The sequence below is a fragment of the Lampetra fluviatilis genome, chromosome 27 (assembly GCF_964198595.1).
Source record: "Lampetra fluviatilis chromosome 27, kcLamFluv1.1, whole genome shotgun sequence".
NCBI classification, from domain to species: Eukaryota; Metazoa; Chordata; class Hyperoartia; order Petromyzontiformes; family Petromyzontidae; genus Lampetra; species Lampetra fluviatilis.
The window spans coordinates 9,912,667-9,983,966 of record NC_136301.1 but is presented as its reverse complement, the minus strand read 5'-3'; the positions used below and the strand labels follow the sequence as shown (position 1 = coordinate 9,983,966).

The 71,300-nt window shown below is 52.5% G+C and overlaps 3 protein-coding genes and 1 non-coding gene across 7 annotated transcripts; 1 reads left to right on the top strand and 3 right to left on the bottom strand.

Annotated features, from left to right (window-relative positions):
- Positions 1-17,566: 17,566 nt before the first annotated feature.
- On the top strand, positions 17,567-34,449 carry LOC144942385 (NXPE family member 3-like). 4 transcript variants are annotated; one of them, XM_078869222.1, is made up of 9 exons: positions 17,567-17,630; positions 22,770-22,831; positions 24,868-24,956; positions 25,128-25,631; positions 28,250-28,500; positions 28,878-28,948; positions 29,436-29,651; positions 30,397-30,567; positions 32,741-34,449. In XM_078869222.1, the coding sequence occupies exons 3-9, from the start codon at positions 24,876-24,878 to the stop codon at positions 33,130-33,132; spliced, it is 1,686 nt and encodes a 561-aa protein (XP_078725348.1). In that variant the 5' UTR covers positions 17,567-17,630; positions 22,770-22,831; positions 24,868-24,875; the 3' UTR covers positions 33,133-34,449. The 4 variants fall into 4 exon arrangements, with proteins under 4 accessions (XP_078725348.1, XP_078725349.1, XP_078725347.1 ...); XM_078869223.1 differs by lacking the exon at positions 17,567-17,630 and adding an exon at positions 19,840-19,905; XM_078869221.1 differs by lacking the exons at positions 17,567-17,630; positions 22,770-22,831 and adding exons at positions 23,101-23,142; positions 24,065-24,194.
- Positions 34,450-34,502: 53 nt separating this feature from the next.
- LOC144942560 (beta-1,3-glucan-binding protein-like) lies at positions 34,503-47,438 on the bottom strand. The gene is made up of 10 exons (XM_078869422.1): positions 47,312-47,438; positions 45,549-45,694; positions 43,887-44,022; positions 42,443-42,628; positions 41,728-41,805; positions 41,205-41,322; positions 40,095-40,166; positions 38,519-38,651; positions 37,507-37,634; positions 34,503-35,884 (listed from the first exon to the last, which is right to left on the bottom strand). The coding sequence occupies exons 1-10, from the start codon at positions 47,436-47,438 to the stop codon at positions 35,791-35,793; spliced, it is 1,218 nt and encodes a 405-aa protein (XP_078725548.1). The 3' UTR covers positions 34,503-35,790.
- A 5,871-nt stretch (positions 47,439-53,309) lies between these two features.
- Positions 53,310-53,391, bottom strand: TRNAS-GCU (transfer RNA serine (anticodon GCU)). The gene has a single exon. It is a non-coding gene; the product is annotated as a tRNA-Ser (tRNA).
- A 5,539-nt stretch (positions 53,392-58,930) lies between these two features.
- On the bottom strand, positions 58,931-70,580 carry LOC144942473 (beta-1,3-glucan-binding protein-like). The gene is made up of 12 exons (XM_078869340.1): positions 70,367-70,580; positions 69,648-69,764; positions 69,130-69,267; positions 67,271-67,416; positions 66,116-66,251; positions 65,279-65,464; positions 64,323-64,400; positions 63,833-63,950; positions 63,267-63,338; positions 62,890-63,022; positions 60,825-60,952; positions 58,931-59,024 (listed from the first exon to the last, which is right to left on the bottom strand). The coding sequence occupies exons 1-12, from the start codon at positions 70,578-70,580 to the stop codon at positions 58,931-58,933; spliced, it is 1,560 nt and encodes a 519-aa protein (XP_078725466.1).
- Between the last annotated feature and the right edge of the window lie 720 nt (positions 70,581-71,300).

The window sequence follows — 71,300 nt, the reverse complement described above, 5'->3', positions numbered from 1 at the left end:
CCCATTGGCTGTAAACCAGGACCGGCAGAGTCAATCACCATGACAAGTTGTGATACGTCAGTGAGCCGGATATATTCTCATATTACATCACCCCCCCCCGGCGTAAAAAGTCAGCCGTCTTGGCTGGGAAAAGGGTGACAAGCCGAATCCAATTTAGATAATTATTAGGGCGTCTGAGACGTATTAACAAGGTAAGGGGGGGAGTAGGCGTCTACGCGCCGAGGAATTCAACCATTAGCAACAGACATACATTAGGGCGCCCCTGTAGCGCAGTAACAACAGGGTAACATACCGCAAGGCAATCATTACTAACGAAACGGAAGATATTTCGACCGCATACGCGACACAGGACCCTCTTCGTTTTTCGCGCATGGTCGCCTCGCCGCCCGATCTGCAGGAGGTGTTTGCCGTGGAGAAGAAGAAGAATGTTCGGTTTCGGTTGTATCTGGGATAGGTCCCGTTGGAGGAGGGACGTCCGGGGTCTCGTTGTCCCTCAAAACCTGTTCATCTGCGGGGGGTACAACACAGCCCCGCTGGGGATCAATGGGCGAGGCAAGTGGCACAATCGGCACGCCAGACCCCAGCAGGTCAACAAGTGGAGATGAGGGGCCAGCACGCGGGTCAACGTAGGGTTTAAGTCGTGACGAATGAACATACCAACGACGTTTGCCGTACTGGACGCGAACACTCTGGGGATTCCGAATGTCCACCAGCCTCACAGGCCCCCGCCAAGGCCTGTGCAGTTTAGGGGACGTGCCTACTGGCACCTGAGGGCAATGGAGCCATGCCAGATCGCCCACCGACCAGGGCATGTCAGTTCGCGATCGACGCGCATACCTCTCGTTCCTTGCCTGCGTACAGGCCGTTGCACATCTGGTGGCCTCTCGCGCCTCTGGAACCCGTTTAAGCGAGTCCCGTACGTGATCAGGCAAGGAAGGGGACGGTTGTTTACCCACCGTACCCATTTGCACATCATTCTCACGGCCATACATCAGGAAAAATGGCGAATATCCTGTGGACGCGTGCGGAACCATGTGGTATGCCGCCAGGACGCCCAGTATGTGCAAGTCCCAATCGGTTTGTTTTTCACTTACCGTGTGACAAAGCATGGCCGAAAGGGTGCGGTTAAACCGTTCCACCATGCCATCCATTTGTGGATGGTAAGGGGAAGTGCGGCATTTCTTTGTGCCCAGCGCAGTGCAAACATCTTTGAGCAATTTGGAGGAGAAGTTACGTCCTTGATCTGTGAGCAGCCTTTCGGGTGCTCCTTTATCCATGACATAACCATTCAAGAAAGCCTCGGTGATGGACGCGGCCGTTTGGTCAGGCAGAGGCCAGGCCATAGGCCATCGAGAAAAATATTCGACCCCGACCAAAAGGTATTTGTTACCCCTAGCTGATGGAGGGAACAGGCCCATGATGTCCAGAGCAACTAGTTCATTGATACGGGATACTTCAATCGAACGTAGTGGCGGAACATAATGTTGCCGAGGCGGTTTCCTCTTCGCACAATCATGGCATGACCGGACAAAGTCAGTGACATCTGCCGTCATGCCGGGCCAAAAGAAATCCTGCTGCATCGCGGCCAACGTTTTCTGCACGCCGAGGTGCATCAATTTGTCAGCGTGCAGAGCGCAGAGCAGGTCGTGGCGAAGGGATGTCGGCACGACCAGGCGTGAACGGTCAGACAATCCATCAGTACACATCAATAGTCCCGCCTGGCCCCGGAACATCTGCCTTTTCCATTCCACCAAATGAGATCTCGGTTTCCTGATCAGTTTCTGCAGCGGAGCCAGAGAGGCATCGGCCTCCTGCTCGCGTAGCCACACCGAGTGCGGCAAATGCAGCGTATTGTCGGCGCCAACGGGTACATCCTGGCCTTCATCTTTCGACATCGCCACCATAACCGGACAGGGCGAGGTAGGCAGCGCTGCACAGCGGTGCGTACCCGTCAGACAGGCGCAGAGAGGAGTCGGGGGCAACCTGGAGAGAGCGTCTGCATTGCCATGGCGAGTAACCTTCCCGTACGTGATATCGAAGGAAAATTCCTGTAATGATTCCAACCACCGAGCCAATTGACCCAATGGTTGTTCTAATTTCAACGAAAATTGCAAGGCCGCGTGGTCAGTGCGCACGAGGAATTTCCTTCCATACAGGTACGGCCAGTACTGGCGAACAAAATGTACTATTGCTAACAGTTCCCGTCGCGTCACGCAATATCGCGTTTCGGCAGGGGACAGAACCCTGCTGCCATATGCCACCACTCGCTCGACCCCATCTTTCTATTGCGACAAAACGGCTCCTATGCCGATATCGCTAGCATCCGTGTCAAGGATGAATGGCTGAGAAAAGTCTGGGTAGTCGAGCGTCGGCGCGGTAGCGAGGTGATCCCGAAGAGATTGAAAAGAGCGCTCCTCTTCCGGGCCCCATTTAAATCTCTGATTTTTCCCCGTCAGAACATGCAGTGGCTTAGCCAGTGTCACGAAGTTCTTAACAAAACCGCGATAGTAGGATGCGAACCCAATAAACCGCCGTACATTGCCCACCGAAGTGGGCATGGGCCACTCTCGGACACACGCCATTTTCTGAGGGTCCGTGGACACACCGTCCGAGCTGACAATGTGACACAAGTATCGGACGGACCGTTGCAAAAGGTGGCACTTTTTCGGTTTAAATTTTAGGTCAGCCGAGCGCATCCTCTGAAAGACAGTCTCCAGGCGTTGGAGGTGTTCCTCGAACGTGCGGCTGAATACGATGATATCGTCCAAATATATGAGGCATGTTTCCCACTGCAGCCCCGCTAGCACCAGTTCCATCAAACGTTGGAACGTCGCCGGTGCCGCATTCAAGCCCATAAGTAAACGGTTAAACTCAAAGAGGCCTTGTGGCGTGCGGAACGCCGTTTTAGGTTTGGACTTCGTCATCGAGGGGAAGCTGCCAAATCCCTGACGACAGGTCGAGGGCGGAGAAAAATTTTGCCCCTGACAAAGCGTCCAACGAGTCATCCATCCGTGGCAAGGGGTATGCGTCTGCCATGGATATCTTATTCAATCTGCGGAAATCTACACAAAACCTCGTTCCACCATCCTTTTTCTTAACCAGCACCACCGGCGTGCCCCAAGGACTGTTGGACGGCGAAATTATATCGGCCGCCAACATGTCGTCCACCGCGCCGCGCACTTGTTCCTTTCAGCAGGGCTCATGCGATGCGGGTGCATACAAATCGGTCCCGCCGCACCAGTGTCAATATGGTGCGACAAGAGCGAGGTATGGCCGAGATCCAAATCGTTTTTACTGAAAACGTCAGTGTACTGTAACAACAATGAATGCAAAGCGTTCCTTTGCGTGGTCGACAAAGATGTATTTTCCCCGCACAAATCCGCGATCCATCGATCCTGTGAACGACCGTAATGAGGTTCATCAGTGGCTATTTTAGTGGGTGGTTTACCCTCAAAGCTGGTGAAATCGGTAGTGGCGTGAGCCAATACCAATCCAGCCGGAACGACGACCCGGTTCGGGCCCCCATTCAACACTTGTATGAACGGGGCCTGACCCGGCCAAACGATAGTTTGAGCCGCTAGCAGGGAAAAGATTTAGCCACCGAATTCGACGGGGATAACAGCACACCCGTCGCACCATCTGCAGCATCCAAAGGTTTCCAGTAACGCAGCGGAATAAGCATCTGCGAGACCGACGGCACCTCTACCGTGGCAGCAACAATGGCGTTAACTGCGTTACCCGTGGGCGAACGGCCCAGCAGGGAAGGCAGGAACGACATCCTACGGCCCCCTGGCATTTCTAAGCAACCTTGGTCGACAAGTATCTTAATAAGGCATGCGGCACAAGAAATTGGTGCCTAATAGGCATGGGACGGCCAGCGAGCGAGAAATCAACACTGGTCCCTCCGCGGTAATATTACCGATAGCAAATGCGCACATCAACTTGCCCGAAAATACCCATGCTACCCCCATTAGCAGCAACACACGCGTCATTAACCGGTCGGATCCGTGACGTGGGAATAGACAGGAGATGAAAAATGACATCGGAAATTATGGTGGCAGATGCGCCTGTGTCCACCAAAATACGGACATCGATCTCATCGATGGTACCTCGATGGTACCTCGTACCGTCGATGAGCCCAACGCGGCAGCTTCCACCCTACGGGCCAATTTTTTCCATTTTGTCGTAAAGTGTGGCATAGACACAGGTGTACAACAATTTCCGTTCGGAGCGCAAATATGCGTGCGAGTGGATGGGTGATGTGACAAGACCTGCCGGGTGTCCGATTTGTGCCAACTCGCCCTAGGGTGTCGTGGATCCGCGCCCGGTGGAGGAGATGGAAGTCCACTCGATGGAAGCAGAGAAGGCAGAGGTCGGCAGCGGCAATCCCGGGCGAAATGGCCCCGTCGTCCACACTTGAAGCATGTGGCCGTCGTCGCCCGGCGGTCGCTCGTCCCGGGCCCTGCACGTGGTTGACCCATATCATCACGCTGGTCACGCAGCCGGCGTCTTGGGACCCAGCGCGGAACAGCAGCCATCACCTCGTTGTTGCCGGAGTCATCAGAGCAGTGGACGACCCGCCGTGGAGACCACCCCAACGGTGGACCGTCTATTTGGGGGTTCCCCGTCCATGCTGCCATCTGATCCCAGCGCTTCAGATTGAACTTAGCGTCCAAGCAGCGCGCCATCCATCGTTACGTGAGCGGTTCGTGGCCGCATACCGGCAGCGAGATGTTCAGTTCCTGGGATAGCTCAAGCATTCGGGAAAGGATGAGAGGATCCAGGTGATCAGCCGTCGAGTCGGGGTAGGCGGCCATGGCCAACGCTAACAGTGCCCTCCGGTAGGCCAAGGGCGATTCCTCTGATCCTCGACGACGTGACATACATTTTCTGGTAGCCGCCATCGGCGGGTCGTAAAACTCCGCCATCTCTGTGAAAGCATAACGAAGCGTCTTCTTCTTGGTCGCCGAGATGGATCGGAAGACCGCCAGGGAGACATCATCCAGCAGCGTGGGCAGCGCCTCCAGTGCCTCCACCTCCGTCCATCGAACGGATCTAAAGGCCGAATCGAAGCGCCACGTGAAGGCACTCCAATCGCCCCCGGTGATAAATTCCTTAATTTGAGGAAGACGATGTCTGCGGTGAATGGCCGACGCCTCGAGCGTCTCTATTCCCGCTTCCCGCATTCTTCGCGTCTCCGTCAAAATGGCGTCCGGCGGCTGCGTGGCGACAGCCCCGCCCAAGATGGCGTCCGGCGGCTCCATCACAGCCGCCCCGTCCAAGATGGAGGCCTCTCCCCGCGCGGCAGGAGCAATGGCGGACGTCGACACCCGTTGCAAATCTTGGTCCTCGGCAGTCGGCCGAAACCCCGGAGGATGCGACCGCCGTCACCAGACTCAGCAAAATCGCGCGGAGCGACTCGATCTGCTCCGCCATTAGCCGCCATCCTTCGTCCGCATTTGAGGCCGTCGCTTCTGCAGCCTGTCGGCGATAAACGGCGCCGAGGAGAGCAGCAGCCGGAGGCAGAGGAGCCGTAGCTCCCAGCAGTTCGTCCTCGTCCGTCTCAACTTCTTCCTCCGACGGAGGGTCCGGTGGGTTCTTCTTTCTGAGGTGCTTGGACATCTTGAAGATCGTCCAAACGGTCCCAGAAGATACTTCAGACACCAATGTAATGAAGCTCTTTGAGACGACTTCTGGAATCCATCTTTTATTCACTTTAGGTTACAGCTACTTCACACTGCTGATAGGCAACGTGAAGGGACAGATAGACCGAGAGAGACGCACTGCCACGTGGCAACTCGGAGCACCGCTCCCGCGTGGCCCCTTCCTCCGCTCGTTCCCGTTCTGACCATGTGTTGTTCCTCTCTACCCCTATTTAATACCCGGGTCACGTGGTACGCTTCAGCCAATCCTCGTTAGCCTGCATCGAATCTTCCAGGCTCCCTCGTCAGCTCCCAGGACCACGACCCTGACTCATCTCCCCATTGGCTGAGGCCAAAGCCAGCAAAACCAATCTCCATAACTGTCACCCTTCCATCACGTAAGGGCCACGCCCCCAGGCTTCCCCCCATTGGCTGTAAACCAGGACCGGCAGAGCCAATCACCATGACAAGTTGTGATATGTCAGTGAGCGGATATATTCTCATATTACACATACAATTGGGATAGCTCCACTTGAAGCACGGCCACGTGCTTCAAGTGTGGCCGACGCGGCCATTTCGCCCGGGATTGCCACTGCCGACCCCTGCCTTCTCAGCTCCCATCGGGTCGGCTTCCATCTCCTCCACCGGACGCGGAGCCACGACACCCTCGGGCGAGTCGGCAAAAATCGGACACCCGGCAGGTCTTGTCACATCACCCATCCACTCGCACACATGTTTGCGCTTCGGACGGAAATTTTTCTACACCTGTGTCGATGCCACACTCTCCGATACAATGGAAAAAAATGGCCCGTAGGGTGGTAGCTGCCGCATCGGGCTCATCGACGGTACGGGGTACCATCGATGGGATCGATGTCCGTATTTTGGTGGACACAGGCGCGTCTGCCACCATCATTTTTGATGTCATTTTTCATCTTCTGTCTATTCCCACGTCACGGATCCGACCGGTTAATGATGCGTGTGTTGCTGCTAATGGGGGTAGCATGGGTATTTTCGGACAAGTTGATGTGCGCATTGCTATCGGGAATGTTACCGCGGAGGGACCAGTGTTGATTTCTCGCTCACTGGCCGTTCCATGCCTATTAGGCACCGATTTCTTGCGCCGCATGCCTGTTAAGATACTTGTCGATCAAGGTTGCTTATAAATACCAGGGGGCCGTATGATGTCGTTCCTGCCTTCCCTGCTGGGCCGTCCGCCCACGGGTAATGCAGTTAACGCGATTGTTGCTGCCACGGTAGAGGTGCCGTCGGGCTCGCAAATGCCTTTTCCGCTGCGTTACCGAAAGCCTTTGGATGCTGCGGACGGTGCGACGGGTGTGCTGTTATCCCCGTCGAATTTGGTGGCTAAATCTTTTTCCCTAGTAGCGGCTCAAACTATCGTTCGGCCGGGTCAGGCCCCGTTCATACAAGTGTTGAACGGGGGCCCGGACCGGGTCGTCGTTCCGGCTGGATCGGTATTGGCTCACGCCACTATCGATTTCGCCAGCTTTGAGGGTAAACCACCCACTAAAATAACCACTGAGGGACCTCGATGCGATCGTTCACAGGATCGATGGATCGCGGATTTGTGCGGGGAGAATACGTCTTTGTCGACCATGCAAAGGAGCGCTTTGCATTCATTACTGTTAGAGTACGCTGACATTTTCAGTAAAAACGATTTGGATCTTGGCCATACCTCGCTCTTGTCGCACCATATTGATACCGGTGCGGAGGGACCGATTTGTATGCACCCGCATCGCATGAGCCCTGCTGAAAGGGAATTGTGCACTGCGCGGTGGACGATATGTTGGCGGCTGATATTATTTCGCCGTCCAACAGTCCTTGGGGCGCACCAGTGGTGCTGGTTAAGAAATAAGATGGTGGGACGAGGTTTTGTTTGGATTTTCGCCGATTGAATAAGATATCCGTGGCAGACGCATACCCCTTGCCACGGATGGACGACTCATTGGATGCTTTGTCAGGGGCAAATTTTTTCTCCAACCTCGACCTGTCGTCTGGGTTTTGGCAGCTTCCCCTCGATGACGCGTCAAAACCAAAAACGGCGTTCCGCATGCCACAAGGTCTCTTTGAGTTTAACCATTTACCTATGGGCTTGAATGCGGCACCGGCGACGTTCCAACGCCCGATGGAACTGGTGCTAGCTGGGTTGCAGTGGGAAACATGCCTCATATATTTGGACGATATCATCGTATTCAGCTGCACGTTCGAGGAACACCTCCAACGCCTAGAGACTGTCTTTCAGAGGATGCGCTCGGCTGACCTCAAATTTAAACCAAAGAAATGCCACCTTTTGCAACGGTCCTTCCGATACTTGGGTCACATCGTCAGTTCGGATGGCGTGTCCACGGAGCCTCAGAAAACGGAGTGTGTCCGAGATTGGCCCACGCCCACTTCGGTTTGCGACGTACGGCGATTTATTGGGTTCGAATCCTACTATCGCCATTTTGTTAAGAACTTCGTGACACTGGCTAAGCCACTGCATGTTCTGACGGGGAAAAATCAGAGATTTAAATGGGGCCCGGAAGAGGAACGCTCTTTTCAATCTCTTCGGGATCACCTCGCCACGGCGCCTACGCTCGACTACTCAGACTTTGCCCAGCCGTTCATCCTTGACATGGATGCTAGTGATATCGGCATAGGAGCCGTTTTGTCGCAACGGAAAGACGGAGTCGAGCGAGTGGTGGCATACGGTAGCAGAGTTCTGTCCCCTGCCAAAACGCGATATTGCGTGACGCGACGGGAACAATTAGCGATCGTACATTTTGTTCGCCAGTACCGGCCGTACCTGTATGGAAGGAAATTCCTCGTGCGCATTGACCACGCGGCCTTGCAATATTCCTTGAAATTGGACCAACCGTCAGGCCAATTAGCTCGGTAGTTGGAATCGTTACAGGAATTTTTTTTCGATATCACGTACCGCAAGGGTACTCGCCATGCCAACGCGGACGCTCTCTCCAGGTTGCCCCCGACTCCTCCCTGCGCCTGTCTGACAGGTACGCACCGCTGTGCAGCGCTGCCTACCTCGCCCTGTCCGGTTATGGGGGCAATGTCGAACGATGAAGGCCAGGATGTACCCGTTGGCGCTGACAATACGCTGCATTTGCCGCACTCGGTGTGGCTACGCAAGCAGGAGGCCGATGCCTCTCTGGCTCCTCTGCGAAAACTGATCGGGAAACCGAGAGCTCATTTGGCGGGATGGAAATTGCAGATGTTCCGGGGCCAGGCGGGACTATTGATGTGTACGGATGGATTGTCTGACCGTTCACGCCTAGTCGTGCCGACATCCCTTCGCCACGACCTGCTCCGCGCTCTGCACGCTGACAAATTGATGCACCTCGGCGTGCAGAAAACGGAATGCGAGCCCAACAATCTCTGGCGAAGTGGCCTTTACGGCCGCAGCGGAAACACGCCAAGTCGGTTCGCCGTGTAGCACCCCCTCTGTCTTGGCGCTCCCGCGCCGGCGGCCCGGAGCGCAACCCCGCTACCCCTCGAGCAGGCCACTGGGTGGATGCCGCCATCAACTCCTCAGGACCCCTGTCGTCCCGAACGTAGACAGCCTTCTTCGGGTCCCATCCTGTCGCACCGCCTTCGACCGAGGGGCCCCCCGTCCAAGCTGATACCTGTTTCCACCGTCGACGGTTAAATTGGGCATCCAGGCACTTAGCCGCCGCACGGGACGTTAACTTATCGTGCCCACACACTGGCATGGGGATGCCCAAGTCCCTGGATAACTCCAACATCTTCCCCAATATCAAGGGTTCCAACAAATTGGGCTCCGTCTCCGGATACGCGGCCATAGCCAGCTCCATCACGGCACCCCGGAATGCCACCGGCGATTCTTCAGGTGCCCGTTGTCGCTGCACGAACCTACGATGAGCATCGTCCGGGAGTACATACACCTCCGCCATTTCTTCAAACACCCCCTGTAGCGTCCTCTTCTTTTCGGCCTTGATGGAGCGGAAGAACCTGACGGACTCGTCGTCAAGAAGTGTTGGCAGAACCTCCAATGCTTCCGCGTCCGTCCATTTCACGGATCGTACAGACGCTTGAAAACGGCAGGCGAATGCGCTCCAATCTCCGCCGATGGAGAACTCTTTCACAGTTGTTAGACGATGGCTGCGGGTCCCTGCTCCACCGTCTTCCGTCGATGATGATTCGAGCGGCAGCGACAAGATGGCGTCACTCCGCAACGTGTTCAAATTGGCGGCTCCCCGCGGTGGAGGGCGCAAGATGGCGTCTTCCCACCGTTCCTCCCCAGCCACGCCCAAGATGGCGGTTTCGCGCCGCGTGTCGGAGAGGGCCGACTGCGTCGGCAAGGCCCCAGTCGGATGGTCCCCGCTTGGCCTCCCCGAACTCGTCGTGGGCGTCACAAGGGTGCATAACTGCGTTAAAACAGCCTTCAGCGACTCAAGTTGGGCTGCCACGTGTCGCCATCCTCCGTCGGCGTCCACCAACGCCGACGGACCTGCTGAGCTGGCAACGTCCTGCACCCCCGGCGCATCGCTCGTCCCTGCATCGCCTCCTCCCTCCATCGTCGGTAGCGACACCACCGGAGGAAGATCGTCGTCAGAAGATGGTGCAGAAGACGGTGCAGGGACGTTCTTTCTTCTGAGCTGTTTTGACATGCCGTTTCACTTCCGACACCAATGTAATAAAGGACTCTTGAACAGTGTAGATTTCCGTTGTCCTTTATTCGGGTTCTTGTCTCTCTCTCGCCCCTACGGCGTCCTCGCTGAGACCCGCACCTCCGCCACCGTACACCCTGCAGCCACACTGCTGCTCCGCTCCGCAGCTACACCGCTGCTCCGTCTGCAGCCACACCGCTGCTCCGCTCTGCAGCCACACTGCTGCTCTGTGTGCCCCGCACACTCTGCCAGCTCTTCACGCCCGGCTGGCTTCCCACACTCCACTAGCTCTGCTGTGCCCCACGTACACCGCTGGCCGACGGTGCCGTGGCCTTCCACCACGTGGCAATCGCGCCAACCTCTCGCCGTTGCCCAGTGTGGCCTCCTCCTGTTTCCACTCCTTCTCAACTCCCAGATCCCTTCTGGTTCTCCCCTTAAATCCTCTCCCTCACGTGACCCTGACTCCTCCTTCTCCTCACGTGACCCAGACTCCACCCCCTCATTCCTTGCTCGCATTACACATGGATAAATGAGCACCCGAAGGGCTGCTCACGGATCAGGGACATAACTTCTCCTCCAAATTGCTCAAGGATGTATGCACTGCCCTGGGCACAAAGAAAATCCGCACTTCCCCTTACCATCCGCAAAGGGTGGCATGATGGAACGGTTTAACTGCACTCTTTCGGCCATGCTTTGTCACACAGTAAGTGAAAAACAGACCGATTGGGACTTGCACATACCGGGCGTCCTGGCGGCATACCGCATGGTTCCGCACGCGTCCACAGGATATTCACCATTTTTCCTGATGTATGGCTGACTCAAACCCTACGTTGGACCGCGTGCTGGGCCCTCATCTCCACTTGTTGACCTGCCGGGGTCTGGCGTGCCGAATATGCCACTTGCCTCGCCCGTTGATCCCCAGCGGGGCTGTGTTGTACCCCCCGCAGATGAACAGGTTTTGAGGGATAGCGAGACCCCGGACGTCCCTCCTCCAACGGGACCTATCCCGGATACAACCTAAACCGAACATTCTTCTTCTTCTCCACGGCAACCACCTCCTGCAGATCGGGCGGCGAGGCGACCATGCACGAAAAACGGAGAGGGTCCTGCGTCGCGTACACGGTCGAAATCTCTTCCGTTTTGTTAATTATGATTGCCTTGCGGTCTGTTACCCTGTTGTTACTGCGCTACAGGGGCGCCCTAATGTACGTCTGTTGTTGATGTTTTGAATAACCTGTTGTTACTGCGCTACAGAGGCGCCCTAATGTATGTCCGTTGTTAAAGTTTTAATTTCTCGGCGCGTAGACGCCTGCTTCCCCCCTTACCTTGTTAATGCGTCTTAGATGCCCTAATATTCTCTAAATTGGATTCGGCTTGTCACCCTTTTCCCAGCCGAGACGGCTGACTTTTTACACCGGGGGGGGGGGGGGGTGATGTAATATGAGGATATATCCGGCTCACTGACGTATCACAACTCGTCATGGGGATTGGCTCTGCCGGTCCTGGTTTACAGCCAATAGGGGGAAGCCTAGGGGCGTGGCCCTGACGTGATGGAAAGATGACAGCTATGAGGATTGGTTCTGCTGGCCTTGGCCACAGCCAATGGGGAGATGAGTCAGGGGCGTGGTCCCGGGAGATGACGAGGGAGCCTGGAACAATCCATGCAGGCTAACGAGGATTGGCGGAAACGTACCACGTGACCCAGGTATTAAATAGGGGTGGAGACGAACGACAAGTGGTCAGAACGGGAACGAACAGAGGGGGTAGGCCACGCGGGAGCGGGGCTCCGAGTTGCCACGTGGCAGTGCGTCTCTCTCTCTATATCTGTCCCTTCACGCTGCCTAGCAGTAGCGTGGAGCAACTGCAAGATAAGTTGAATAAAAGACGAATTCCAGAAGTCGCCTCAACGAGCTTTAATACACAATGAAACAAGAAAAGGTAAAAAAAAGCACAGAGCAATGTAATACAATACACTCTTTGACATTATTGTAAAAAATAAAAAAAAGTCCATTCCATGTGTTAGTGAATTTTTTAAATATTTTAGGCAGGTAATTCGTTTTCAAATTTAGATGTTTTTCTGGGGAGGGGGGACCCCAGACCCCCTGGAAGATTTGGTCCCTACCAATGTTGACTCCATGGCTACGGCCTTGGGCTGGACCACGATGCTTTCCCTCAGAATTCCGGTCTGCCTCGACGTGTCTAAAAATCCTGCATCGACTGTCGATTCATTTGCAGTTCTATTTGAAAATGACATCACCGCTGTTCTTGATGAACCTCGCGCCCATCTGTCACCGAAGGCGATCGCTGCGAAGCAGACCCCGGGGGAGGCTGCAGCTTCTTTAGAAGAAAGCCGGTTCCGAGAATGTCCGACTCGCTTACAGAGCCGACTGGAGATCTGCCAGCCGACTCATTATTGAGCCTCGCAGACCGTTCGATGCCCTGCGCGCCAACCAGTTGGCTCGCGACCCACGTGTGATCTGCATCGCATCGCGAAGCGTTTGCAGCACTCCAACCACCCATCAACGAGTCAACCCGCTCTGTGCACAGGACTTGCGACGTACAGTTGAATCACAGTTCCTATGATTGCTGTTGTTACATTGTTTTTATAGCTTCATTTTGGGCATTCGAAAACATATGGTTAATCTAAATTGTCTCATGGTTGTTATTGTTGACTTGCACCACATTGGGATTTTTGCACACAGCGTTTTAATACGTTTTCATTTTATTTAATATTTGCTGGTTTATTCCAGGATGTTTCTGTTACGCGTCGTCACTTTAAGATGTTCTGTGTTCATATTTTGTTTGTTATGGTTGCACCCGACTTAAGAGCCCCATGGCTCACAGGGCTATACCTAATAAATGAAACTTGAAATTAAACTTGAAACTTGACGACCTCCGTCAATAAAATAGTGACGATCAAGACGGCAGTTTCTAACTTTAAGGAAACGCATTTTCCCGGTCTGCCATCTGCGTTTTGACCAACATGGAACCGATGTAAAACTCGAGAAGCTGGCACCAGCGTCGGTGGCAGAGGTGTCGATGTTCACCGCACGGCTGCCAAATCAAACATCGCCACTCGACCACATCCACCCCTCGATTCTCAAATCATGCTCGGACGCTGCTTGCGCCGCCAATTGCCCACCTGGCAAAATCTTTTGTTCAGCGAGGGCCGTGTTTCAGACCGATTCGAAATGTCACAGGTAACGTCGCCACCGAAAGTTGGCCTGAACCACAGTGGCCCAGAAAAACTATCTCCCGATCTCAAAGCTGAGTACTATTTTAAAGGTCAGAGAGTGCCTTCATCCGAAGAGGTTACTCCACCTACGTCGCTGCCATGGGTAGATTTCAACCTCCACAAGATCGTGGATGATCGGTGCACCACAGATCTCTCAGCCACCTTCCACACCATCCACCGTGAGATGTTCATCGAGTGGCTAAGGTCAAGGGTATCGGTGTGCATTGAGTCATACCTCCGTGGTCGACCACAGTACATCAAGCTGGGTGTGTGGGACAGTCATCGCCTATGCCATACAGATTTGGCGGACCACACGGGGTCCATCCTTGGGCCCTTCCTAGTTTCAACGCAAGTCTCTCTGGTCGCCGATGTCATCTCACCGCATGACATCAAGTGCCATCAATATGGCCGTGGTACATCAATTGTTTACCGCAGTGAAGTCAACGTTAGAAATGGAGAGGCTGGGTAACGTCGAAGATTGCACTCACACTCTCGCCCTCACAACCAGCTCACACCCACACGCTCACTCCTGACTCACACACTCACACCGGCCTCACATTCTCACACCCGACTCACTCTCACCATCACACCCGACTCACACTCACTCTCCAACTCGACTCTCTCACCCTCATCCCCTCACACCCACACACCCGACTCACAACCACACAAACGACTTACACCCGACTCACAATCTCACAACCGACTCAACAACAACAACACCCGCCATGCGCCACTAATTGGCAGTGACATCAACACGACGCTTGTGCCAGGCCATGTGCACGTTGAAGGCCACTTGAAGTGTCGAACGCCCGCTGGCAGGAGGTCACGGGGCAGACCCAGATGGCACAGGTCGACTGACTGAGATGAGTGGCCGATCCACCACCTGTGACCCCTACTGTGCCAACTTACTGTGCTTTAGCCACCCGGCGCTCAGCTCGTTGTTGTGAGCGTCATTCCTCCGCCCTCTGTTGTTGTTGGAGGGCGACTGCCTTCAACTGCCCAGCAGCAACGTCCTTCAAGAGCCTCCTCCACAAAGGCCGATCTTGACACCACTGGTTCCAGTCATCGGCAAGTCCACTCAGCTCCACGTCCTCCTGTACCACATCACTCCATCTCTTCTCTAGCCCATGCCGCGCCCATTTAGCCTCCTCGATCCGGCCGAACAAAAGCTGTTTAGGCATTCGGTGGCTGGGCATGCGTGTTACATGACCCAGACAACGCAGCCTTGCCTGCCGGAGGAGCTCATCAAAGGGACTTTGTCCAGATCTTCCAAGGATTTGTGAGCTCCTCACACAATCCAGCCTGGTTAAACCCAGGAAGGATCGTAGGCAGGCCAGCCTAAATGTTTCTAACCGGTGAAGATGTTCCATTAGGGGGGTCCACGTTTCACAAGCGTAGAGAAAAGGAGGACATGACTGTGGCCCAGAAGACCTGAAGCTTCGTGCGGAGCGACAGACCAGGTAGCTTCCGCACAGCGTTATGCAACCGATGAAAATGTATTGCCGCTCGACTGATTCTGAGTGAGACCTCTGCTGTCAAACCGGAGCTGCACACTGCCCAGATATGGTAAACTCTCCACTCTCTCCACAACTGCCCCATCACCGATTGGGAGTTGTGGGGGTGTAGTGTCCGATGGTACAACATACCCAGGCAGGTGCTTAGTTTTGGTAGGGCTGATGTTAAGGCCTCACAAACACACTCACACCCGACTCACACCCACACCCTCACATCCGACTGACATCCTCACAATCATTTCCCACTTCCACCCTCCCCTTGGTCTAACCAGCACCCATATCTAACAGCTAGGGGTGGGGGGGGGGTCCTTCCCTATAAACAATCTCGCCAGTTGTGGATGTGTAGCGTCGACAATACCCAGCACAAACCGCCCTGTGTGTACTTACCTGTTAGTTGCGGGCACGGGTCTGTTGGGGCTGCCACCCTGAGCTAGAGAGACAGAGCCGGACCGGTGAGAGGCCAAGTCGCCCCTCCCCGACCCCATGTGAGGGGTTGGGGGTTACTCCAAAGCCCCCTGGAAGGTTCCAGAAAGTGGGCGGTACCGGGGGCGGAGACTCCGCGGGACGAGTATAAAAGACGGACCTCAGGACGCCTCGAGGCAGTGCTCTGGAGGCGAAGACAGAATTCTAGATTTGAAGTTTTCGTGACTGCAAGGATTCATACTCCTAGGTTTTTTCGGTAAAGTCACGTAGGTAAAAAATTAAATTAAATCTATAAAAGTAATAATATAAATAAAATATTAGAAAAACAAATATTTTACTTCTATTATTACTTTTATTAATTTAACTTTTTTACCTACGTGACTTTACCGAAAAAAACCTGAGAGTACGAAGACAGAAGACCAGCGAGGCTTGGAGGACGCTGGGACCCCGCACCTTGGCTGGGTCGGATCGGCATCGCCTCCCCTCGGGGGCACCCTTAGCCAGAGGACTCAGAGCCCGTAGGCCCACGTCAGCCCGGAGGCCGTATCCCCCCCCCCCCCCCCCCCCAGGTAGTGGGAGTCAAGAAGGTTTTCTGTTATAAGATTTACACTAAACCGTCTCCGTGGGACCCACCACAGGTGGATCGAGGCACAGAGAGGCGCTCGCTTGGGAGATGCACGGAGAGACCGAGAGAGAGAGAGGGGGGGGGATACGCGGGATAGACGCATCGTCACGCATATTTGGGGCAGCACAGAGGGCAGCACAGATGGCAACACAGATGGCAGCACAGTTAAATTTCAAGTTAATTTATTAGGTATAGCCCTGTGAGTCATTCGGCTCTTGAATCGAGTGCAACCGCAACAAACAAAATACAAAAACATGAACAAGAAAACATCTTAAAGTGACTATGTGACTAAGTGCAAACAGAAAATCCAAGAAAAGACAGCAAAATATTGTAGAAAAAGCACCGTACACCAACACTGTGTGCAAAAATCCCAGTGGGATGCAAGTCAAACAACAACAACAACCACAAGACAACTTAGATTAAGGCCATCAGTCAAACTCTGTACTACAACAAACAAACATGGCCAAACCAAAAAACTTTTCGAAAATCACCAAAATAAAGCCATAAAAGCAATGAAACAGAGGGCAGCACAGAGGGCAACACAGAGGGCAGCACAGAGGGCAACACAGAGGGCAGCACAGAGGGCAGCACAGAAGGCAGCACAGAGGGCAGCACAAATGGCAGCACAGAGGGCAGCACAGATGGCAGCACAGAGGGCAGCACAGATGGCAGCCCAGAGGGCAGCACAGATGGCAGCACAGAGGGCAGCACAGATGGCAGCACAGAGGGCAGCACAGAAGGCAGCACAGAGGGCAGCACAGAGGACAGCACAGAGAGCAGTACAGAGGGCAGCACAGATGGCAACACAGATGGCAGCACAGAAGGCAGCACAGAGGGCAGCACAGAGGGCAGCACAGAGGGCAGCACAGAGGGCAGCACACAGTATCCGAAACGCATTCGCGATCCGGGCAGCACAGCCGTGACGTCATCAGTCGCTCGGAGGGAGAGGGGAGGGGCAGACGCGGCAGGGGCGCTCTGGGCCTAGCCCATTGTAAAGCAACATCACCCCCATCACCCCCACCGCCATCCTCTTCATCACCCCCATCACCATCCTCTTCATCACCCCCATCACCCCCACCGCCATCCTCTTCATCACCCCCATCACCCCCATCACCCCCACCGCCATCCTCTATCATCACCCCCATCGCCATCCTCTTTTCACCAACATCACTGCTGCCGCCATACACCGCCTCCTCCTCACTCCACCACCACCATCATCATCCCACTGTCACCGTCCTCCCATCATCATCACCATCAGGCCAATCATCCCGTCATTACCATCGCCATCCTCTCCCCATCGTCACCATTCTCCCATCACCAATCACCCGACTCACACCATTGCTGGGTGGGGTGCCTCCGTGCCCTATCGCGTGGTCCCCGTGCTCCCCGCGTCTCCATAGCAACTCCCCTCCCCCCCCGCTCCCCTCCCCCCCGCTCCCCCTCCCCCCGCCCCCCCTCCCCCCGCTCCCCCTCCCCCCCCGGCCCCCTCCCCTTGCTCCCAGCTGCTCCGAATCGCTCCTCCGCGTGTGCTCGCGTGCTGCAGAGACGGTAAGAGACACGAGGAGAGACGCAGAGACACAGAGATACACAGATACACGGGGAGAGATACACAGAGAGACACGGGGAGAGACACAGAGACACGGGGAGAGAGACACAGAGATACACGGGGAGAGATACACAGAGAGACACGGGGAGAGACACAGAGAGACACGGGGAGAGACACATAGAGACACGGGGAGAGAGACACAGAGAGACACGGGGAGAGATACACGGGGAGAGACACGGAGAGAGACACGGGGAGAGACACACAGAGACACGGGGAGAGATACACAGAGACACGGGGAGAGACACAGAGAGACACGAAGAGAGACACGGGGAGAGACACAGAGAGACACGGGGAGAGATACACAGAGATACACAGAGATACACGGGAAGAGATACACAGAGAGACACGGGGAGAGATACACAGAGAGACACGGGGAGAGATACACAGAGACACGGGGAGAGATACACAGAGACACGGGGAGAGATACACAGAGACACGGGGAGAGATACACAGAGAGACACGGGGAGAGACACACAGAGACACGGGGAGAGATACACAGAGAGACACGGGGAGAGACACACAGATAGACACGGGGAGAGACACAGAGAGACACGGGGAGAGATACACAGAGAGACACGGGGAGAGATACACAGAGAGACACGGGGAGAGACACAGGGAGAGACACAGAGATACGGGGAGAGATACACAGAGAGACACGGAGAGAGACACAGAGAGACACGGGGAGAGACACAGAGAGACACGGGGAGAGACACACAGAGAGACACGGGGAGAGAGACAGAGAGACGCGGGGAGAGTGGGCGAGAGCGGGGTTACATAAAGCAAAGAAAAAAATCGAAATGATGAACGAAGCAAAGTGCCGGCTACAACGAGCATCTTCTTGTTTCCACTGAGCGTAGAAAAAAGAGAGAGACACAGAGAGACGCGGGGAGAGACACGGAGAGAGACACTGTGAGAGATAGAGAGACACAGAGACACGGGGAGAGACGTGTGTGTTGCTAATTGTGTGTATGCGCAGTGACCGTGAGTGTGTATCTGTGTGCTGTGTGTGTGTGCGCGCCTGTGTAGCGGTCTGCTCGCTGCATTACGAACCTGGCGATCCGAATTCGATTCCCGCTCACGGCCAGCACCAGGGACGATTATTTGAACCGGTCCTGGCCCTTCCCTAGGTCGACTCAGCCTAAAATGAGTACCCGGTACAATGTGTAAACAGCGCCACTAGGGAGACAAATGCGGCCGGGCGTGGTGCTGGCCACCCACCCCCTCGTGTGCCGTGCCGGCCTTCATAGTTGCACGCTAACAGCACTTGCCCCGACAGTCTTTTACAGGCTATACGGGGGATCTTTGTCTTTGTGTGCGCGGCAGAGACTGCCCTACATGGCATCATTACAACAGTCTGGACGGGTTCCGCAGGATTGGAAGGATGCCCTGGTGGTCCCCCTCTTTAAGAAGGGGGACCGCACAGAATGTAACAACTACAGGGGCATTTAACTCCTCGGTGTGCCGGGAAAGGTCCTGGCAATGATTATTCAACATCGCCTTGCCAATGTGGTTGCAGGCCAGGGCGGTCCTGCACCGATGCTATTCCAACAGGACCGACATCTCTGCTTTATTGACCTGGTCAAGGCCTGTGATATCATCATCAATAGGCTTGGGCTCTGAGTTGTTCTTCGTGCTTTTAGAGTCCCTGACTTTCTGCTCACAATCATTAAGGACCTTCATGATGGTGGGCAGGCCCGGGTCTTCTCGGCCACGGTCATGAACTCCCTTCTCTACGCGTGCGAAACGTGGAACCCCCCAAATGGAACACCTTCACCGGTTCAAACATTTAGGCTGGCCTGTCCACGATCCATCCTGGGTTTAACCAGGCTGGATTGTGTGAGGAGCTCACAAATCCTTGAAAGATCTGGACAAAGTTCCATCGGTGAGCTCCTCCGGCAGGCAAGGCTGCGTTGGCTGGGTCATGTAGCCCGCATGCCCAGCCACCGCATGCCGAAACAGCTTTTGTTCGGCCGGATCGAGGGGGCTAAACGGGCGCGGCACGGGCTAGAGAAGAGATGGAGTGACGTGGTACAGGAGGACGTGGAGCTGAGTGGACTTGCCGATGACTGGTACCAGCGGTGTCAAGATCGGCCTCTGTGGAGGAGGCTCGTGAAGGACGCTACTGGGCAGTTGGAGGCAGTCGCCCTCCAACAACGGAGGGCGGAGGAGCGACGCTCACAACAACGAGCGGAGCGCCGGGTGGATAAAGCACAGCAAGTTGGTACAGTAGGGGGCACAGGTGGTGCATCAGCCAGTCATCTCGGTCATCTCGGTCAGTCGACCCGTGGCACCTGCTGGGTCTGCCCCGTGACCTCCTGCCAGCGGGCGTTCGACACTTCACTTGGCCTCAAGGTGCACATGGCCTGGCACAAGCGTCGTGGTGACGTCACCGCCACTTAGTGGCGAATGGCGGTTGTTGTTGTTGTTGCATCTACCAGTCATCTCAGTCAGTCGACCCGTGGCACCTGCTGGGTGTCACGTGACCTCCTGCACCTAGCCTGGCACGGGCGCCGTGGTGACGTCACCGCCACTTAGTAGCAATGGCGGTCGTTGTAGTTGTTGCTGCTGCTGCAGTCTGTTGAGTTTGGCTATAAAGACGATAGTTTTGTGTTTGTGGAGTGATTCTTCGACACACGACAACTGAGTGACTTGTTCGCTGTATTTATATTCGAACTTAAGCAGAAGGTTGTGGGCCCTGCCGAGGAATTCGTGGCCTTTGGGGCATTTCAAGGCCTTCAAAACTCTTAACCGATGCAGCCTTAAGCCACAAGGTACCTCAAAATGTGCAATAGCAACAACAAAAACCATCCAAGATGAATAGACAACAACATTGCAGGGTTTAAAACGAATTTTGCGTGTTATGTAATAATAAGACGCGAATGTAATGTATGAGTTTAACAAAGCGTCTATTTTATAGACCACGCGATCGCTAGCTCGTGTTAGTGGCGTGTTCCAGTGATACAAAGTTCATATTCTTCTTGAGCACAGCAATCACTCGTCTTTGATGGCTCTTGATGGAACCCAACGTTGTGTAAATAGTACAGGACGTGACTATGAACGCACGAAGTTTTACCACGTTATTGTATATGGCGTGATTATAAACACGAAGTTTTACCACGTAATTGTATTAGCCGTGACTATGAACACGAAGTTTTACCACGTAATTGTATAGGACGTGATTATAAACACGAGGTTTTACCACGTAACTGTATTAGCCGTGACTGAACACGAAGTTTTACCACGTAATTGTATTGGCCGTGATTATAAACACGAAGTTTTACCACGTAATTGTATTAGCCGTGACTGTGAACACGAAGTTTTACCACGTAATTGTATTGGCCGTGATTATAAACACGACGTTTTACCACGTAATTGTATAGGCCGTGATTATAAACACGAAGTTTTACCACGTAATTGTATTAGCCGTGATTATAAACACGAAGTTTTACCACGTAATTGTATTAGCCGTGATTATAAACACACGAGGTTTTGCCATGCAATTGTATTGGCAGTGACTATGAACACACGAGGTTTTGCCACGTTGTGTGATCGTGTGTGTCTCACGTGCCACGTGTTGGCAATCACTTCCATAAAATGCAGGATGGTTGCGTTCTTGAAATACGCTGCCAGAAACCACATTTTCGCAAGAAAGGCTACGAAATATTGCACTCAACACCAATTACCAACACCCGCCATTCGCCTCGAAGTGACGGTGGTGTCACCACGGCGCCTGTGCCAGGCTAGGTGCACTTTGAGGCTGCCACGTGAAGTGTCGAAGGCTCTCTGCTGACAGGAGGAGGTCACGGGGCAGACCCAACCCATGACACCTGCTGGGTCTCGGGACAAACACAAAGATAAAAGACAAAGATCCCCCGTGTGTAGCCTTAACAGACTGTAGGGGCAAGTGCTGTTAGCGAGCACCTATGAAGGCCGGAACGGTACACGAGGGGGTGGGTGGCCAGCACCACGCCCGACCGCCTTTGTCTCCCTAGTGACAATGTTTACACCGTACCAGGTACTCATTTGAGGCTGAGTCGACCTAGGGCAGGCCCGGGACCTGTTTAGATAATCGTCACTGGTGTTGGCATATACACACATATACACACTCGGTTATCCAGATTACAACTTAATCAGTCGGTCCCGGGCCGATCCTGCAAACACCGCTCCAAAGGTTGTCGACCACAGTCCGGCGATTGTCAAAAACTGTTTGACGTTGTTGAAGTTGAAACAAGAGCGGGGTGGAGATTAGAGTGGGAAGTCCGGTCAAGTTAAATGCAGTAAAGTCACGTAGGTAAAAATAAGTAATAAATAATAGAAATAATAGAAAAAATCCTAAAAAAATATTCTTTTTATTTTTACCTATGTGACTTTACCGAAAAAACCTAAGAGTATGAATCCTTGCAGTCACGAAAGCTTCAAATATAGAATAAATGCGGTAACTTTTTCACACTAGGATCTGTATTTTCGTGTCTATTTGTACGTTTGTGCCAAGGTCAATATCGTGAACATTAGGAGTAACACACTAAGGAAAACATACACACAACACTTATTCATGTAACGTTACGCAAGAGTGTGCAAAATAAAGCAATTTTAAAGAATGATTCGTGATTATCCGGCGCCCTCTTAACCCCAAAGCCGCCGGATAATCAATAATCGACTGTATCTATAAAGTATAATCCATTCTTCATGCTATAACACGTTAGAAAATAGTCCCTGACTCCTGTAAATTCATTTGGCAAGAGTGCTGTTGTACAAAGTTCCTGAAACATTAATTTTTGTTTCGATTTAAAGCTTTCGTGACTGCAGGGATTCATATTATCGGTTCTTTCGGTAAAGTCACGTAGAAGGGAAATAATAAAATAAAAAATTATCACGACGTTTCGATTGCAACACAAGCAATCGTCATCAGGTGTGAAAACCACAGCAAGAAAATTGGAACAAAAATGTATTTTTATTTTATTTTTTATTATTTCCCTTCTACGTGACTTTACCGAAAGAATCAAGAATATGAATTTTTGTTTTACCAAAATTGACCCACAACACTAAAACATTTTGCTCACCTTGTCTTCTTTCCTACCTAGGCTAAAGTGGCTTGATCTTCTTCTGAAGAAGAATAAAAATCACATTCTACTACGTTTCACAAGTAAGCACCTCGCTGATCAAATGTGGTCAGAGTCATCGGTCGATCGATGCGTCGGAGAGGATGTTTCTGCGCCGTAAATCGATCCGTGGTGGCATATGCTGTGGGCGTCGTAAATTCGGACCGTCTGTAAACCTGAGTGTGAAGTGTTACAAACCTGTCAACCCCTGATCAGTGCCCTGCCTTATTACAGACCAATTCAGACATTTTTTGTCCCTCCGTGCCTTGATACACCTCAACGTTCGTCCTACAAAGTCCCATCACAAGGGAGAAACACAAACAGACAACAAAAATGGTTTGCCCACAGAGCAGGGGTGAGTAACCTTTTTTCTGCCAAGTGACATTTGGATATTTATATAACATCATTCGCGGGCCGTACTAAATTATCAACTTAAAACTAAGTCTGTTATATTTGGTCAAACATGTAATTAACTCGCCCCTAATGCGATGGCTGGAACTGCTTCTCTTTGGTGAGGCGTGCGATGTTAGATGGTATTGACGATGTTGCTACCAGCAACTGCTTTTCCAGGATCTGCTCCTAGATTTATTGAACTTTGAGTCCCATCTGCGGTTGCCTTGGCAGGGCCACATCAAATGATTTACCTTTTACGGCCCACGGGCCAGACGTTCCCCACCCCTGCCATAGAGAAACGGCTTTATGCCTCTTGAACCTGAAAAATCAATTTCACTGTACAAGAATCACGTGGTGACCCATATGGGTTGTGTGAAATCAACATTTTGACTGACATTTACTGAAACATTAACCAAAGTTCATGAATCTATGATGCCAATTTGGTGGAGCCAGATTTTACCCCTCCCCTCGGGGCTCTTCAAGAAGCACCAGGGAATCACCGAGGTTGGCCACGTGGGATGTCCGAACGCTCACTGCGGAGAAGAGGCTTCAATTCCTCTGTCGGGAGCTGGACCGGTACCGCTTGGACCTCCGTTGAATACCAGAGGTCCGGTGGACTGGTTCTGGCTCCAGCCACCAGAAGGGGGAGGACAGTTGTTGTCCACTTGGGACAGGAAACTGCCAAACAACAGGGAGTGCCACTTTTTTAACAATATATGAAGGGTGTGTGGAAACATGGAGATGAGGTGTGAGAGGCCGTGAGTCTCATCAACGGGAGGAAAGGGATGGTGGTGGTGGTGGCTTATGCCCCCACCGAAGATGAACATCAGTGGAGGGATGCGGGCAAGGTTGATGAGTCGGATGCTTTCTGTGACCTGTCGCAGGTGCTGGCTATTGCGACCCCTCAGTATAGAGTCGTCCTCTTGGGTGACTTTATTGCCCGAGTGGGTCATGATGCAGTTACGTGGTCTGGAATGATTGGAAGGCATGATCCAGATCAGCTCAATAACAATGGTAGGAGGCTGTTGTGCAGCCCATCAGCATGTAATCACCAACACGCTGTTGTGGCATCGGTGCATTCACACGATATCATGGACGCACACCAGGCACAAGCAGGACTACATAGTTATTGAATAGCAAATGTGGGCCCATGTCCTTGACCATCAGGACCTACCGTGGAGTTGATCTTCCTCCTGACCATCGGCTTGTTATCTGTAAGATGTGACTACCTGACTTTCACTGCTGTGGCAATCATCCATCGAGGACTCCACTCAAACCCACAATAGCCTGGTCTCGTTGTGCTGATTAAGGTTTCATCATCGCTTACAACTGGGGTTGGCATCGCCCCCCCCTTCTGAGTTTCACGACAGCAGCTTGTGCAGCTGTTATGTTTGCACTGGGTACTCAGTCCAGACCTCCCCAGAAACTCTGGCTCATGGCGGAGGTGTTCCGGCAAGTTGAAAGTAAGCAGCGGGCATTTGTGTGAACGTGCGATGCTGATTAGGACGACGATGCTGCTGTTACTGATGATGATTTTGATGATAATTGGGATGACTGATTATGACGCCACTGCTGTTGATTCTGCTGTTGCTTATGATGATGATGCTCCTGATGCTGCTGCTGCTGTTGATTTTGGTGGTGATGGTGCTGCTGTTGAATGCGATGTTAATGAGGATGTTGATGTCAGGTGGAGAGATGAAAGAAGGCCGGGTGAAACGGACTCGTACTCTGGGAGCCATCTTCACCATTATCTTTGCCATCATCCTCCTCTCGAACGTGAGTGACCCCCATCACCACCCGCACCACCTCCCATCATGCATCACCACGACCACCATCATTACCACCACCATCACCACCCCCATCACCTCCCCTCTGGCCATCTAACCTCTTCTCCTCCTCCTCGGCCTCCACCTCTGCACCCCCCCTCCCCCCTCTTCCCCCTCTCAGCTGCTGCCGTCGAGTTTCTGGGCTGAGTGGGCCCCCCGATTCCCGTTCACGACCCCCCACATGTCCCTACGGGTCACGAGCGCCCGCCACTGCTCCATGCGCATCGTACCCCCCCCACAGTCCTCCTCCTCCCCCTCCCCCCCCTCTTATCGAGTGGGCGATCTACTCACCGTGTCCATCGTGGCACGGGACTACAACGGCAGCGCCAAGCTGCGCGGCGGGGACTACTTTCGCGCGAGGATCCACTCGGCGCAGGAGGTATACGGACACGGCGGGCTCGCCGGGTTGGTGGGGCTGGCGGGGCTGGCCAGCCTGGCGGGGTTTGAGCCGGACGGCGCAGGGGTGACGAGCGCCGCGGGCGCGGTGCGGGACCACGCGGACGGGACCTACTCGGCCACGTTCCGCCTGCTGTGGCCGGGCGCCACGGCCGTCTCTATCTCGCTGGTCCACTCGCGGGAGGCCGTCGCACTGCTCGCCCGCCTGCGTGACGAGGCGCCCGACAAGGTGGGGGCGGGCTGGGGGCGGGCTGGGGGTGGGGGCGGGCTGGGGGTGGGGGCCTGCGGGGGGGGGGGGGTGCGAGGGTGGGGGGCTGTAGCTAACTGACTTTCGTCGCTTCACTCTTGCGGCCATTTTCAATTATCACCACATTTCAAATGTCGTCCACGTGCTTTTGTCCAATTTCTTACAAACCTTCCACGACGTTCGCGCCACGCGCCATCGTCTTCGTTCAGTCGTTAAATAGAAGTGGTTCAGTGAGCATCTTTTATATTTGTGTTTATTCATGTGTTATTAATACCGTACTTATTTCTGTGATTATACTTAAACAATTCATAGTTATTTTGTGTTCATAGTTATTTTCGTGGTTATAAAACACGTGTACAGTATTCATACTGTGCTTATGTTTGTTATTACTGTAAAATACTTATTTTCGTGCTTTAATATATTCATAATGGGTCCTAAGTGTGGTGATAGTAAAGCTGAAAGAACCCATAAGGTTCTCAATTTGCAAGATATGCTTGACATAATCAAACTTAATGAGCAAGGCATGTCCCATGCTGATATAAATCGCAAGCTAGGCATACCTCCCACAACAGTCGGTACAATTCTTAAGAACAACGCTAAAGTGTTAGAGGAAATAAATAAACGCTACGCCAGCACAAACCAAACTCGTCCACTTACACAAGTGTAGAGATGCATACTCTTTGGTTCTTTCGGTAAAGTCACGTATAAATAAAATAAATCACGACGTTTCGATCGCAACACATGCGACCATCATCAGGCGGAACCGATACAGCAGGACAACTGCTGATTTAGGAGAAAGATCTGTTAACGACAAGAGCTTATAAAGGGTTTTGGTGGGCTCAACCCCAGCGGTAAGTGGGCGGAGCTAGAGAAGGAAGAAAGGGGGGAGGCAAGGAGGGAGGGAGAGGGCAGTTGGGCACAGGTTATAGATGGAAGGTAGAGAGAAGTTTCTCTCTATCTTCTATAACCTGTGCCCAACTCCCCCCCTCCCTCCCTCCTTGCCTCCCCCCCCCTTTCTCACAGCGCAGCAGCCAACGCTGCAGCATCCTGTATTATTGACACGCTAATTTTCTCACATTAGCATCATTAACCCAGCTTTTCTCTAGCTTCCATCTATAACCTGTGCCCAACTGCCCTCTCTCTCCCTCCTTGCCTCCCCCCTTTCTTCCTTCTCTAGCTCCGCCCACTTACCCCTGGGGTTGACCCCACCAAAACCCTTTATAAGCTCTTGTCGTTAGCAGATCTTTCTCCTAAATCAGCTATTTGCACGTACGTGTTATATATTTACTGTAGCTATTTGCACGTACGTGTTATATATTCACTGTAGCTATTTGCACGTACGTGTTATATATTCACTGTAGCTATTTGCACGTACGTGTTATATATTTACTGCAGCTATTTGCACGTACGTGTTATATATTCACTGTAGCTATTTGCACGTACGTGTTATATATTCACTGTAGCTATTTGCACGTACGTGTTATATATTCACTGTAGCTATTTGCACGTACGTGTTATATATTTACTGCAGCTATTTGCACGTACGTGTTATATATTCACTGTAGCTATTTGCATGCACGTGTTATATATTCACTGTAGCTATTTGCACGTACGTGTTATATATTTACTGTAGCTATTTGCACGCACGTGTTATATATTCACTGTAGCTATTTGCACGTACGTGTTATATATTCACTGTAGCTATTTGCACATACGTGTTATATATTCACTGTAGCTATTTGCACGTACGTGTTATATATTCACTGTAGCTATTTGCACATACGTGTTATATATTTACTGTAGCTATTTGCACGTACGTGTTATATATTCACTGTAGCTATTTGCACGTACGTGTTATATATTCACTGTAGCTATTTGCACGTACGTGTTATATATTCACTGTAGCTATTTGCACGTATGTGTTATATATTCACTGTAGCTATTTGCACGTACGTGTTATATATTCACTGTAGCTATTTGCACGTACGTGTTATATATTCACTGTAGCTATTTGCACGTACGTGTTATATATTCACTGTAGCTATTTGCACGTACGTGTTATATATTCACTGTAGCTATTTGCACGTACGTGTTATATATTCACTGTAGCTATTTGCACGTACGTGTTATATATTCACTGTAGCTATTTGCACGTAAGTGTTATATATTCACTGTAGCTATTTGCACGTACGTGTTATATATTCACTGTAGCTATTTGCACGTACGTGTTATATATTCACTGTAGCTATTTGCACGTACGTGTTATATATTTACTGTAGCTATTTGCACGTACGTGTTATATATTCACTGTAGCTATTTGCATGTACGTTTTTCGCCGGCCAAAATACATTTGCAAGCCAAACAATGGCTCTGCTTTGACATTCGAACATTTTTGATATTCGTCCAGACGGAAGTGCACGGTGTTCCTGTATAGTCTAGCCAAGTGGAGTGGGAGCTGTAGCCGAGGGCTGTGGGAGCTGTAGCCGAGGGGGTTTAACTGGGCCGGGTTGGGGGGGGGGCCACTGCAGAATCTCGGGCAGTGCCGGACGTGCGAGGTTGGAGTCGTTCGTTCTCACGCCTCGCCCGCCCGCCCTCTGTAGGTCTTCTTCTACGGCTACTTTGAGGGTGGGGGGCGCACGGAGCGCACCGAGTGCAACGCCGTGAGGCCGGGGCGTGTGCGTGGTGGGGCCGCCCACGCGGAGGAAGAGCCGGAGGTCTGCGAGTTCCACGACGCGGGGGAGCGGTGGTTCTGCGTGAGGCCCCCCACTCTGCCCTGCTCCGCCTGGAGCTACCACTCCATGGGGGGCTACCGCACCGTCACCACCAGGATGGAGGATGCGCTGCTGCATAGGTGGGGCGGGGAGGGAGGGGGGGAAGGAGTGGGGGGGGGATCATCATCGTCACCGTCACCATCATCACCACCACCATCATCATCACTATCATCACTACCACCACCACCACAATCATCACCACTGTTATCACCATCGTCATCAACACCATCACCATTCCAACCAACACCACAGTAATCACCGCCGTTATCATCATCATGATAACCGCCATTATCACCACAACCACCATCATGACCATTATCCACATCATCATCACCGCCGGAAATAATCATCACCATCACTAGGTTGAGGGAGCAGGAGGACAGGAGCGATTATGATGGTGGTGAGGATGGTGGTGATAATGGTGGTGGTGATGATGGTGGTGATGATGTTGTTTCAGATCTGTGACCGATGTACCGATTGGTGGTGGTGACCTCACCATCATGGTGCAGCCCTCGGAGGTGAACCTCAGTGAGTCACCACCACACCCCGCACACACCGCACAAAACACACCGCACCATACACCGCACACACCACACCACACACTGAATTGCTCCGGACACACCACACACACTGCACTGCACACAGACACCACGCACCGCAACACACACCAACCCGCTCCGCACATACAATGCACCACACCGCGCACACACATCGCTCCATATACCGCACCACACACCGCACCCACATTACTGCACCACACACACCGGGCACACTGCACATTCACCGCACACACACCGCACACACACACACGAACCACACAGACACCACACACCGTACACACACCCTCTTCCATATCACCTCTTTGCCCTCCCCTTCTCCCCCTATTCTCTTGCTCCCTCCCCTCACCCCCTCCCCACACTCCCCCCCCACCCCCACTGCTCTCTCCCACCTCCCCCCTCCATTCACCCTGCCCCCCTCCCGCCCCACTGTGCCCCCCACTCCCCCGTCCCCCAAGCGGCACACCTGCCCCCGTGCCGCCCGGGGCTGCCCCCCACCGCGGTGGTGCCGAGCGGGTTCTACGTGGGGGGAGAGTGGCACTCGTTGGTGTGCGCCGCTCGGCGCTTCCGGCAGCCGGGAGCCGTGGCAAGTTGTCTCCGGGGCCGCCGAGTCTTCATGTACGGGGACTCGACGCTGCGCCAGTGGTGGCAGCTGCTCACCGACACCGCGCCCTGTGAGTGAGCCACGCGGTGCGCCGGTGAGGTTAGCCGCTCACCGACACCGCGCGCTGTAAGTGAGCCACACGGTGAGCCGGTAAGGTTAGCCGCTCACCGACACCGCGCGCTGTGAGTGAGCCACACGGTGAGCCGGTAAGGTTAGCCGCTCACCGACACCGCGCGCTGTGAGTGAGCCACACGGTGAGCCGGTAAGGTTAGCCGCTCACCGACACCGCGCCCTGTGAGTGAGCCACACGGTGAGCCGGTGAGGTTAGCCGCTCACCGACACCGCGCGCTGTGAGTGAGCCACACGGTGAGCCGGTAAGGTTAGCCGCTCACCGACACCACGCCCTGTGAGTGAGCGAGTTAGCTATGAGGTTAGCCGGCGGGCGGGCGAGCAAGTGGAAGACCGAGCAAGCGAGTGAGCGGGTAGGTGAGTGGGTGGATGAGCGAGTCGGTGGGTGATTGAGTGGGCGAGTGAGTGAGTTAGAAGGCAGATGAGTTAGTGGGTAGGTGAGTGGGTGGGCGGTTGAGTCGGGTTAGTGGTTGAGTGGGTGGGTGGGTGAGTGAGTGGGTGGGTGGTTGAGTCGGTGGGTTGGTGGTTGAGTGGGTGGGTGGGTGAGTGAGTGGGTGGGTGGTTGAGTCGGTGGGTTAGTGGTTGAGTGAGTGAGTGAGTGGGTGGGTGAGTGAGTGGGTGATTGGGTGAGTGGCTGTTTGGGTGAGTGGATGGTTGAATGAGGTCCCCCCCGCCCACACGCACAGCGCTGAAGGTGGAGGCCAACAACGCTCCCCTGCAGCTGGGGCCGCTGATCGCCCGGGACTCCGAGACCGGAGCCGTGGTTCTGTGCCGCTCCCACGGCCTGCCCCTGCGCTCCAAGCGGGGACCGGTCTCCTCCATCCACTACATCGCCAACGAGCTCGACAGCCTGCCCGGTGATCCCCCTGATCCCCCTGATCCCCACTCACCCCCCTGATCCCCACTAATCCCCCTGATTCTCACTGATCCCCCTGATCCCCCTGATCCCCACTGATCCCCTTGATCCCCACTAATCCCCCTGATTCTCACTGATCCCCCTGATCCCCCTGATCCCCACTAATCCCCCTGATTCTCACTGATCCCCCTGATCCCCTGATCCCCACTAATCCCCCTGATTCTCACTGTTCCCCTGATCCTCACTGATCCCCACTAATCCCCCTGATTCTCACTGATCCCCCTGATCCCCCTGATCCCCACTAATCCCCCTGATTCTCACTGATCCCCCTGATCCCACTAATCCCCCTGATTCTCACTGATCCCCCTGATCCCACTAATCCCACTGATCCCCACTAATCCCCCTGAATCTCACTGATCCCCCTGATCCCCCTGATTCTCACTGATCCCCCTGATCCCCACTGATCCCCCTGATTCTCACTGATCCCCCTGATTCTCACTGATCCCCCTGATCCCACTAATCCCCCTGATCCCCACTAATCCCCCTGATTCTCACTGATTCCCCTGATCCCACTAATCCCCCTGATCCTCCTGATCCCCCTGATTCTCACTGGTCCCCCTGATCCCACTAATCCCCCTGATCCCCCTGATTCTCACTGATCCCCCTGATCCCACTAATTCCCCTGATCCCCCTGATCCCCCTGATTCTCACTGATCCCCCTGATCCCACTAATCCCCCTGATTCTCACTGATCCCCACTGATCCCCCTGATCCCCCTGATCCCCCTGATTCCCCCTGTTCCCCCTGATCCCACTAATCCCCCTGATCCCCACTAATCCCCCTGATTCTCACTGATCCCCCTGATCCCCACTAATCCCCCTGATCCCCCTGATCCTCACTAATCCCCCTGATCCCACTAATCCCCCTGATCCCCCTGATCCTCACTAATCCCCCTGATCCCACTAATCCCCCTGATCCCCCTGATCCTCACTAATCCCCCTGATCCTCACTAATCCCCCTGATCCCCCTGATCCCCGCTGCCCCCCCCCCCCCATCCCCACTGAGCTCCTCCGACCCTCACCGATCCTTCCTCTTGTTGATCCCCCCCTCCCCTGTTGTTGAACCTCCCTCTGCGGATCCCTCCTGAAGCACGTGGGGGTGAACGGGGAGCGTGAGACTCGAGTCTCTTGGCTGGTTGCGCGCGAGGGGATCATCGGATACATCGCTGAATTGGCCGCACTGCCCTGGCCTCGTATTAGGGGTGGGGGGGGGGGGTGGTGAGGGGGGTGAGGGGGGGGCTCCCATTGGCCCACACACTGCCCAGGTCTCGACAGAGCGGCGCTGCTGCTGCTGCTGCTGCAAGAGGCGCGCAGGGGCACGACGGTCGCGTCTGGTTGCGCGTGGCACGTGGCGGTGGTGGCGCCAGTGGTGGTGGTGGAGATGGTGGTGATTGTGGCGGCGGTGGTGGTGGTGGTGGCGACGGTGGTGATGGTGATTGTGGTTGCGCGTGGCACGTGGCGGTGGTGGCGCCAGTGGTGGTGGTGGAGATGGTGGTGATTGTGGCGGCGGTGGTGATGGTGATTGTGGTGGTGGTGGTGATTGTGGTGGTGGTGTTGTGGCCAGGGGGGCTTTGTCACGGTCTCCGGTGCTAGTGTGGCCAGAGTGGATCTGCCCGGCTCTGCAGTGGTCACACCACCACCACTACAATCACCGCCACCATCGCCACCACCACTACCAAAACAATCACCACCACCATCACCACCACCACTACCAAAACAATCACCATCACTACCACCACCACTACCACCACCGCCACGTGCTCTAAGCTTCCCACTCGCACAGAACGATGTCAAGCATGGTGGTGACTAGCGTGTTACTCTGTGGTCTCCCCTCCCCTTCTCTCCCCGCCACACACACCTCGTTACACACACCTCATCATGTACACCTCGTCATACACGCACACCTCGTTACACAATCAAAAACACGTGCATCTCGTCATACACGCACACACACCTCGTCACACACACCTCGTCACACACACCTCATCATGCATACCTCGTCGCACACATCATCACGTACACCTCGTAATACACGCACACACACCTTGTCACACACACCTCGTCACACACACACCTCATCACGCACGCGGCACGCTCGCTCCTGGCGGGGTGCTAGGCGTGCCCGGCACGGTGGTGGTGCTCTCGGTCTGCGCCCACTTCACGTCGTTCCCCACGGCGCTCTACGCGGGCCGCGTCGACCGCATCGGCGCGGCGCTGCGCCGCCTGCTGCGTCGCGCCCCGCGCACCCTGGTGCTCGTCAAGAGCGCCAACACCGGCTACCGCTCGGCGCACGGCTCCGAGTGGCTGGCGCGCGGCCTGGACGCCCTCATGCGGCGAGCCCTGCGCAGGCACCTGGGCGCCGGCGCGGGCGGCGTGGTCGTGGTCGACGCGTGGGACATGAGCGCGGCGCACCCCTCCCCCGACAACATCCACCCGGTGGGCGCGGTCGTGCGCGCCGAGGTGGAGCTGTTCCTCTCGTACGTGTGTCCTGACGACAATGAGGCGTGACCTGGAGACGAGGTGTGACGTGGCGACGAGGTGTGACGTCGTGACGAGGGGTGAAGTGACGACTAAGTGTGACGAGGTGTGACGTCGTGACGAGGGGTGAAGTGACGACTAAGTGCGACGAGGTGTGACGTCGTGACGAGGGGTGAAGTGACGACTAAGTGTGACGAGGTGTGACGAGGGGTGAAGTGACGACTAAGTGTGACGAGGTGTGACGTCGTGACGAGGGGTGAAGTGACGACTAAGTGTGACGAGGTGTGACGTGGCGACGAGGATGAGGGGCGTGACGTGTGGTGAGATGTGTGTACGAATGTTGAACTTATTTTGCACTGTACATAGCCAATGGTTGTGATCGGGGGTGCGGATGGGTGTGAGGTGTGATGGTGTGATGGGTGTGATGTGATTGGTGTTATGTGATATAGGTTGGGTGGGGATGTGATTATTTGGATGCGATGTGATATGTGTGTGGGATGGCTGTAATGTTATGGGTGTGATGTGATTTGAGATGCGATGGGTGGGAGTTGTGGTGTGATGACGGGATGTGTGTGACGGTGGTGTGGAAGATCGGATGGGGTGTGATGGGTGCGAGTGAGTTTGGGTGTCTTTGCATAGGTTGCACAGTAGGGGGCACAGGTGGTGCATCTGCCGGTAATATCTTGAGTCGGCCACTGACACTTGGGTCTGTCCCGTGACCTGCCAGCGGCGAGCCTCGAAGTGCACCTAGCCTGGCACAAGCGCTCTGGTGACATTCCCGCCACTTGGTGTGTGGGGTGGGGGGGGGGCGGCAGCGTAGTAGCGATCGGCGCCACTGTGCTGATTCCCGCTCAGGGCAGACATCGGTGACGTATCTCTGAACTGGTATTAGCGATGCCTCAACCCCCCCCCATCCTCCCCTAAGTCGACCTGGAGCGGTATGTAAACATCACTTGGTAGACAAAGGCTGCCGGGCTTGGTGTTTTCCATCCACCCCCACGTGCGCCGTGCCGGCCTTCTGAGGTGTTCGCTAACCGCACTTGCCCCGACAGTCTGTTAAGGCTCCACGGCATGAGGAGGAGGGAGGGGGGGGATCCTTCTCTGTGTGTGTACTGTGTGTGTTGTGATCTCTGCACAACACTGCCTCTGCAAGTCCTAATCGTCGTCATTTCCTGCGGGGCAAATCAACACCCGGGGTCTGCCCCGTGACCTCCTCCTGCCTGCCAACAGCAGCAGCGGCGAGTCTTCCACACTTCACGCGACCGCCTCAAGGGGCACCTAGCCTGGCACGAGCTCCGTTGTGACGTCACCGCCACTTATTGGCAAACGGCGGCTGTTGTTGGGGGGGGGGGGTGTTGTGGGGGTTTGGGAAGGATGGGGGTGCGGGAGGCTTGTGGGGAGTGGGGGGCTGATCACCTGACTCGCTTTCATCAATCTGTGCCAGTTGGCACACTCAGCGTGATTACAGCGTCGGGAGTTTTGTGTTTTTATACGTTAATAGACCTTCACGGCAAAACTCACGACAGCTCCCAGTGTAGATTCCACATTCCGACGAGCCGGGGCGAGTCCATCAGTAGGACGAGCAATGTTTACTTCCCCCACAGTGTTACTCAATTTATCGACCACCCCCCCCCCCCTCTCTCCGGTTATGTTCCGCTTGCTTCACCGCCGAGACACAGAGCGGGAACGGGGTTCCCGTGGGGTTGCGTAGCGTGTGCAGCGGCTTCTCTTTAAAAACAAATCTATTATTTAGTCATTTACCAGGTAAGGCCCCCGCCTGAGCTGCGTAGCTGTTTTGCAGAAGCGACCCGGTCATCACGAATGACGGTTCACGGAAGTGGCTTCTCATCATCGTCGTCACGTGGACATGTACAGCAACAGCTGAATGGACTCCTGAGCGCGCGATCTCAAATGTGGAGGGGGAAAACCGGAGGACCCGGAGAAGAATCCACGCGACCACCACGGGAAGAGTGAGAGACGCGCAGACTCCAAATATACAGCAGCAGGCGTCGTCGTCGTCAGGGTCGGGATCGAACCCACGACCTCCTGCAGAACAGGCGATGGAGATATCATCCCGCCACCTCGAGCGAGCAATTGAAGGCGGAACAGAGTTTGGGGGGGGGGGGGGGGGAGGCGGTGAGGTGTAAATCAGTTATTTTGTATGATACAGAGAGACAAATGTGGTGAGGAGGCATCATTGATTTTATTATTCAAGGCCGGGCCGTTACAGGAAATAGAGTTGGGCCGGGCTAACACCCTTTGTTGTCCAGGCCGTGAGAACGCAGCCCTGGAGCGACGATCGTCGTCATTGTCTACCGGCCCCCCGCCCCCTTACCCACAATGCTCTTGCACGATTGCCTGCAAATTAAATCTACAACTCAAATCAACAATCCATCTCCCCTGTGGTCTCATTTATTCTGGGTGACTACGGGTGGAGTAATTGTGGATCTGGGTACGACTGTGGCCCCATAGGTGGCCCCACGTGGATCCAAGTGGCTGCATGGGGTACTTCACGTTACTCCACGAGGGGGCTTCGCAAGGCTCGAAAGGGGCTACATGTGGCTCCACATAGATCACGTGGTTGCATGGGTAGCTCCACATAGACCACGTGGTTGCATGGGTAGCTCTACGTAGACCACGTGGTTGAATGGGTGGCTCCACTTGGCTCCAAGAAGGGGGGGAGGGGCTCTATTTGTAGGCCCACACGCGGATGTCCTTCACTTGCAGCGCCGCCTCCTCGCCGTTGTTCACCTCCCTCTTCCAGGTGGGGAGCCACTGCGACCTGCGGGGCGGCAGTGGAAATCCCGAATTAAATCTTTCGTGACTGCAGGAATTCATATTCTTTGGGTCTTTCGGTAAAGTCACGTAGATAGGTAGAAAAAAATTACACTACGACGTTTCGATCGCATCACAAGCGGTCATGTCGCGGTCGTGTTGCGATGGAAACGTCGTTAGTTTTATTTATTTTTAAGCCATCTACGTGACTTTACCGAACCAAGATGAGTGGAAATCCCGTTGGGGAAAGGCGCAGCCCCTGAGAGTTCTCGCTCGTGCCCCCTGCTGCTGGCCGGAGTGGCCTCCACTCGAGGGAGCTCTCGACATCCCCTCCTCTTTTGCACGCCGGGCCGTGGACGGGCTGCGGGGCGGGTGAACCAGTTTACGCGGCTGCTGGGTGGGCATAGGCGGCGGCGGTGGTGGTGGGGCGGGTGATTAAGAAACTCACCACCCCCCCCCCAATTGCTGTAACTGCCGCGCCGGGAGATGGGGAGTTGAACCGGCGACCTTTGGATATCGAGTAGAGCGCGCTGTCTTCTTGGTTCTTTCGGTAAAGTCACGTAGAAGGGAAATAATGAAATAATGAAATTTGAGAATTGCTTTATTATATTTCATTTTTATTATGTATTATTTCCCTTCTACGTGACTTTACCGAAAGAACCAAGAAGATGAATCCCTGCAGTCACGAAAGCTTTAAATCGAAATTTAGAGCGCGCTGCTTACCACTACCCCGCTGTGTGGCAGCTTCTCGCATGGGCAGAGCAACGAGATTAATCTTCAACTTTATAATTATCCAAATACCATCAGCATCATCAGTCACGACCACCAACACGTGTACACACACCCACCCACGCAGTGCACAAAACAAACAAAGATCCCCCCGTATAGCCTTAACAGACTGTAGGGGCAAGTGCTGTTAGCGAGCACCTATAAAGGCCGGCACAGCACACGAGGGGGTGGGTGGCCAACACCACGCCCGGCCGCCTTTGTCTCACTAGCGGCGATGTTTACACATCGCACCAGGTACTCATTTGAGGCTGAGTCGACCTAGGGGAGGCCCAGGACCGATTCAGATAATCATCACTGATGTTGACCGTGAGCGGGAATCGAACCCGGGTCGCCAGGTTTGTAGCGCAGTGCGCTAACCGCTACACCACCGCTCCCCACACGTGTACATACACATACGTGAACACACACGTGCACACAACCTCGTGTCAGAGGTCGCAAACAGGTTTTGATTCCTTACCCGTACCCGGCCGCACCAGGGTCGCAAATGTGTACCCTACCCGATACCCGGCTACCCGTACCCGGCTGGGTATCGGGTAGGGTACAGGTACATGATTGAGACCTCTGGGATGAAGCCATTGTGCAGGCGCGGGTGGGTTGATTCTAGGAACTTGAATTGTGAGAAGAGACAAGACGTTTGGAAATGAGTGACAAACGGTGACTGACCAGTGACTCACGGCCTACCCGTACCCGTACCCGGCCGCACCAGGGTCACAAATGGGTACCCGGCTACCCGTACCCGGCCGGGTACGGGTAGCCGGGTATCGGGTAGGGTACGGGTATCGGGTACCCGGTTGCGACCTCTGCCTCGTGTACACACACATGAACAGGCGTGGCGCGTACTTGGCATTGTAGAAGTCGGCAGCTGCTCTGGGCGAGCTGTTCAACCAGGGCTTGGGGTAGGGTTGGTTCGTCCAGTCGTCCACAAAGAAGGCCGTGCCCCCCACCGCCAGGTTCAAGATCAGGTAGAACTAGGGGTGTGGGTAGTCAGAGAGGTCAGAGGGTGCAGGCACAGGGAAGGTCGTAGGAGGTGGAGGCGGGGGGGGGGTTAGGAAGTACGTGGTGGTGGTTTCCGAAGTTTTCGGTGCAAATTGTGGACCTCCTATAAAATCAGAATATTCATTTATACTGGAGGCATTCGATGAGCTATGAAGCTCTCTTTCAAAGATTTCCTGAAGGTACAATACAAAAATTACTTCATAAACAAGGTCCCAGCTTTCCAGATCCTATCGGCTCTTCGAATCCATATTTCAGGTTTCTGTGCCAGGTTTTCAGGCCACAGTATCGGAATCCAGGTCTCTCATTCCATTCCTGGGATCCCAGATTCCATTTCCCAGATCCAAGATTTCAATATCCATTTCCCATTACCCAGATTTCTAGATGGGTGTGGGGGGGGTGAATCCAGGATCCAAGAATCTAATGTTTCAGGACCAAAGTCTCAGTATCCCAGGATCAAGGCTCCCGTATCGAGTTCCTAGACCTAAGTTCTAGACTCCAGATCCCTTCATCGAGGACTCAGGATTCAGCGCCGGGGTGGCAAGATGTTAACTACCTCGCTTGGTACACAGGAGGTCGTGGGTTCGATCCCGACCCTGACGCCTGTATACTCGAAGTTTGCATGGTCTCCCCGTGGTCACATGGATTTTTTTCACATTTAGAAACACGAAATTAGAGTATTGGACTGCTATATATTTGGATATGATAAGTCACTTCGTTGAGCTATCATGTGTGGCCAGGTCGCTTCTGAAAAAGAGCTAATTAGCTTAGTAGGCCTTACCTGGTAAAACTATTTTTTTAAGTTTTTAATAGTTTTAGTTTAGATCGCCTCGCTTTCCTCCCAGGTCCTCATCCTCACATCTTGGTCGAAGGGCGCCATCTTTCCTCGCCCCTTCCACGGGTTGTCGATGTTATTGGGGAACGCGCCCAGGCCCCAGAATCCATCTGCTGTCGGGTTCACCTTCAGGGTTTCCTCGCCGTCCAGCAGGAACCTGGGGACACACATCCGTCGCTTTGAGGAAACTGGAGATATCTCGAGTGGTCAGGAGCAAACTGGAGGCATCTGAAGGGACCAGAAAGAAACTGGAGGCATCTGAATGGACCTGGAGGAAACTGGAGACACGTGGAGTTGCCAGGAGATAATTGGATACATCTGGAGAGGCCAGGAGAAAACTGGAGGCATCTGGAGGGACCAGGGGGAAAGCAGTTCTCACATTCCCAGCCACGTTCCACAGAGTCAAGGCCGTAATTATAATACATATTGGGGGACACACATCCCCCACCAATATTCATTCAAATATGCTCAAAATGTCCCCCCCCCAATATATTGCTATAAAATAGATTTCTGTTAATATGATTGTGGTTATGGTTACACTTTATGAATCCCTAATCTCTGCCATTACATACAATGAAACAATAAATGGTAAAAAAAGAAAACAACAGTAATGTAACACAATCTCAATGTAATACGATACACTATTAGACATTGTACAAAATAAATAAATAAAAAGTCCATCCCATGTGTTAGTGAATTTCTTTATATTTTAGGCAGGAAATTATTTTCAAATTTAGATTTTTTTCTGGGGGGGGGGGGGGGGACCCCCAGACCCCGTGGAAGAATTGGTCCCCCCCCCAATGTTGACCCCATGGCTACGGCTTTGCAGAGTCAACGGCTTGCTTCAAGGCCACACAGCAGATCCAAAGATGCTCTCCATGCCCCCAAATCTTAGTCTATCGCCCGTCTCACCTCAAAAAATCTGATTGCTGCTGCAGCCCCATTGCGGATCCAAATAAAACCAAAACAATTCCAGGCAAAGTCTCACTGAGCTCAATAGCTCTCTTTCAGCAGAAACGACCTGCCCACAAATGACAGCTCAACGAAGTGGCTCATCATGGGGAAATGTACAGCAGCCAAATACTCTCAACTCGTGTTCCTGAATGTGGAGGGGGAAAAAACCGGAGGAGCCGGAGAAAACCCACGCAACCACGGGGAGCGTGAAGACGCAAACTCCAAATACACAGCAGCAGGCGTCGGGGTCGGGATCGAACCTAGGACCTCCTGTACACCGGGCGAGGTAGTCAACATCTCCTAGCCACCGCGGCGCCCCTTATCTCTTCTGCATGGACACCACCATCTGGATGCCCGATGGTTCCTCAATGATTCTTGTAGCCAAGTCCATGATGATTATTACGATAATGATGCTGATGATGCTGATTCTGTTGATGATGATTCTGTTGATGATAATGTTGATTCGGTTGATGATGATGCTGTTGATGATGATGATGCTGATTCTGTTGATGATGATTCTGTTGATGATGATGCTGATTCTGTTGATGATGATTCTGTTGATGATGCTGATTCTGTTGATGATGATGCTGTTGATGATGATGCTGATTCTGTTGATGATGATTCTGTTGATGATGATGCTGGTTACCTCATGTATTCTGGTGTCCACTCCACCTCGTACTTGTGGAATCCACTTCCGAAAGTCCCCTCTTTCGCTTGCCTGTGATGGCGTGGGGGAGGGGGGGAAGGAAGGGGGGGGGTGTTATATGAATACTCTTTGGTTCTTTCGGTAAAGTCACGTAGGTAAAAAAAAATAGAAATTAAAATGAAAGTAAATTAAATCACGACGTTTCGATTGCAACACAAGCAATCATTATCAGGTGTGAAAATCACAGCTTGACATTTTATATGAAACCCGAATGGACATTGACGATTCAATTCAATACATCGATTCGTTTTATTTACGTCGCTGTTGTTGTGACGAAAGTTGTGGTCATCCTAGTGATTGTTGCTATTGTTGCGGGCTATGTTTATTTACTTGTATTCGTTGCTTGTTTACCGAGATAAGCCTCACCGAGTTCCACGACTCTTTGTCAGAAGGGTGCTGCCACGTTCTATGCGGTAGGTGGCGATGGTTGCTGCCAGGTGAGCGTTATGTTGTTTGTTGTGGTTATGAGTGGGGAGCGGTGGCGCAGTGGTTAGCGCGCTACATTACGAACCCGACGACTCGGGTTTCGATTCCTGCTCACGGCCACCAACACCGGTGACTAATAACTGAACCGGTCCTGGGCCTCCCCTAGGTCGACTCAGCCTTAAACTGAGTACCTGGTGTGATGTGTAGCGGAAGCGCAGCGGTTATTTTTTGTGATTGGTTGTAGGGGTGCAATGGTGGCGAGATGTTCGCTACCTCGCCTGGTGTACATCAGGTGGTGGGTTCGATCCAGACCCTGACGCCTGCTGTATATTTGGAGTTTGCGTGTTCTATCTCTCCCCGTGGTCATGTATCAGAATCTAAACATGCGTTTTGCTATAAATTCCCACGTGATAAGCCACTTCGTTGAGCTATCATTTGTGGCCAGGTTGCTTTTGAAAAAGATTGGAAAATTTAAAAAAAAAATTGAGTTGTTTAGATTGTTCTCGTAGCTGTGTTCTTAGTGATTATTACGGTCAATGTGTTGCTGTTGTGGCGGCTATGGTTGTGATGTAGTTGCTGTAAACTCATGGGTCTAAGGTCCGCTCGGGTCCTCAGTCCCCTCACTTTGTTGCATGAGTCTTGGGCCAGGAGTTGAGGTCGGGGTAGGGTCCCCAGTGCATGGTGGACCCCATCTCGTCCACCCCGTGAGACACTCCCTGAGCGTCCTTCAGATTTGCGTTCCCTGCGCGGCATGGGGACAGTCATTGACACCCAGTCTGGTGCGGTCCGGACCACATCCACACCCAGACGCACATCCATTCCACATCCAGACCTAAACCCAGAGCAAACCCAGACCTCAGCCCAGACCTAAACCCACACCCAGACATAAGCCGCCCAGACCTAAACCCAGACCAAACTCAGACCTAAACCCAGAGCCATAGCAAACCCAGGCCTAAACCCACACCCAGACCTGAACCCAAACCTGAACACAGACGCAGACCGAAGCCCAGACCCAGACCAAACTCAGACCTAAACCCAGACCCATAGCAGACCCAAACCTGACCACACCCACGATAAACAGAATCCGTCCCAGACGCAGAGGCGAGCCAACCCAGATCCGAGGCCCCAAGCCGGACCCCCATCTCACCGCGGCACTCTACGATGTCGATCTCGCCAGAGCTGGGCCAACCCCCATACGCGTTCCTCTTGGGCAGCATCCAGATCGCTACATACACAACACACAGTCACGCACGCAGTCACGCACACAGTCACGCACGCAGGCACGCACGCAGTCACACACTCAGTCACGCACACAGTCACGCACGCAGTCACACACTCAGTCACGCACGCATTCACGCACGCAGTCACACACTCAGTCACGCACGCAGTCCCGCACGCAGTCACGCACGCAGTCACGCACGCAGTCACGCACACAGCCACGCACTCAATCACGCACACAGTCACGCACGCAGTCACACACTCAGTAACGCACACAGTCACGCACGCACGCAGTCACGCACGCAGTCACGCACGTGTGCAGTCACAAACGGACCGATGCGTCACGTCTCGCTGCAGAGTATCTCAGTGTAGGGTGTATCGGTGCTGGACATCACGGTGCAAGGATGGTTCAGTGCAGGGTGTCTGGGTGCAGGGTGTCTCATTGCAGGGTGTCTGGGTGCAGGGTGTCTGGGTGCAGGGTGTCTGGGTGCAGGGTGTCTGGTTGCAGGGTGTCTGGGTGCAGGGTGTCTCATTGCAGGGTGTCTGGGTGCAGGGTGTCTGGGTGCAGGGTGTCTGAGTGCAGGGTGTCTGGGTGCAGGGTGTCTGGGTGCAGGGTGTCTCATTGCAGGGGCGCCGTCGCTCACCGGGCCACAGCCAGTCGCCCGTGGGCATCTTGGCGGTCACCTCGACGCGCCCGTAGGTGAAGGCGAACGAGTGGACGGTGCGCAGGCGCGCCGACTGCACCGGGTTCACCACCAGGTCGCCCCCGTTGCCCGAGCGCTCGCAGCCGTAGAACGCGTTTCCCGTGCACGTGTCAGCCGGAGCCGCGCCTGCAGCGCGTCACGGGGAGAGGGGCAACGTCACAATGGGCGGGGCGCGTCACGGCGGTCGCTCTCGTGTCACGTGATTCATGCAGCCAGCTATGGCTGCAGGGTTTTAGTGGTACATTTTGTTTACGTCGTTTATTGTGAAAATTCGGTCACAGTTCCTATGACCACTGTTTCATTGCTTTTATGGTTTTATTTTGGTGATTTTCGAAAAGTTTTTTGGTTTGGCCATGTTTGTTTGTTATAGAACAGAGTTAGACTGATGGCCTTAATCTAAGTTGTCTTGTGGTTGTTGTTGTTGTTTGACTTCCATCCCACTGGGATATTTGCACACAGTGTTGGTGTACGGTGCTTTTTTTGCAATATTTTGCTGTCTTTTCTTGGATTTTCTGTTTGCACATATTCACTTTAAGATGTTTTCTTGTTCATGTTTTTAGTTTGTTGCGGTTGCACCCGATTCAAGAGCCGAATGGCTCACGGGGCTACACCTAATACATGAACTTGAACTTTGAACGTGAACCGTCGAACTCGCACAGCCGACACTTCTGTATTGCTGCTACCGAGTAGGCGACACGTGAAGGCCGTCACGGCACCCGTGATGAGGGGAGTTGGTGGGGGCGATACGGCACGCTCGGCCGCCTTTGTCTCTCCCACGGCGCTTCACCATGGGGAGGGGTTCGGCAACTTGTGGCTCTTCATGGGACGGCTTCGTGACCGTCGCGAATCAAGGACAGCCACCACCGTCTGGTGTCCGCGTCGCGTTGCGGCTCTTAACATATCGACTTCGTTTTAGCGAATTCTACAACAGCGGCTCGTCTTGTTGTGGTTGTTGTTGTGGTTGTTGTTGTTTTGGTCGGACACGTTCATGGCGCTAACCGCTGTGCCACCTCTCCAAAAGACAAAGATCCCCCGTGTAGCCTTCGACAGACTGTGGGGGCAAGTGCTGTTATCCAGTGGCTACGAAGGGGGGTAGGTGGCCAGCACCACGCCCGGCCGCCTTTGTCTCCCCAGTGCTGATCCTTAACACACCACACCAGGTACTCATTTGAGACTGAGTCGACCGAGTGGAGGCCCAAAATCGGCTCAGATAATCGTCACGGGTGTTCGTAGCGCAATGCGCTAACCACTACACCCACCGCTCCACACAACAACACCAAGTTACATCACCACGGCGCTCGTGCCAGGCTAGGTGCACCCTGAGGCCGTCACGTCAGGCGTGGAAGGCTCGCCGCTCAGACAGGGACCGGACTCGAACCCTCACCCCAGATGTTGAGGGAGCCGGTGCGCACGAAGTTCTCGTTGTAGGTCTCCTCCGTGAGCGTGGGGCGGATGAACAGAGTCCCGTCGCGCACGTAGCTGTTGCTGCGGTTGTTCGTGTAGTGCTGGAACTCCCAGTTCTACAGAGAGACAACCACCAACACGGGAATCATTGCAACCACCACCACCGCCACCGCGACCACCACAACGATACCCACAACCGTAGCAATGAACACAGTCATCACAAGAATAACCACAACAATGACCACAACCACAGAAATACACACAACTATCACAATAATAACCACAACAATAACTACAACCGGAGCAATAAACACAACCATTACAACAATAACTACAACCACAGAAATACAGCTATCACAAGAATAACCACAACCATGACCACAACCACAGAAATGCAGACAACTATCACAAGAATAACCATAACCACCCACAGGATTAACCACAACCACGCAACAACCACAGAAATAATCACAACCACCACCACGCAACAACCACAACCATAACCACAACCACCGCAAGAATAACCACAACAATGCAACAACCACATGAAAAATCACAACCACCACCACGCAACAACCATAACCACAACCACGCAACAACCACGATATAACCACCAAAGACGAAGATCCCCCGTGTAGCCTCAACAGACTGTTGCTGCAAGTGCTGTTAGCGAGCAGCACCTGGTGTGGCCAGGACCACAACCACGATACAACCACCTCCACGAGGAAAAACACAACCATCTGCACACAATACTTCATCGCTCCACGTCTTCTGTGGTCGGGGACAGGTTAGAGGGCAGGGTCGGGCTAGTGGTCAGGTTCAGGGTCAGGCTGGAGATCAGGGACAGGTTCAGAGTCAGGCGAGTGGTCAGGGGAGGTTCAGGTTCAGGATAGTGGTCAGGGTCAGGGTCAGGCTGGAGATCAGGGAAGGGTTCAGGGTCAGGCTAGAGATCAGGGTCAGGCTGGAGATCAGGCAAGGGTTCAGGGTCAGGCTAGTGGTCAGGGTTTGAAGCTTTCGTGACTGCAAGGAATCATATTCTTAGGTTTTTTCGGGAAAGTCACGTAGGTAAAACATCTAAATTAATGAAAATAAAATAAAGCAAAAATCACGACGTTTCGGAGGCAACACAAGTCTCCGTCATCAGGTGGGACCGTCACAGCCGAATTAGCTGCATCACTTGATGCACATCCGAATTAGCTGCATCACTTGATGCAGCTAATTCGGCTGTGACGGTCCCACCTGATGACGGAGACTTGTGTTGCCTCCGAAACGTCGTGATTTTTGTTTTTATTTTATTTTCATTAATTTTGATGTTTTACCTACGTGACTTTACCGAAAAAAACTAAGAATATAGTGGTCAGGGTTTCAAGTTTCATTTATTAGGTATAGCCCTGTGAGCTATTCGGCTCTTGAATCGGGTGCAACCGCAACAACAACAAAAAAAAACATGAACAAGAAAACAAGGAAACATCTTAGAGATCAGCGACGGGTTCAGGGTCAGGCTAGTGGTCAGGGTCAGGATAGAGATCAGGGAGAGGTTCAGGGTCAGGCTGGTGGTCAGGCACGGGTTCAGGGTCAAGGCTAGTGATCAGGCACGGGTTCAGGGTCAGGCTGGTGGTCAGGGTCAGGGGTCAGCACTTACCCCTCCGCCGCCCAGCGTGATCTCGTGCTCCCACGTGTCCATGTCGAGTTGGTCCCAGAGCTCCTCGAAGACGAGCCCGTTGCATGGCGGGAGGGCCTGGTCACAGGATGCGGGGCACGGGAAACTCGAGCAGAGGGACACGGGGTCTGGGGACACGAGGGAACGCCATCATCATCATCATCATCGATAGCATCGTCATTACCACAGTCGCGTAACTAGCGTGGGGCAGGTGGTGCCTTGTCCAAGCCCCCCCCCCCTCCACTAGTGGCCAAAGTTACGAGTTGGAGCCCCCTTGACAGACACCGTGAGATTTGTTTTCAACAACGGTGTGAACAAAAGGAAAACCTAAATTTTGGCTTAAAACTTTCGTGACTGCAGGAATTCGTATTCTTGGTTCTTTCGGTAAAGTCACGTAGATAGGAAATAAAATAAGTTACGTAATAATTTTTTTAAAAAAATAGATATTTTTTTTATTTCAAAAACATATATATTTTTTTTAATTAGTAAAAGAGATATGTTTTTAACATTACAAAAAATACATATTCTTTTTACATTTTATGATCAGTTATTTTTATTTTAGAAAACCTATCTAAAACGCGGATTAAATTAATGTTGCATGAAAATGTTTTCATTTAGTCGTGGCTGCATTTTGCGAATACGGAGCGTCCCTCCAGTGTTAAATGTTCGAGACCGTGAGCGTAACGAGGACGTGATTAGGGAACGGGAGATGCGACCGTGCGAGACAAATCAAATGTTGGGACCATCATCTGACTGATTGCAGCAGCCCCCCCTGAGCTGATAATGTCGTCACTACGCCACTGCATTACCATCATCACGATTGAATAAATATTATCGTCAACATCATCGTCTTGCCGATGTGTTTGCTTGGACTCGGTGTGCTGGACCATACTAGATTGCAAACTCGTTTTTTTGTAGAACTGCTTATTGTTTTGTTTAGTGTGTTGTCCTTCCCCCGCACCTCCGATTAGCACGGTTGGCTACGTATATTGTGAAAGAAGTTCAACCTGCATACGACTGAGTGTGTGCGGATGCATCTGTCGGCTGCACAGAAGAAATCTATCAGCTTTCTGCCGTCGTCACATTGAGCTGATCTGGCCCGTGCCTTGCAATCACTCCAAAGATCCAATCACACCATCAGCATAGCAATGTCAATGCCCATTACCGTTATCATGGACGCCATCACCATCAATTCGCCAATGTAATATTTTTTTTTACCAACTAAAGCCGACTGAACTAGTCACAAACGACAGCTCAAAGAAGTGGATCATCAGGTCTAGATGTATCGCAACCAAACACTCTAAACGCGTGATTCGAAATGTGGAGGGGAAAACCTGGTAGTACCAGCAGAAAAAAAATCCACGCGACCACGGAAATACCAGGCAAACTCCAAATATACAGCAGCAGGCGTCAGGGTCGAACCCACGACCACCTGTATACCGGGCGAGGTAGTTAACATCTCATAACCACCGTGATGATGATGAGAGAGAGACGCAGACTCCACATATACAACCGGCGTCAGGGTCGGGATCGAACCCACGACCTCCTGTATACCAGGCGAGGTAGTTAACATTTCCTAGCCACCCGTGATGATGATGAGAGAGAGAGAGACTCAAACTCCAAATACACAGCAGCAGGCGTCAGGGTCGGGATCGAACCCGCGACCACCTGTATACCAAGCGAGGTAGTTAACATCTCATAGCCACCGTGGCGCGCCCCTTTACACGGCCTCCACCACCAATTACCTGGATCGGCACAGAGCACCCCCGTGCCGAGGAGGGCGCTGAGCGCCACGCACACCGCCAGGAGGAAGCCGCTGAGCGCCATGAGGAGCAGCTCTCGTTGAGTGAAGGACTTGGCCGAACACCCCATTTATCCCGGAGCCGTAGTCGCTGCGTCCTTGAGGTTCTCCCTATCTACGGCTCGTTATCCGTAGAGGTGCGCGGCTATCGAAGCGAGACTTTGCTCGCGGTCTGTGGTTTTCACCCGGGAGAGATATTTCGCAGGCGTGGCCACGCGTTTATGGCGACGTGACCTCTGCCACTGCGGACGCCGCGGTGGCTATGAGATGTTAACTCTCTCGCCTGGTATGCAGGAGGTCGTGGGTTCGATCCCGAGCCTGACGCCTGCTGCTGTGCATTTTGAGTTTGCGTCTCTCTCTCAACATCATCACGGTGACTATGAGATGTTAACTCCCTCGCCTGGTACACAGGAGGTCGTGGGTTCGATCCCGACCCTGACACCTGCTGTATATGTGGAGTCTGCGTCTCTCTCTCATCATCACCACGGTGGCTAGGAGATGTTAACTACCTCGCCTGGTGTACAGGAGGTCGTGGGTTCGATCCCGACCCTGACGCCTGCTGCTGTGTATTTAGAGTTTGCGTTTCTCTCTCATCATCATCACGGTGGCTATGAGATGTTAACTACCCCGCCTAGTATACAGGAGGTCGTGGGTTCGATCCCGACCCTGACGCCTGCTGCTGTGTATTTGGAGTTTGCGTCTCTCTCTCATCATCATCACGGTGGCTATGAGATGTTAACTCCCTCGCCTGGTACACAGGAGGTCGTGGGTTCGATCCCGACCCTGACACCTGCTGTATATGTGGAGTCTGCGTCTCTCTCTCATCATCACCACGGTGGCTAGGAGATGTTAACTACCTCGCTTGGTATGCAGGAGGTCGTGGGTTCGATCCCGACCCTGACACCTGCTGTGTATTTGGAGTTTGCGTCTCTCTCTCATCATCATCACGGTGGCTATGAGATGTTAACTACCCCGCCTGGTATACAGGAGGTCGTGGGTTCGATCCCGACCCTGACATCTGCTGTGTATGTGGAGTTTGCGACTCTCTCTCATCATCATCATCACGATGGCTAGGAGATGTTATCTCCTTCGCCTGGTGTACAGGAGGTCGTGGGTTCGATCCCGACCCTGACGCCTGCTGTATATGTAGAGTTTGCGTCTCTCTCTCATCATCATCATCATCACGGTGGCTAGGAGATGTTCTCTCCTTCGCCTGGTATACAGGAGGTCGTGGGTTCGAGCCTGACCCTGACGCCTGCTGCTGTGTATTTGGAGTTATCGTGTTTGCTGTCCCCGTAGTGGTCGCGTGGATTTGTCTCTGGGTCTTCCGGGTTTTCCCTCCACATTTAGTAACGTGCGTTTATAGTATTTGGCTGTTATAAATGTCCACGTGACAAGCCACATCGTTGACGATCATTTGTGGCCAGGTCGCTTCTGAGAAAGAGCTGCATAGCTCAGCAGTATTTGGCTGTTATAAATGTCCACGTGACAAGCCACATCGTTGACGATCATTTGTGGCCAGGTCGCTTCTGAGAAAGAGCTGCATAGCTCAGCGGTTCTTACCTGGTAAAATAAAAAAAATTGTTTAGTTTTTTTTTATTTCATTGACACGGAGAGAGGGAGGGAAAGCGGGGGGCCGGTGATTGGTGAAGGTGGTTATAGAGGTGCTTCTGTGAATTTCGTGGTGGTGAATTGGTGGTGGTGATAATTATGAATTTATGGGGGTGAAATGGTGATGGTGAATTGGTGATTATTATGTCGTGGTGGTGCATTGGTGATGGTGAATTGGTGATGATGGTGGTGGTGAGCTGGTAGCGATGGTGCATTTGTGGTGGTAATAGTGATCATTTGGTGATGATGGTGGTACATTGGTGGTGATAGTGGTGATGATGATGATGAATTGATGGCGGTGACGGAATGTTGGTGGATAAATTTAACAACACACGAATGTGCGAAGCATTGCAGGTGATTGTGGTGATGGTGTTGGTAAATTCACGACGAATTGGTGGTGGCGATAAAAGTTACGGTTGGAGAGCAATTGGTGGGAATGGATGAGTGATGAGTGCGTTAAAATTAATGTCTGTAAATGAACAATAATTAATGAGGACATGCATATAATGTGACATCACCACGGCGCTTGTGCCAGGCAGGGTGCACTTTGAAGCCATTATGTAAAGTGTCGAAGGCTCGCTGGCAGGAGGTCACGGGGCAGACTCAGGTGTCATGGTCTGACTGAGATGGACCACCTGTGCTCCCCACAGCGCCACCTCGCTGCCTTTTATCCACCCTGGCTCTCCACTCGTTGTTGTGAGCGTCATTCCTCCACCCTCCGCTGTTGTTGGAAGGCGACTGCCTCCAACTGCTCAATAGCCCTCACAGTGCACCTAGCCTGGCACGGCCCAGTAGCGTCCTTTACGAGCCCCCCTTCTCCACAGAGGCCGCTCTTGGCACCACCGGTACGAGTCATCGGCAAGTCCACTCTGCTCCACATCACATAAGCCCAGGGGAATGGCACCCTCGACTGCCCACTCTACAGTGTTCAGACATTTTATAACTATTTAAACTAAACATTTTTTGTTATTTTACAAGGTAGGGTCCGCTGTACTATATAACTCTTTTTCAGCAGCGACCTGGCCACAATTGACAGCTTAAACGAAATGGCTTATCACATGGAAATGTATTGCAGCAAAAAAACTGCGGAGTTCCCGGCGTAAATATCCACGCGACCACCACGGGGAGAGAGAAATAGAACTTGCTAACTCCAAATATACAGCAGCAGGCGTCAGGGTGTCGGGATCGAACCCACGAACCTCCTGCACACCAGGCGAGGTAGTCAACATCTCCTAGCCACCGTGATGATGATGATGAGAGAGAGACACGCAGACTCCATTGTGATGGGGTCCATTGCGATAGGGTCCATTGTGATGCGGTGCATTGTGATACGGTGCATTGTGATGGGGTCCATTGTGATGGGTCCATTGTGATGGGGGGCATTGTGATGCGGTGCATTGTGATGCGGTGCATTGTGATGGAGTCCATTGTGATGGGTCCATTGTGATGGGATCCATTGTGAGGGGGGGGCATTGTGATGGGGGCATTGTGATGGGATCATTGTGATGGGGGCATTGTGATGGGGTCCATTGTGATGGGGGCATTGTGATGGGGGCATTGTGATGGGGGCATTGAGATGGGTCCATTGTGATGGGGGCATTGTGATGGGGGCATTGTGATGGGGGGCATTGTGATGGGGTGTATTGTGATGGGATGCTATACATACGGGGGGGGGCGGGGGGGTGGTGGGGGGGGGCGGGGGGGGTGGTGGGGGGGGCGGGGTTTGTGGTGGGGGGGGCAGTCGTTCAGCCGGCTCGCGTCAGCTGTTCACGCCGGTGACGGCAACGCGAGTCGAAGGGAGACTGATATCGCGACGATTGCCGCGTTGTGAAAGTTGACAACAGCCGATATCGTATCGCGAACACACGGTATCGAAGCCAAGCCGGGTTCGAGAAAATGTGGACCCCCCCGCCCGCCGCCCCCCCTGGAATGGATAAGAGTCGGTGTCACGGCTAGGGCAAGCAGCTCGTGGCAGAAGTTCACGGTTCGAATCGAGCGGCCGCTCCCACCGTTACGACTGCGTTGTGTGTAGAGTGCAGGGGCGGGGAACATTTTTTCTCTGCCAATGGCCATTTGGATATTTATATAACATCATTCGCGGGCCATGCAAAATTATCAACTTAAAAATTAGCCCGCTATATTTGGTCAAACATTTAATTAACTCCACCCCTAATGCGATGGCTGGAACTGCTTCTCTTTGGCGAGGCGTGTGATGTTAGCTGGTATTGATGATGTTGCTGCTGCTACTCGCAACTGCTTTTCCAGGTTTGCTCCTAGATTTATTGAATTTCGAGTCCTATCTGCGGTTGCCTTGGCAGGGCCACACCAAATGATTTCGCGGGCCTCATACGGCCCGCGGGCCGGACCGTAACGATGCCGCTGATGCCGTCTGCTTCACTCACAGTCGATGTTAAAGATCCCGTGCCCAATTCAAAATGTGCACGCGAAACACCAAATTGGGATCGCAGACAGCAGCTATCAATGCCCCTCCAGCAGACTCGTGAGCCAGATCACACTTGCAAATGAAACTCATCCTGGTCTCTTGACTTCTCGTCTGCGTTACACAAAATCAACTTGAGCTCACTCACCCATTCGGTAAAGCCACCATTCATCCGTCCACTCGACCACTCCTTCACCCACACACTCACACGCTCACCACTCACGCACTTGCTCACCCACCCACTCACTCATTCACCCACCCACTCACTCATCCACTCCTTGACTTAACCACTCACTCAAACGCTAGCTCACTCACCAGTCACTCGCACTCACGCACCCCCTCACCCACCCGCTAACACTCAATCATTCGTCCACCCACTCACTCACCCACTCGCTCGCTCATCCACTCCTTCACCCACCCACCCACTCAACGCTCACTCACCACTCACGCACGCACTCGCTCGCTCACCCCCTCAATCACCCACCCACTCGCTCAATCACCCACTCCTTCACCCACCCCTTCACCCACCCACTCACTCAACGCTCACTTACCACACACTTAATCGCTCACCCACCCACTCACGCTCACTCATTCACTCACCCACTCACTCTTGTAAATTAAACTCATTCCGATATCTTGAGGTTTCACCTGTAGGTCAAACAAAACAAACTTGCACTTGAATCTTGTTGTTGGGGGCTCTCGTATCAGAAATCTTTGCCTGCGGTATCTTGCGTGACGCCACAGTGTTTATTGCGGTGTTAACCTCGTGGGGTTCGGACCCGCGTATACAGGGGAATGAATGAGTGGATTGTCGAATGCATTAATGAATAAATGAGAGAGAGAACACCATTGGAACCTCATTTGCCAGTAGAAAAATATTAGAATTGTTTTTTTACCCTTTTATCTGGCAACAAAACTGACACATTTTTTACAAGGAGTCATGTTTGCATAGACCACAATACCTGCAGTCGTAATACAAACAAAAAACATAACTCTGATAATGTATGCACTGTCCTTGAAGTTGATTGGTCCACACCGGAGACAGCTTTCCTTAGAGCCTAGTCTCACATGGTGTTGGAACAGATGACGCCAAAAGGTGCACAACTCAAAGACAATGCACCATCAAAGTATGAGAGTTCGGGGCAAGCATTTAGACCATTGGAACCTCATTTGCCAGTAGAAAAATATGATAATTGGTTTTTTACCCTTTTATCTGGCAACAAAACTGAGCCTTTTGGCGTCATCTGGTCTAACACCATGTGAGACTGGGCTCTAAGGAAAGCTGTCTCGGATGTGGACCAATAAAACTTCAAGGACAGTGTATACATTATCAGAGTTATGTTTTTTGTTTGCATTACGACTGCAGGTATTGTGGTCTATGCAAACATGACTCCTTGTAAAAAATGTGTCAGTTTTGTTGCCAGATAAAAGGGTAAAAAAACAATTATCATGAGAAAGAGAACTTTACATATTTAAGTGCGTAGTACCTTGCGATGACACGTGGCCCAGAAACGTGGTCATGAGAACTTCCCAAACAATGCAAAAAATTAACCCGTAAAAACAAAGTTTTTCACTATAAATCCTTTATATGCGTGGCGGCTAGAGTCCTCTCGTCCTCTGGCTTGAGATGGCTGCCACCTATGGGTCAGGTGATTGCCTGCCACCATTAAGCAATTGGTAATTAAATAATAATAAAAAATTCCTCAAAAGTGTAAAATTTTGGAAAATAAATTTCACGAAAATTTATTGTCACGCACAACGAGTCTGTGTGGAAAATGTCAGCTCGATTGGATCACGGGAAGTGGGTTAAAAAACGACCGAAACATTTGCACTGTCGTAAGCGCGCAAGCAAGCAAGTGAACTTAACATAAAGGATTTTATTAAAAAATCGCGACGAAGGTGGGATTCGAACCCACGCGTGCAGAGCACAATGGATTAGCAGTCCATCGCCTTAACCACTCGGCCACCTCGTCTCACACACTCACACACGCAAGCACATACAACCAGAACCAGGATGAAGACTTGCACGCACATACATACAAACAGACTCCCCCCCCCACACACACACAGTCATACTATGATTTTTTCCTAAAAAGTGTAAAATTTTGGAATTTTTTTCACGAAAATACATTGTCACGCACAACGAGTCTGTGTGCAAAATGTCAGCTCGATTGGATCACGGGGAGTGGGTAAAAAAAACGACTGAAAGATTTGCACGGTCGTAAGCAAGCGAACTTAATATAAAGGATTTAAAAAAAAAAACTGTGGCGGCTATGCGCGACAATCCACGTGGGCTTAAAGTGAGCATCGGACCGACCCCCACGCTGGTATGGATTTCACCGAACCGCAACTGAGATCCCTTCAAGAATATATTGTTTTGGGACCTTGTTTTTGCCAGTATCAAAGTATGAAAAAACAAGAATCGGTTTTACACTTTCTGGCGATCAAATAGTCGTGTTCAGATGTTCAAACACCCACCAGAACCCTTTTTTGCACGCTTTTTATTAACTCACTCTGTTCTGTTGTTGTCGTTGTTGGTGTTGTTGTCGTTGTTGTATCCTCAAATCTTGTAACTCAATTTTAACCCACTTCCCAATGTGGTATCGACTGCAAACTTGGTATACTTATGCCATACTGATGACAATACTATATTATATCATAAAAAAAATAACAAATATATATGTTTTAAACATTATTTTGTATATGTTATGTTTCGGCTTGGGTCTAATTGTCCACGGGTCAACTGACGTTGGCTGTAATTGGCCACGGTCCCTTACGTTATGGCAAGCCTCGGGGCCACTTCCTGGAGTCGTGGAGTTATTTCATTACTAGTACGGTACATTTCATAAAAGCGTGTTTTTAAAACGTTTTTTAATATTACTTATACTGGTAGGAACCTCCTGGTTACACCAGCCCACAGGGGATTATTGTGTCCGTCCGTCGTGCAGGGAGGGGCTGGTTGGGGAGGGAGGGGCTGGGTGGGGAGGGGAGGGTTGGGAGGGGCTGGGTGGGGAGGGCAGGGTAGGGAGGGGCTGGGTGGGGAGGGGAGGGTGGGGAGGGGCTGGGTGGGGAGGAGAGGGCTGGGTGGGGAGTGGGAGAGGTGGGGCTGGGTGGGGAGGGGCTGGTGAGTCTATAGTTCCTGTGAGTCTAGAGTTCGCCGTGTGAGTCTATGGATCTCTGTGCAAGTCATTGCCCACCGGGCTGAGACACTCATCTCACTACGCTCGAGTACCCAGGGACAACCACAGCTGTTCGGTCGCAACCCGGATTCGAACCATCAGCGGTGGGTGGTGGCCCAGCGTCTCCAATACGACCGTCAACGAGCCGTGCCCCTGAGAGACAGACCCTGACCCAAGGATCGAACCCAGACTCAGAATGTCCCGAGTAGCCAGAATTTCTCACGACGGTTTACGACCAACAATACAAACAACTCGTAAAGCACCGATTCATGGGTCAGTGAAGGGACACCGATAAGGTGGGTAAAGAGAGGGAGGAGGGGGGGGGCTCCCACCCCACGTCTCCCCCCACCCCTGACACCTCGGACGCACGGCCAAGGTCGTGGCGTGCGGTGGGGGGAGGAGGTTTTGGTGACGCAAGGAAGGGGCCTGCAAAGCCCCATCATCAGCGGTTCCGACGTAATATTTACTTGTTATTAACTAAAAACTATTCATACTCTTTGGTTCTTTCGGTAAAGTCACGTAGGTAGAAATAAAATAAATCACGTTTCGATCGCAACGCAAGCAATCGTCAGCAGGTGAGACAACCACGAGTTGATTTGAAGCTTTCGTGACTGCAGGAATCCATACTAAGTTGTCTCACCTGATGATGATTGCTTGCGTTGCGATCGAAACGTCGTGATTAATTTTATTTTATTTCTACCTACGTGACTTTACTGAAAGAACTAACGAGCATGGATTCCTGCAGTCACGAAAGCTGCAAATGAAGATATAAACTATTTATAAACTATTAACCAAACTATATTCCTGGTTCTTTCGGTAAAGTCACGTAGAAGGGAAATAATAAAATAATATAAATATAAAACAATAAAAATTCTCACGAAGTTTCGACTGCAACACAAGCAATCATCATCAGGTGTGGTGGTGGTGGTGGTGGGGATGGGTTTGAAATGTTGATGGTGAATTTGTGATTTTCATGTCGTGGTGGTGCACGACATGACAATGTCATAGCTGAGTGGGCCTCACCTGGTAAAATACAAAACAGTTTGGTTAATATTTTGTTTGTTTAGAAGCGACCTGGCGATAACAAATGAAAGCTCAGCGAAGTGGCTTATCGTGTAGAAATGTATCGCAGCCAAATACCCTAAAGGAGTTGTTGTTGACTATAAATTAAAGGTGAAAATCCACGCGACCACGGGGAGAGAGAAACACAAAAACTACAAAGACACAACAGGCGTCAGGGTCCGGATCGGAACCCACGTCCTCCTGCATATACCAGGTGGCGAGGGAGATCACTCCGGGCGACCACGGCGCGATTTCTCAAGAGAGAGAGGGGAGGGGGGAGAGAAGGGGGGGGTGAGAGAGAGGGGGGGGGGGAGATTTGGTTGCGCAACTTTAAGATGTTTTCCCATGCGGCCGATTCTCCTCTTTCCTCTTGCGCACTATGGCAGCTCGTAGGCGTCCGTCGAGGTTCAAGACAATAAACTCACACGGGAGAGAGAGAGGGGGGGGAAGACCGCAAGCACTACACAGGGTGTCCATAAAGTCCCTATCTATTTTATTGAAATCAAAGCAATTTAGTGTAAAAAATTACAGGAGGTCCTCTACTTACGAACATCCTACTGGCGAACTTTCAGAGATACGAACAAGCCTGTCCGTGTGTCCAGTTGCCTGTTCGGACCGAGAGTTAAAATGCCGCGCAATAGATGGCGGTGATGGCATCTACATCTGCTGAACACGAAGAACCAGTGGCATCTACATCTGCATGAGATTATACAACTTTTATTGGTAGGAACCGCCAGGTTACACCAGCCCACAAGGATTATTGTGTCCGTCCGTCGTGCAGCGAAGGCTGGGTGGGGAGGGTGGGGAGGGGCTGGGTGGGGAGGGTGAGGCTGGGTGGGGAGGGGAGGGTGGGGAGGGGCTAGGTGGGGAGGGTGGGGAGAGGCTGGGTGGAGAGGGTAGGGAGGGGCTGGGTGGGGAGGGTGGGGCTGGGTGGGGCTGGGAGGGGTGGGGCTGGGTGGGGAGGGGGGGGGGCTGGTCACCCCGTGGTACCCTTATAAAACTCAACGTTTAACCTACTCACGCCGGCTTGTGCCCGCCCTCGCAGTCGGCCATATTTGCGGAATACACTACGCCGCCGTTGACCCTGGCCATTCACCGAGCAACCCAACGTTCCTACCAGCTCCCTCCGCAGGAGGAATGTGTTAAAGCCATTCCCCATGTTTAGTGTACACGCCGTACAACGTGTTTGGAATGGACATGGAGAACACATCGACTTACGAACAGACCTCTGGAACATAACTCGTCCGTAAGTAGAGGAGTCCCTGTACTATAATCAGAGGTATATCGATTAATTCACACCTGCGCATTGGATTCTACACGAGCGGCGTCGATATCTCTTGCACGGCTCAAGTCGAGTCGGCTGCATTGCCGGAACACATGTTGCAGCATCTGTGGAGTTATTTTGTGGTGTTGTTGTACGATCTCGTAAATCTTGCAGATATGTAGCTAATGTTCGATAACCCCTCCTGACTTGATAAAGACCGCATCCAGAGGCGTTAAATCCCGGAGATCGAGGCGTCCAGGTGCCTGTTGCCAATCCAGCGATATGCAAAACGTTCAAGATGGTTCTCCCGACACGATGTTTGCCTAAGCACAGAGGATCCCCCCCCCCGCCCCCCCCCCCCCCCATCTTATTGAAAGTGTTACTCCCATCACACGTTCGTGTACACTCATTCATAGGGTCCTGCAAAGAAACATGTCAAAATATAAACCATCAGTTTAATCAAATAGATTCGGGACTTTATGGACACCCTGGATTATAGATTCCAGTTTTACAATACGGGATTCCGGACGACGCATATACGTAACGGTTTGTTCGTGACTGCCGGCTAACGCTCGCGAGATATGCACATCTTCCTATCGCCTTTACCGGTTTCCGGTCCTTTTTTGTGACTAATACCAAACGCATCGCAAATTCTGGGTGATCCAAAAAAGCAAAAAAAAACTTTTTTGAGGAATGATCCAGAATGTGGTGACGTCACAGGAGCACGTGACGAACACCCTGATGATGTCACGGCCACTCGTACGGTGCTAAGACGACGTTCAACGATTGTTCGATGGAAATGTTCTGGAAAGATCCGAAATTGTCCTTCAAAATCCGAACTCATCCCCAGCACCTACACACAAAGATATTGATCCCCCAGATAGCCTCAGCAGACTGTTGGGGCAAGTGCTGTTAGCGTGCGCGTGCACCTGTAAAGGCCAGCAAAGCACACAAGGGGATGGGTGGAGACAGCATCACCACGCCCGGCCGCCTTTGTCTCCCCAGTTGCAGTGTTTGCACATCAGATAATCGTCACTGGCGATGACCCAGAGCGGGAATCGAACCTGGGTTCCCGAGTGCGTAGCGCTTGCGTGCTAACAACTACACTACCGCACTCTTATAGCCTCACACACCACACCAATACAGCATATACACGTCAAAATATTATCATGAGATCCATTACAAAGCATATTATGTCTTCTTGGTTTTTTCGGTAAAGTCACATGAGGACGGCTGCTTGCGTTGTGGCCGAAACGTCGTGAGAATTATTTTATTATGTTTTATTTTTAGTAGTTTATTACTTCCCTTCTACGTGACTTTACCGAAAGAACCAAGAAGATGAATCCCTGCAGTCACGAAAGCTTTAAATCGAAGCATATCACGTATTTGCCGTGAGGGGTCCATGTGACTCCATGTGGCTCCACGTGGCTCCCATGCACACTTGCTGGGTAACTGGCTAAACGTGCTATTCCGGGTAGGAAAGAAACATTGATTGACGAGGCTCCACATCAAGTTCAAGTTCATTTATTAGGTATAGCCATGTGAGCCATTCGGCTCTTGAATCGGGTGCAACCGCAACAAACAAAATACAAAAACATGAACAAGAAAACATCTTAAAAGTGAATATGTGACTAAGGGCAAACAGAAAATCCAAGAAAAGACAGCAAAATATTGCAGAAAAAGCACCGTACACCAAAGTCCCAGTGGGATGCAAGTCAAACAACAACAACAACCACAAGACAACTTAGATTAAGGCCATCAGTCTTACTCCGTACTACAACAAACAAACATGGCTCCACGTGGAGCCTCACGTAGCTCCACGTGGAGCCTCACGTAGCTCCACGTGGAGCCTCACGTAGCTCCACGTGGAGCCTCACGTAGCTCCACGTGGAGCCTCACGTAGCTCCACGTGGAGCCTCACGTAGCTCCACGTGGAGCCTCACGTAGCTCCACGTGGAGCCTCACGTAGCTCCACGTGGAGCCTCACGTAGCTCCACGAGACGGGCTCTACTTGTAGGCCCACACGCGGATGTCCTTCACTTGCAGCGCCGCCTCCTCGCCGTTGCTCACCTCCCTCTTCCAGGTGGGGAGCCACTGGGACCTGCGGGGCGGCAGACACGACGAGACGCAGGCGTCGAGACGGCGAGCCCGACAAGGAGACGCCATCTCACCGAGGCTATTGGGAGCTATACTCTTAGTTTTTTCGGTAAAGTCACGTAGGTAAAAAAATGAAATGAATAAAAATCAAATATTAATAATATGATTTTTTAATTTTTTATTAACTTTAATTTAAATTAAAATAAAATAATAATTAATAATAATAATTATTATTATAAAATAATAATAATTATTATGAATTTTAATTTCAATTAAAATTAAAGAATAATTATTACTATTTTTATTTTATTAATTTTAATTTCTATTTTTTACCTACGTGACTTTACCGAAAAAACTAAGAGTATAAATCCTTGCAGTCACGAAAGCTTCAAATCTAGAACTATTGGGAGCTACACCGCGCCGCGGTGGCTATGAGATGCTAACGACCTCGCCTGGTATACAGGAGGTCGTGGGTTCGATCCAGACCCTGACGATACCTGTATTTGCTTGGTGTACAGGTGGTCCGCGGTTTGATCCGGATCCTGGCGCCAATTATATATTTGGAATTTGCATGTTCTCTCTCTCCCTGTGGTCGCGTGGATTTTTATCCGAGTCCTCCGGGTTTTTCCCTCCACGTTTAGAATCAACATCGTGTGTTCAGAGTATTTGGCTGCTATACATTTCCACGTGGTGAGCCACTTCGTTCAGCTGACATTTGTGGACAGGTCGCTTCTGAAAAATAGTGATGTATCTCAGTGGGCCTTACCTGGTAAAATATAAACAAGTTTATTTTCCTCTTCTTGGTTCTTTCGGTAAAGTCCCGTAGAAGGGAAGTAATAAAATAATAAAAACAAAACATAATAAAATAATATAATTCTCACGACGTTTCGGCTACAACGCAAGCCGCCGTTGTAGCCGAAACGTCGTGAGAATTATATTATTTTATTATGTTTTGTTTTTATTATTTTATTACTTCCCTTCTACGTGACTTTACCGAAAGAACCAAGAAGATGAATCCCTGCAGTCACGAAAGCTTTAAATCGAAATTTAAGTTTATTTTCGCATATTGATGATAAAAGACGTGAAATTTTCAATGGAAAAAGTTAACCAACTTAGATTTGTGATACTGCCTACGACCACATCACCCTGGAAATGCCCCGGCCTCTCCAAATCAATGAACACTTAGCATAGTTGAGCCTGGTTGGCATTTGGGTGGGAGACTACCTGGGTTTATCACGAGTTGGAGTCTTGGGCTTGCAGGCGAGAGCAGCACTGTGATGGATTCTTGAATCCATCTGCGCGGAGCTTTGAGTGTTTCCACCCTCTTATATTACGAGTGCAGTGAGATCCTACAGGAGCAGCGAGGTGGCAACCTACACAGTCCAAAAGGAAAGATCCCCCGTGTAGCCTGCATAGACTGTTGGCGCAAATGTTGTTAGCGAACACATATTAAGGCCAGCGTGGCACATGATGGGGTGGGTGGCAAGCACCACGCTCAGCCGCCTTTGTCCCCCTCGTGGCGATGTTTAGACACTACACCAGGTAATCATTTGAGGCTGAGTCGATCTAGGGGTAAGCCCAGCATCGTTTCAGATAATCATCACTGGTGTTGACCGTGAGTGGCAGTCAAACTCGGTTCGCCGGGTTCGTAACGCACCACGCTAACCGCCACGCCACCGCTCCCAACACGCACGTACCAACACACACACAACCGCGTGTAGCCACACAACCGCGTGTAGCCACCCTTACACTCGCTCGTACTCACCCGCGTGATACCCGCGTGATACCCGCGAGAGCCACGTACTTGGCGTTGTAGAAGTCCAACATAGCGGTGGGAGAAGTGTTGTTCCAGGGCTTTGCGTGCGGCCGGTTCGTCCACTCGTCAAAGAAGTTCACAGTGCCCCCAACGGCCAGATTGAGGATCAGATAGAACTGCGGGGAAGTGTTGGGGGGTGGGAGGAGGGGGGGAGGTCGGATAATAGTTGGATGAGAAAAGGCTCTTCTATAACTTGCTCACCCGCCCCTCGTGAACATCTGTGAAGAAGAGCTTCATAGCTCATCGGATTCCTCCAGGATAAAAAAAAAAATTCTGAGAAAATTGAGGTGCCCCTCTCACCAGATCTGGCTCATCACGTGATACCAGGCCTCACTCGTGGGAAGAGGAAAATAAGGAAAACAAAAACAACACGACGATACCGGGCAAACGACCGCTGCCCATTCCAAGAGCGTCGGGAAGGTGGCGAAGACGGGGTGCGTTGAATCGCGGGCAATGGATGTTCACGTTCGCAGCAGCGATGCGTGCAGAGAAGGACAGGCCCAAGGTCGAGTTGAGATCAAAAAGTGTCAAACATGATGTTTGGGGTTTGGCGTTGGTGGACGGTAGGCAGGGTTTGTATGTGTATTTGTATTGAACTTCGTTCGCACTTTACGTAGCCAACCGTGCTAATGGGAGGTGCGGGTTTGAGGCTGGGAGAGCCATGGTGGGTGATGGGAGAGTCCCACAAGAGGTGAAACTTTTGACAGTTAAAAATTGAAAATTAAGGACATATTCTTAGGTTTTTTCGGTAAAGTCACGTAGGTAAAACATCAAAATTAATAAAAATAAAATAAAGATCACGACGTTTCAGAGGCAACACAAGTCTCCGTCATCAGGTGGGACCGTCACAGCCAGATTAGCTGCATCAAGTGAGGCAATGATTCAAGATGTAATCCCTTAAAAGCAAGTTGAGGGGGGAGGAGGGGGGAGCTCATCAGAATGTGGTAGCCAATGAATGGAACGTATCGGGAGGGAGGGGGGCGGGGCTCAAAGACGGCACGGAGTGCCACGTACAACGCATCGGGAGGGGGAGGGGGGCGGGGCCAAAAGGATGGGCGACGGCGTGGACGCGGTTGAGCGCCCATCCTTTTGGCCCCGCCCCCTCCCCCTCCCGATGCGTTGTACGTGGCACTCCGTGCCGTCTTTGAGCCCCGCCCCCCTCCCTCCCGATACGTTCCATTCATTGGCTACCACATTCTGATGAGCCCCCCCCCCTCTCCTCCCCCCTCAACTTGCTTTTAAGGGATTACATATTGAATCATTGCCTCACTTGATGCAGCTAATCTGGCTGTGACGGTCCCACCTGATGACGGAGACTTGTGTTGCCTCCGAAACGTCGTGATCTTTATTTTATTTTATTTTTTATTAATTTTGATGTTTTACCTACGTGACTTTACCGAAAAAACCTAAGAATATGAATCCTTGCAGTCACGAAAGCTTCAAATCTAGAATTAAGGACATGTTTAGGAATGGCATCAGTTCCATCACTCTATGTCTCAGGTTCAACTTTCCAAGATCCAGATCCCAGGATCCAAACATTCCAGATGCCACGGTCCCAGTCTCAGAGCCCAAACCTTAGCTATCATGTCCAGGGTCCGGTTCCCATTCCTTAGACCTCAGGTCTGTGAACCATGATCCCAGGATCAAAGTTTCAGAATCCAGTTCCTTGATCTAAGCTCCAGGCTCCAGATGCCTGGATCGGTGGCGAGATGTTTACTACCTTGCCTGGTATGCAGGAGGTCGTGGGTTTGATCCTGACCCTGTCACCTGCTGTATATTTGGAGTTTGCGTGTTCACTCTCCCCGTGGTGGTCGGGTGGATTGGTCTCTGGGTCCTGTGGATTTTCCCTCCACATGTATAATCAACATCACGCATTTATAGCATTGGGCTGCTACAAATGTCCAAATACTCCAGTTCGTTGAGCTATCATTTGTGGCCAGGTCACTTCTCAAAAAGAGCTACATAGCTCAGGGGGCCTTACCTGGTAAAATAAAAAATAGTTTAGTTCATGAATCAGACCCTTTCCCCTTTCGTCCCAGGTCCTTATCCTCACCTCCTGATCGAAGGGGGCCATCTTTCCCCGCCCCTTCCACGGGTTATCCAAGTACGCCGGGAACTTCCCCAATTCCCAGAAGCCACCCGCACCAGGGTCCACCTTTAGGATCTCTTGACCGTCCAGCAGGAACCTGGAACCACAAACCAGTCGCCTGCAAAGATGCCGAGCAACCTAGAAGCAACTCGTAAGCACCCGGGAGATTCCAGATGTGTGATGATGTAGGTGATGGTTTGCAAGGTGGTTGGCGTGATGATGGCAATGGTGGTGTTGGTAATTGTTGGTGGGACGGATGATGGCCATGAGGATGGTTGAGTTGGTGGAACTGAAAGTGCTGCTGCTACTGGCGAAGATGTTGCAGCTGATGATGCTGATACCTGATGTAGTCTGGTGTCCACTCCATCCCGTATTTGTGAAATCCAGTTCCGAATGTCCCCTGTGTCGCATGCCTGTGGGGAGGGGAAAGGAGGAGAAAGGAGGGGGTGGGAGTCGCAGGGGAGTGAGGGTGGTGGTTGTTGAGATTCTTGTGGTGTATGTTGTCATTGTGGTGGCTGTGGTGCGATTGTAGTTCGGGTCCTTGTGTGGTGGATGATGTTGTAGTTGTGATTGTTGTGTTGTAGTGGTTGTTATGGATGATGTTGATATCAATTGGTGATTGTTTGGGTTTCTGTGGATCTGGTGGTGGTTGATCATGTGCTTGTTGCGGTCACCGTGATGACCATTGTGGTTGGAATGCTGCAGTCACTGTGGTTATGGTGGTTGTTAAGCCTGGTTTTTTGGTGATTGATGAATCCGTAGTTGTCGGGAGTCACGGTGATGGCTGTGTTGGTTGTTGTTGTTGTGGTGGGTGTGGTCGATGTGGTGTTAATTATTGCTGTAGTTGTTCTTGTGGTGGTTGTGGTAGAATTGCGGTCTGTGGACTGTCCCCTCGGGTACCCCTCACTTTGTCACGTAAGTCCTCCACCACGAGTTGAGGTCGGGGTAGGGTCCCCAGTGGAGGATGGACCCCATCTCATCCACCCCGTGAGACACTCCCTGCGCGTCCTTCAGGTCCACGTTCCCTGCACAGCGTGGGGACAGTCATTGACACCCAGTCCAGTCCGGTCCGGTCAAGTCCAGACTACAATCAGACCCAGACGCAGACCCATTCCACATGCAGGCCTAAACGCAGAATAAACCCAGACCTAAGCCCAGACCCAGAGCAAACCCAGACCTAGAACCAGACCCAATCCTAAACCTAGACCCAGACCAAATCCACACCGAACCCGACCAAAGACCCACACCCAGACCAAACCCATCCCATCCTATCCCGAGATAAGACCGGATCTGGTACGGAACCAGACCAGGTCCACACTGAACTGAACCCAACCCAAACAGGGACAGCCTCCACCCCTATCCGAGGTGTAGGCCAGACTTGTACTGCTGCCCCTCACCTCGGGACTCCACGATGTTGATCAAACCGGAGCTGGGCCAATTCCCGTACGCGTTCCTCTTGGGCATCAACCAGATCGCTACACAGCAGAGAGAGTCGCGAGCAGTCACAACATCCACACACACAAAAAGCCACGGCATCTACCCCAGAAGTCCTCAATAACCCAAGAACTAAGAAATGTCGATGGCTACCGTACACCCCCTGTTAAAGAAGGCGCGAGGCTGGGGGACATCTTCGCTTTTCTATAAACTGCCCGATGATTCCCGATGCAACCATCGGAGAAATGTCGGGACTACCAACTTGTTAAACGTGTGCGGATCGCTCTCCGGTACGTCGATGGTGCGGCTAAAGCGGCAATACATTGACGCATTTCCGCACGTGGACCGCTTCATTAAGTTGGCCGCGACGGGTGGAGGAGGGTGCAGAACACACAAATTTTTACTTGCGCGGCGATCTGAATCAACGCGTAAATTATAAATCACAGTATTGCTCGCGACGGCCTACGTGTTAAAAGTCACGACAGCCATGAACACACTTTTGATACAGTCACGAATCATGTAGTCATGAGCAGATTCATGCAGGGTGTCTCGGTGCAGGGCGTCTGAGTGCAGGGTGTCTGGGTGCAGGGTGTCTCGGTGCAGGGTGTCTGAGTGCAGGGTGTCTGGGTGCAGGGTGTCTGGGTGCAGGGTGTCTCGGTGCAGGGCGTCTGAGTGCAGGGTGTCTGGGTGCAGGGTGTCTGGGTGCAGGGTGTCTCGGTGCAGGGCGTCTGAGTGCAGGGTGTCTGGGTGCAGGGTGTCTCGGTGCAGGGTGTCTGAGTGCAGGGTGTCTGGGTGCAGGGTGTCTGGGTGCAGGGTGTCTCGGTGCAGGGTGTCTGGGTGCAGGGTGTCTGGGTGCAGGGTGTCTGGGTGCAGGGTGTCTGGGTGCAGGGTGTCTAGGCACAGGGGCACCGTCGCTCACCCGGCCACAGCCAGTCGCCCGTGGGCATCTTGGCGGTCACCTCGACGCGCCCGTAGGTGAAGGCGAACGAGTGGACGGTGCGCAGGCGCGCCGACTGCACCGGGTTCACCACCCAGCTGCCCACTTTCCCGGAGCGCTCGCAGCCGTAGAACGCGTTGCCCGTGCACGTGTCGGCCGGGGTCGAGCCTGCGTACGGGTGCGCGCGTGCGAGTGCACGCAGAGTCAACTAGACCTTAAATGAGCATCTGATGCGGCGTGTACAATACTCGGTACAAGGGAGTACAGCTCTCTCACACACACACACACACGACAACACACCGGACCTCCTGTATTCCATACCGGTCTAATGCAGTACAGGTCCAGCTCCCGACAGATGAACGGCAGCCTCTCCTCCCCAGCCAGCATCAGACATTCCACGTGGCCAACCCCGCAGTGTTGTTATATTTGTTTGTGGAGGCTCCCCAAGGTGGGTTTTCAGATCCCTGTCTTTGCCGTGTGTGGATTTATCCAGGAGATGGCACGGAATTTGGTCCCCACGGGGCCTCCAGTACGTTCTTTCTTTCACGGCTATCCTGTGGTCTTTTTGGTAATTAAGCTGAAGGTGGAGGGATTGGCAGCAATTCTGGCCCGTCCAGCGTGCCCACAATTGCCCCTGTGATGGATGCGAGCACGCCATGAGGGTAATCAGCCGACTAACGTCAGCCTTTCAGCCTTTCACCTCTAATGGCATTGCAGGCATCCACAATGCACCCCGCGGTGTTACCGTCTGCAATCACAAGGAGATGGGCGTTGCTCCCCCCCCCCACACACACACACGGACCGGACTCGAACCCTCACCCCAGATATTGAGGGTGCCGGTGCGCACGAAATCCTCGTTGTAGGTCTCCTCCGTGAGCGTGGGGCGGATGAACAGAGTCCCGTCGCGCACGTAGCTGTTGCTGCGGTTGTTCGTATAGTGCTGGAACTCCCAATCCTACAGAGAGACAACCACCAACATGGTAATCATCGCAAACACCACCACCACGCAACAACCACAACGATAACCACAAACATAGAAATAAACACAACCACCACAAGAATAACCACAACAATAACCACAACCACAGAAATAAACACAACCATCACAAAAATAACCACAACCACCACAAGAATAACCACAACCATGCAACAACCACAGGAATAACCAAAACCACTACAAGAATGACCACAAGAATAACCACAACCACAAGAATAACCACAACCACCACAAGAATAACCACAAGAATAGCCACAACCATGCAACCGTCAACACAACCACAGGAATAACTACAGCCACAACTAAGATACAAACACAAAAATAACCAAGGAAAACCACAACCAGGGAACCACCACGAATACAACCATGGCACAACTGCAAACCACAACACAGCCAAAGAAAAACCACCACAGCATCACCGCAATACAACCACAGGAACAATCCTCACACAAATACAAACGCAGCAGTAAGTGGTGGTTAAAAATGGTGATGGCATGGTGGTGGTGGTAGTGGTGGCGGTGGGATAGGTATCAGATTATTCTTATAATGAAATGCTTTTTCACATGAGAGAAGTTTGGAATAGGGTTCTGGTGAGGGTCTGAGTCGGCTCAGGGTCACAATTAGACACGCAGGCGTCAGGTTAGTATCCGGCTTAGGGACAAGTATGAGGGGTTAAAAAGATCAGAGGTTACGACAGCGTTAGAAGACTGTGTCACAGTTAAAGGTCAATAAAAATGGACCAGGGTTCAAGTCGAGGTTAATAGAAATCAGGGTTATAAGTTAGTGATAAGATCTTCTTGGTTCTTTCGTGACTTTACCGAAAGAACCAAGAAGATGAATCCCTGCAGTCACGAAAGCTTTAAATCGAAATTTAGTGAGAAGAGTTAGAGGTCACGGTAATGGCCTCGGCTCAGCATCAGGGTTGGGGGTCAAAGGTTGAGATGTCAGAGTCTGGGGTTAGAGGTGCGGGTACGAACGCCTCCGCCTCCCGCGGTGATCTCGTGCTCCCAGGTGTCCAGGTTGAATTGATTCCAGAGCTCCTCGAAGATCAGCCCATTGCAGGGCTTGACGGTTTTGTCGCAGAAGTCGGGACACGGGAAACTCGTGCAGACATCCACAGAGGCTGAGGGGGGGGGAAGAAACATGACCGGCACCATCACTATCATTATCATCATCATCATCACCACCCCCTTCTTGCAGACGTCTTTCTCACACCAGACATCCACCAAAGTTGTTGGGTTGATGTACTGGTGATGGAGCAGTGTGTTGGTCATTGCAAGCCCATAGGCTGAACGTTTTACCATTATTCGTGAGATAATCTGGCCCATGCCTTCACTCCGGCTCAAGTTCTAGCATCATGACCGACTCGGGCATTAACGTCACCCCAACAGGATTATTCTACTCGAGGGACCACTTTAGCCAGCACCTGGGACAGGAGGTCATCGAGGACTCCTCAGCCTTGCCTCACATCCCTCCACGCCACCACCATCACCACTATTCCACACCTACTGGTGAGAAGGCGAGTCCTGCACTCACGGCCTCCCACACCGCACTGTTAAAAGGCCCTCATTTATCCTTCCTTTATCCTTGCAATACGAAGAAAAAGAGGAGCCACTGCCGCAAGTAGAGAACTGTCCATCCCTCGTGACAGGAGCCAGAACCAGTCAACCGGACCTTCTGTACATCGCAGAGAAGTGCACGGTCGTAGCTCAGATTGCAATGGAGGAATGGCATCCTTCTTCCTCCCCACCTGGCCACTCATGGCAAGTGCCTGTTGTTCCTGGAGTGTGTGGCCAGGGGATGCCATGGGTCGCATGTCCTTTCCTGGACCTCTGACGCAGCTCCTCGTCGACTAATGTCATCCCTTTTAGCCAAGGGCATTGCTTACAACACACACCGCCGCGTTGGCATCTGGTGCAACGAGGAGGTGGAGTTTGTATCAGACCACCACCGCCACCACCGCCACCACCGCCACCACCGCCACCACCGCCACCACCGCCACCACCGCCACCACCGCCACCACCGCCACCACCGCCACCACCGCCACCACCGCCACCACCGCCACCACCGCCACCACCGATACTACTACCACTATCAAAGACAAAGATCCCCCATATAGCCTGAACAGAGTGTTGGGGCAAGTGCTGTTAGCGGGCATCTATGAAGGCCGGCACGGCACACGAGGGGGTGGGTGGCCAGCACCACGCCCGGTCGCCTTTGTTTCTCTTGTGGCGATGTATACACACCGCACCATGAACTCATTTGAGGATGAGTCAACCTAGGGGAGGCCCAGGACCAGTTCAAATAATCGTCACTGGTGGTGGCCGTAGGTGGGAATCGAACCCGGGTCGCCGGGTTTGTAGCGCAGCGCGCTAACCGCTACGCCACCGCTCCCCAGAGGTCGCAAACGGGTTTTGATTCCTTACCCGTACCCGGCCGCACCAGGGTCGCAAACGGGTACCCGTACCCTACCCGTACCCGGTCGGGTACGGGTAGGGTACGGGTATTGGGTACCCGATTGCGACCTCTGGGATGAAGCCATGTTGCAGGCGCGGGTGGGTTGATTCTAGGAACTTGAATTGTGAGAAGAGACAAGATGTTTGGAAATGAGTGACAAACGGTGCCTCACCAGTGACTCACGGCCTACCCGTACCCGGCCGCACCAGGGTCGCAAACGGGTACCCGGGTACGGGTAGCCGGGTATCGGGTAAGGTACGGGTATCGGGTACCCGGTTGCGACCTCTGCCGCTCCCCCCACCACCGTCACCACCACCGTCACCACCACTGCCACCACCACCGCCACCACCACCGCCACCACCGTCACCACTTCATTCACCTTGCTTTGCGCAGACGGCTTTTGAGCCGAGCGCCGCGGCAAGCGCCACGGACAGGGCAAGGAAGAAAAACGTCCCCGCCATCCAGAGGGGCTCGCGACTCTTTTGATCGCAGCAAAACTTCGCGTCGTCTCGGCGCTCTGAATTATCCACCATATCCAGACACAAAAACCCTTGCTCGGGGGACGCTTTATCTGCGGCACCAATCTTTCACTGGCGACGCGATATTGCGCGGTTTCTGCAGGACGCATGGACACACGGAATGCACAAGTTAATGAATTACTTTTTAAAAACAACATGAGTACAATAACGAATTGGGGGAGTCACAGGGTGGGGAAGGGGGGGGAGTGAACGAGTGAGAGTTAGTGGGGTCACGGAGATAAAATAATTGGTGTTTGGGATGAAGTTCAAGTTCAAGCTGCCATCATGGCCAAAGGCGTTGTTCACCACCTCGCAGCTCTGACACATCCCACGGCTGCTGCACGGTCGACACGTGGCGACTTACGAGATCTGCCCTGACCATCTCCTCCCATCTGCTCTTTGATCATCTTCTTGGTGAACGGACTCGTGGAGACCACTGCAATGCCCTCGCGCGATCTGCGCACTTGTTCCCGACCACGACGACCGTCCCAGACACCTGCACGCACTCAAACAGCGACCACTGTTCCCGCGCCTCCGATTGGCGCGGCTGGCCACGTGCGGTGCTAAAGAAGTTCAACATACACACTGACGTGCGGTGTCCACCCGCCACGTCTGGCCAATCAAAACGTTCTGTCCAGAACAGCCATGAGCGGTGGCAAGTGATCTATCCACTGCTGGATGAAGCGTGCTTATTAAACTATGTGCAGTGATGATAACAATATCGCCATGCGTCATCATCAAAGACAAAGCGACCCCGTATAGCCTTGAGATACTGTTGGGGCAAGTTCTGTTAGCGAGCACCTATTAAGGCCGGCACGCCAGTCGAGGAGGGTGGATGGCCAACATCACCACTATCACTCATTCCTCCCCACCCGGCATGTCATCGCGTCCCTTGGCCGTGCGACGCTATTACGCATCACACCTCCGGTTTAAAACAAAACCAAAACAAAAATCCCCAACAGCGATAGGTAACAACACCGCCTCGCCTAAAACGCGAGCCGATGATCAAAGGCGCATTCTGTCGATTGCCTTAAAAGGGGATTTCAAAACAGTTCCCCTTGCTCAAACAAATCGAACGATGCGACACGGGACATTCACGCGCTCCGATGTCCGCGCGCTCGTTAACGGCCACGTCCACCTTAGCCACCTCGCGCCGCGTCCGTGGTTCGAATGGATTTGAACGGAACCCCGCTCCTGGGTCAATGGCCACGCACCCACGACACCAGACCGCCTCGAAAACTCTGCCGCCTCTGACCCGATGCTCTCCACCGCCGCAGTCGGCAGTGTCCTCGATGGTGCCAATTCGCACCATCGCACCATCGGCTTCCAATTGGCGAACGAATGCGTTGCGAGGTCGCACTCGTTTACACGCAGAGCGCTCGCCACAAATGGACCACACAATACCTTGCTGATGTCGTCGAAGAGCACAAACCATCATCACACGAACTCCGATCATTCTCGCACCGGCGGCTTTTGGCAGACCATCGAACAAAGGCGGTCACCGCATCGCGCGCTTTCAGATGCGCTTCTGCGGCCGTCTGGAACGCTCTTCCTTCTAATATTTCGAAGCCACTGGGAGCAACGCACTTTTAAATCGAGATTGGAAACTTATTTCGTTAGAGCTGCTTTTTACATTTAGTTTGTTGTCCTTCCCCGCACGTCCGCTTAGCACAATTGGCTACGTACAGTGTGAGATAAGTTCAACATACATACGTACACCAGTCGCGATGTGGCACGGCGCTTCGGGTACTCCAATCGACTATAATCCCACGGACTGGCGCCGCACTCACATAATCCAGCAAACACCATCCGGTCAACCTCACTCGGCACACGGAACGGCAATGTCAAAGCGAAGCGCGGTGCGCTTCCACCACGACAACAAAAGCTTACCACGTTCTCTTTGGTTCTTTCGGTAAAGTCACGTAGGTAAAGAAAATAAAATAAATTACATCACGACGTTTCGGACACAACAACCACAGCAAAAAGCTTTGTGTTGTGGTAGGTTCCACCTGTGTTGTGTCCGAAACGTCGT

Coding starts and splice junctions, on each gene's coding strand:
- LOC144942473 (XM_078869340.1), bottom strand. CDS start 70,580: ATGGTGCGAATTGGCACCATCGAGGACACTGCCGACTGCGGCGGTGGA. Junction 66,252..67,270: donor TCACCGCGGGAGGCGGAGGC/GTTCGTACCCGC, acceptor GTCTCTCTGTAG/GATTGGGAGTTCCAGCACTA. Junction 59,025..60,824: donor TTGGACTTCTACAACGCCAA/GTACGTGGCTCT, acceptor GCCGCCCCGCAG/GTCCCAGTGGCTCCCCACCT.
- LOC144942385 (XM_078869220.1), top strand. CDS start 23,966: ATGGTGGTGGTGGTGGCTTATGCCCCCACCGAAGATGAACATCAGTGG. Junction 24,195..24,867: donor AGATCAGCTCAATAACAATG/GTAGGAGGCTGT, acceptor TGTTGATGTCAG/GTGGAGAGATGAAAGAAGGC. Junction 25,632..28,249: donor GTGACGAGGCGCCCGACAAG/GTGGGGGCGGGC, acceptor CGCCCTCTGTAG/GTCTTCTTCTACGGCTACTT.
- LOC144942560 (XM_078869422.1), bottom strand. CDS start 47,438: ATGGGGTGTTCGGCCAAGTCCTTCACTCAACGAGAGCTGCTCCTCATG. Junction 44,023..45,548: donor TCACGCTGGGCGGCGGAGGG/GTAAGTGCTGAC, acceptor GTCTCTCTGTAG/AACTGGGAGTTCCAGCACTA. Junction 37,635..38,518: donor TGGCGCCCTTCGACCAAGAT/GTGAGGATGAGG, acceptor CCACACCCCTAG/TTCTACCTGATCTTGAACCT.